General features: G+C 34.3%; 1 protein-coding gene and 1 long non-coding RNA gene across 2 annotated transcripts; one reads left to right on the forward strand and one right to left on the reverse strand.

The window, feature by feature from the left end:
* The first annotated feature begins 40,331 nt into the window (after positions 1-40,331).
* Positions 40,332-41,615, forward strand: LOC145799404 (uncharacterized). The gene is made up of 2 exons (XM_082888979.1): positions 40,332-40,503; positions 40,973-41,615. The coding sequence occupies exon 2, from the start codon at positions 40,977-40,979 to the stop codon at positions 41,613-41,615; it is 639 nt and encodes a 212-aa protein (XP_082745105.1). The 5' UTR covers positions 40,332-40,503; positions 40,973-40,976.
* Positions 41,616-43,112: 1,497 nt separating this feature from the next.
* Positions 43,113-44,231, reverse strand: LOC145799080 (uncharacterized). The gene is made up of 3 exons (XR_014341079.1): positions 44,140-44,231; positions 43,881-43,976; positions 43,113-43,181 (listed from the first exon to the last, which is right to left on the reverse strand). It is a non-coding gene; the product is annotated as an uncharacterized LOC145799080 (long non-coding RNA).
* Positions 44,232-72,089: the final 27,858 nt, after the last annotated feature.

The following is a 72,089-nucleotide window of genomic DNA, read 5'->3' on the forward strand; positions in this document are numbered from 1 at the left end:
CGGGTCATCTGAATTGGAACAAAACATCTCATGCTTGTTTTTGAAAATGGTTTGCTACCCGCAGGTAGGCTTGAAACAATTGATGATTTATTCCAATTCAGATAACCCAACCTTCACCCACAGGCATTCAGGCAGTTATATCATATAAGCACATAGCCTCATGGTAAGCATGCTATTTCATGGCAACATTCACACGCATGCAAGGATGCTAAAGCATAAAGCTTACCGGGTACTCCAAGCCAAAACAAAAACTGTATTAGAAATCATGCATGATCCTAAGTATACAGAAATGCCGAATGCAACACATGCAAAATGCAACTATAGCAGGCTCGGCTATTCTAAGATGGTATATGAAATATTACAACTATCATGTATTCAACTTTGAATTTGAAAGTACAATGCAGTTAGTATGATGCGCCGAGCCCGGTGCATGCAATACAGATGAATGATGCAAACATGCTGTCATACTGTATGCTAATTTAAACATGCCCTAATCTAACCATCAAAAGCAGATAAATAAAAGGGAGAAAGACGTGGGGTTGGAAGACATACAACACACTCACGCACACTTATTACAGTTGTGCCCTCACTCGGAGGGTCCGAATAAATATACAGTCCAAATATTACAGTCCCCAAATAAAAGAATATTACAGTCCAAAAATATTACAAAACTCTGATTAATTAATGAATTAACTAGAAAGCAAATAAAACTGGCATGCAAGCCAGGGACTGCCTTGCTTCTGATGGATGATGCATGTCCGGGTCGTCTTGCGCGGAAATCCACCGGAATGCCCCAATTAGCCTTTGTTTACACCTGTTCTTGAAATGCGTGCCAAGCCCCAAAAGTTTGCTGATTCCTGATTTTGCTGCAACAGAGAGCAGGAAAGGGGCATAGCAATGTATTTGCGCAGATATATGCATGTCTCGACCCTCGTGCCACCAATCACGCATACCGAGGCATGATGGCAGAGGAGTCGAAATGCACAACTCAATATAGGATGAATGCACATGAAACTACAGCTAAAACCTAACTCCATCATAGATAATCCGGAGTGTCGGTGACTAGGGAATTGAGACACATTCCGTCACTCGGAGTACGAAATGTACCTCGTTTCCCGTGCCCGGGCTAACTCCTATTCCGGACACGATGCAATATGCATGATATGCATGAAATGCAACCAAGATGCAATCCTAACATACACAATGCTATGGAATGACCTGCCTCGAAATGCGTGCACACGGGCACGCAAACCGAGACGATGATATGTGTCTCGAAATACGTGCACGCGGGCACGCAAACCGAGGCAATGATATGTGTCTCGAAATGCGTGCACACGGGCACACAAACCGAAGCGATGATATGTGTCTCGAAATGCGTGCACACGGGCACGCAAATCGAGGCGATGATATGTGTCTCGAAATGCGTGCACACAGGCACGCAAACCGAGGCAATGGTAAATGCTATGAAAATGAGGTGCCTCGAAATGCGTGCATACGGGCACGCAAACCGAGGCAATGCATACGCAATGCAAATGACATAGAAAATGAAGTATGGACTTATACTAACATGAGAGAGCCTCAGCCGCACTCACATAAGATGCCGATGGCAGAAAATGAAGTGCCTCGAAATGCGTGCACACTGGCACGCAAACCGAGGCAATGCATACGCAATGCAAATGACATGGAAAATGAAGTATGGACTTATACTAACATGAGAGAGCCTCAGCCGCACTCACATAAGATGCCGACGGATAAAAAAAAAGGAGTGCCTCGAAATGCGTGCACACGGGCACGCAAACCGAGGCGATGCAAAAAAGTGATGAAATGGCATGGAAATGACAAATGGGCTTATACCAACATGAGTGAGCCTCAGCCACACTCACATGGGATGCCAGCGGATAAAAACGGAGTGCCTCGAAATGCGTGCACACGGGCACGCAAACCGAGGTGATGCAAAAAAGTGACGAAATGGCATGGAAATGACAAATGGGCTTATACCAACATGAGTGAGCCTCAGCCACACTCACATGGGATGCCAGCGGATAAAAACGGAGTGCCTCGAAATGCGTGCACACGGGCACGCAAACCGAGGCGATGCAAAAAGTGATGAAATATGGCAAAAATGATATGTAAGCATACTAATGGAATTTCAGCACTAAAATATGGGGGAAAACAGTCCCGAAATGAAGCGAAATGACATGAAATGCAAGGAAACGTCCCGAAATGCAACATTAGGCATCCGAAATGGCCTATAGCCATGCCAAACATGCACAATATGGACATGCAATACAAATACAGAAGCTAGACAGTCCCAAAAGATGCACTTTCACAGTTATAAACATGGCCAAACAGCAAGTATAGGCAGGGGAAAAATAGCATGCAAGAATAGGGGCCAAAAGAGGGGTAATGAAGCAAGTGGTATAAGAAAAACCCAAACTGAAAAAATTCCTTCTACAACACTGAAGATGGACCAAAAATATGAACATTTACAGTATATGGCAGCCTCAAAATCAGTATAAAAATATGCTAAAAATGTGATGCAAAACAAAGCTCAAAAGGTGCTATAACATCAAGTATGCAAAATAATCACCAAACAGCCAAAGACCCTTGATAAACTATGTAGAATGGACCAAAATAAGAACTTTTCCAGAACTGTAAAATGGCCAAAAACCTAAGCATGGTAGGCTAACAAAACATGCAAGAAAACGAACCGAAAGTGAGATATAACATGAAGTGGCTTATGGAGGTCCCAAAACATGAAAGACCCTAAACAAAACATGAATAATGGACCAAAACAAGGACCTTTTCAGAACTGTAAAATGGCCAAAAACCTAAGCATGGTAGGCTGCCATTGTATGTAAGAAAGGGGAAGAAAAGAGGGGTATAACTACAAGTGACACATGGAGACACCAAACAATGTTGAGCCCTTCTCCAATATTGAAGAGGGGCTCAAAATAAGCCTTATATCAGTTTATAACATGCTCAAAAACAGATTGCTCATGGGCCAAAGATAGCATGCAAAATCATGACATACAAGATGATCAATGAAGCAAGTATATTATGGAAGGCTCAAACAGGGTTGAGCCCTTAATGAGAAGTGAAGATGAGCTCAAAAAATGGCCCTTTTCAGTTAGGGCCGGAGCTTGAAACCAAAAAGAAGAGGGGATTAGAAATAGATCAAGAAAAAGGGTCAAAAGGGTAAAAGTACTACTTACCCTTGAAGACTCAAGCTTTTGTTGCTCCTTGGATGGATTTGAAGCTTCTTTTGCCTTCTAGAAACCTTCCTTGCTGCTGGAAGTGAGGTGGTGGTGGTAGAGCTTGGTGGTGTAGAAGGAATGAAGGTTAGGGACTTAGGGTTTTTTTGAAGAATTGAGAGGGAAGAAGATGGAGTTGGCTATGGAGTTTTGAAGAGTAATTTTTCTAACCCTTAATGAGAAGGCCACCAGCTGGTTATAAGGGTTCAAAATGGGGTGTAAAGGTGGGGGAGAAGGAGGGCAAAACTCCCCCACAAAATATCCCCCGGATACAGGAAATATCTGGGGGATATTGCCCCACAGCTGTAAAGGGCACAGTGCAAGGAAGCAGGCCGGCCTCACACTTTTGCTGGAGGTGGCCGGCCGGCCACACCCCCTAGCCGGCCGGCTAGGGGTCAAAAGGGTCAAGGTGATTTTCTGGCTGGCCAGCTATTGGAGAGGTACCCCTATATGTGTACAACACAACCATGTAGTTGAAATTCCAAGAAAGTGGGCCCAAGGGGTTCAACAATGGCTCGGAAAGAGGGGGTCAAAAGGGTCAAGTTGACTTACTGGCCGACCATGAACTTTTAGGGGCCTCTCAGGTGTGTACATCACAGATATGTGGTTCAAAGTTCAAGAAAAAAGATCCAAGGGGTTCAACATTAGCCCGGAAAAAAGGGGTCAAAAGGGTCAGGTGACCTTAATGGCCGGCCATGAACTTTTAGGGGCCTCCCAAGTGTGTAGATCACAGATATGTGGTTGAAAGTTGGCAACACTAGCTCCAAGGTATTCAACATTAGCCCAGAAGTGCGAAAAACGGGCGCCGGGAGGCTCCGGAAGAGAAATAACTGGTTGCTGCAACAATTGCTGGCCTCCCACCCTTCAGTGACCTTCCCTGTGATAAAACAGAGGTACCTGCCAAAAATGAACGAAAACCGTTGCAAAACGAATGTTCCGGGGCCAAAACACGCAGTTCGGGGTCCCGAAAATGGGCTATTAAGCACCGAAAATGGTATTCGACCTCGAAGTGGGTTTCTCAGCCCCCAGTGTCCCTCAAAAGGGATGAAATAAGATGTATGCCAAAAATCAGAGCAATAAGAGATGGTTAAGCGGTCCCGAACCGAGGCACACGACCTGACGGCTCCAAAAATCAGGAACCGGACTCCGAAATGGGCAAAATGGCCTACGGCCACCAAATGTAGCCTACGGACATTGAGAGATGGTCTACGGGACCTCTCCCTTCCCTCAGGAAAAGAAACAGAGAAAACCGAGTCTGGCTCGCAAACCGAGACAAGGCACAGAAAAGGGTTCGGAAGTCCGGAGGCAGGGCTCACGGCCGCGACTCTGAAACTTCTGAACGAGCATATTATGCAACATCACCTAACGCTCAACTGGTGACGTCTGAGTCTTAAGGTCGGTCAAAAATAGGGTGTCTACAGTTGCCCCTCTTTGACAGAACTCGGAAGTCACAAGTGACGGGAGTGAATGTCAAAGCCCAGAGACGACCCATTTTTGACAAGGCCGAAGACTTAGACAAACATACTGGATAAACAGAGATGCGCCCACAGGCATGCCCGCAGGCAGGGGGCAAAATGCAAATGATATGCAAGATAGAAAACAGGGGTCTCGCTCGAGCGAGTCTTTCTTCGGTCGAGCGAGCTTGTCAAAATAGAGAGGTCGCTCGAGTGTAGACTCCTTCGCTCGAGCGGTCTGTAAAAATGCAAAAGTACTAGTTGTTGAAATTTTACGCCCGTTGCTCACTCGATGCTCGCTCAAGCGTGAGACACAGCTCTTCGCTCGAGCGTAGGTCTCGTCGCTCGAGTGTGCATTTGCGTGCACCAAAAACCTGAGAGCTTGCAATTTACGCTCGAGCCACCATTCCTTCGCTCGAGCGAAGCTCTGAACAAACGATGGTCACTCGAGCGTGAAATCCTTCGCTTGAGCGAGGAAGCCAAATTCTGGAATTTCCAGATTTGCCTCCCAAGCTCAAACCAAGCATTCAACACCTCAAATCTCAACCCTTTGGGCCCATTTTCTGGAAAACACTTATAAACTCATAGTATAAGATGTTTCAAAGATCAATTTGTAAAATCAAAACCCCAGGGTGAGTCAGTTGAACACAATTACAAGTAGAACTTCAAGAACAAAACAAGAGCTTAACATGCAAGAGTTCATTTAAAATCCAATCCTCTAAAACATGATCAAATGTAAGATTGAGCTCAAAATCATGATGAATTCATGGACTAAGGCTAGAATATGGGCTTGCATGCAAGAACTTCCATGAAGACACCTCAAAATGCTAAGATATGAACATGTATGCATGATTTAAGCCTTCATTCAACATTTTCAACCAATTCATGACTTAGATCACTAATGTCTCATGAACCATGCAAGAATTAATCTTAAATTCATAATTGAAAGGGGAATCTCCTACCTTAAACCTTGAATTCCAAGCCTAGAAGCTCAAATATGCAAACTACTCTTTAATTCTTCCAATTCTCCAAGGAATTTTGTTGAAACCAAAATTTCTCCTATCTCTAGCTCTCTCCCACGGTTTGATCAAGAAATGGATGATAGAATGATGCACAATAAGTTCCAAACAAGGGTCTTAGAAGTGGCCCACTAAGTGGCAATTAGGTAATTAACTTGAACTAATGTAATTTAGCATTAAATAATCTAATTTAATCATACCAAATCAAATTTCACTTAAATTTACCATAAAATCACATAAATTCTAGTTGGCATAAAACATTAATCAATTTCTGAATCGGTCACCGATAAGGCTTTCAATTCGCAATTCAAAGTCAAAACATGAACAGATCATTTTATGGCAAACAGATAAAAACACAAAAAATAATGCAATACACATGCAAGTTAATCCCAAATCCTTCCTAAATTACCATCAGACTTAATTAATCATGGTTTAGCATTAATCGGAGGTCGGGGTTATTACACATACCAGATAGAAGCAAATGTTATTAAATATAAAAGAGTTTAGAGAACATATAATCATATAAAAAATATCGCATAATGCAAAAATAATTTTAACGTGTTGATCGGCGATGATGTTGATGATCAGAAAGAATTAAGAAGATCGGGGATGAATGTGTGTAGATTAGTGATGAATTTTTGTAGATCGGTGATGGATCTTGGTGGATTAGTAATGGATCTTGATGAATCGGTAATTGATCTTGATGAATCAGAAATGATGTCAAAGATTAGTGATAAAGATTTTGTGTAGAGCAGTGATGGATCTCGGTAGATCGACGAGGGATTTGGGTGGATGATGGTAGTGATGAAAGTGATGGATGATGTTATGGATGGTGGAGCTAATGGTGGATGATGGTGAGGATGAAAATGGTGTCTGAGGATGAGAGGAAGAAAGAGAAAGCGAGAGAACCAGAGAAAGAGAGAGAACCAGAGCAAGAGAGAGAATATATAATTTTTTTTAATTTTAATTTTAATTTTATTTATTTATTTATATTTTAAAAAATAAACATCATATAGGAGTATTCATCATACCAAGTTCAGTTCTAATATAACAAAATTGTTCTTTATTAAGTGGCTTGGTAAATATGTCAGCTAATTGACGATTTGTATGCATAAATTCGAGTTCAATGTCACCTTTGAGTACATGATCTTTTACAAAATGAAGCCTTATTTCAATGTGTTTAGTGCGTGAGTGCTGAATAGGATTTTTTGAAAGGTTAATGGCACTTGTATTGTCACATTTTATAGGAATATGATCATAGTGAAGTCCAAAATCTTGAAGTTATTGTTTCATCCAAAACAATTGTGCACAACACCCAGCGGCGGCAATGTATTCTGCTTCAGCAGTTGACAGAGCCACTAAGTTTTGCTTTTTGCAAAACCAAAAAGTGAGTGAGTGTCCAAGAAAGTGACAAGTACCACTTGTGCTTTTTCGATCAAGTCTACATCTCGCAAAGTCGGCATCTGAGTAACCAAAAAGTTCAAAAGTGATTCCCTTAGGATACCATAATCCCAAATTTGGAGTGCCAACAAGATATCTGAAAATGCGTTTGACTGCGGTGATGTGTGACTCTTTCGGTGCGGATTGAAAATGTGCACACATACAAACACTAAACATTATATCAGGTCTACTTGCAGTACGATAGAGTAAGGAACCAATTGTACCTCGATATTTCTTTTCATCTATAGGTTTACCTTACTCATCTTTGTCGATTTTTTTTGATGTGCTCATTGGAGTTGCTGCAGGATTTAATGATTCCATTTCAAACCTTTTGAGTAGATCCTTGATATATTTTGTTTGATTTAAATGGATTCCATCATTAGTTTGTTTAACTTGCAGACCGAGGAAGTAATTTAACTCCCCCATCATACTCATTTCAAATTCACCCTGCATATATTTAGCAAACTCTTTGCATAAATTTTCATTAGTAACACCAAAAATAATATCATTAACATAAATTTGAACAATTAGCATATCCTCCTTTTTGGTTTTTATATAAAGTGTTGTATTAATTTTTCTTCTAGAAAATCCTTTGTCAATTAGAAAATTATTTAATCTTTCATACCACGCTCTAAGAGCTTGTTTTAAAACATATAAAACTTTTGAAAGTTTGAAATCATGATCTGGGTATTTATAACTTTCAAAACCGGGAGGTTATTCAACATAAACTCCCTCTGGAATGTACCTATTTAAGAAAAGACTTTTAACATCCATCCATTTGATACAATTTGAAATCTTTAAAAAAATGCAAAAACAAGTAACATTCTAATAGCTTTAAGTCTAGCAACCGGTACAAAAGTTTCATCAAAATCAATGCATTCTTCTTGATTATAACCTTGGGCTACCAATCTAACTTTGTTTCTAGTAGCAACTCCGAATTCATCCATTTTGTTTCGAAAAACATAATAACTGGATGATCCTTAGGCCGAGGAGTCAAACCAAACTTCATTTCTTTCAAATTGATTTAATTCTTCTTGCATTGCTAAAATCTAATTTTCATCTTTTTTAGCATCTAAAGCAATTTTGATTCAATTTTTGAAACAAATGTGAAGTTACCACAAACATTTCTAATAGAGGAACGAGTTTTTATACATTCCACTGCATCACTTATGATAAGGCCTTTAGGGTGGCCATGAGCATACTTTCATTCCTTTGGTAAATTTGATTTGTTTTCTGAATGAGCATATTCTTCTTGAAGATTTTTCATTGTGATTTCTTCTTTTTGCTCGGGAGATGGATTTTCTTCATTTGTTATGTAAACGCTTTCTATTCTTGGATGTGTTTCTACAGTGTCATCACTTACAAGATTCTTGGAAACAACGTTATTAGATTCATCAAAGGCAACGTATACAATTTTTTCAACAAGTAAAGTTCTTTTATTGAATACTCTATACGCTTTACTAAAATTCGAATAACTAAGAAATACAGCTTCATCCGATTTAGCATCAAATTTTCCTAAGTTATCTTTATTGTTATTTAATACAAAGTATTTACAACCAAAAGCACGCAAGTGGCTAATATTAAGCTTTCTACCTTTCCAAAGTTCATAAGAGGTTTTCTTAAGAATATGTCTAATCATGGCACGGTTTACAACATACCATGCAGTGAAAACAGCTTCAGCCTAAAAATATCTAGGTAAATTATCCTCACAAAGCATAATACGAGCCATTTCTTCAAGAGTTCTATTTTTTCTTTCAACCACACCATTTTGTTGAGGAGTTTTAGAGGCTGAGAAATTATGATCTATTCCTAAGTCATTACAAAACATAATAAAATCATCATTTTCAAATTCTCTACCATGATCACTTCTAATACTACAAATATTAAGACTTTTTTCATTTTGAATTCTTTTACATAGTTTTGAGAAATTATAAAAAGTTTCATTTTTGTGTGCTAAAAATAATACACATGTATATCTAGTATAATCATCAACACAAACAAGAGCATACAATTTTCCTCTTAAACTTAATGTTCTAGATGGTCCGAATAAATCAATATACAAGAGTTGAAGATAGCAATGAATGTCCAGAACATTCTGATTTGTCGTGTTCAGGTTTGTTGCATTCGTAGCAGGTAACTTCAAATTTTTTGTGATTTTCTCTCCTTTGAAAATCCCTGTTGTTGAAGTCCTGTTTAAAAATATTTCGCACGCCTTGTTTCTTTTTCACAAACCTTTTGAACTTCCTAGTGATGAATGCCATTTCGTTATCATCATCCGAATCATCTTCCTCATCCTCTTGATGTTTCGAGGTGGATTTGAAGGCTATTCATTTCTTATTGTTGTTGTCCTCCTCTTCCTTTCCTTCTTGCATTATGAGCTCATGAGTTAAGAGATATCCCATTAACTCATCTAGACTTAGCTTTGATAAATCATTGGCTTCGATAATGGCAATAACTTTTGTCTCCCAACTTTTTTAGCAATGACCTAAGCACTTTTCTTATAATTCTAACATTAGTATATATTTTGCCAAGAGAAGTTAAACCATTAATAATATCAGTAAAACAAGTAAACATTTGAGGAATAGTTTCATCAGGCTTCGTTTTAAAGAGTTCATAATTATAGACTAGCAAACTGACTCTAGATTCTTTAACTTGTTCAGTTCCCTCATGAGTCATTACAAGCTTATCCCAAATTTCTTTTGCGGTTTTACATGTGGAAATTTTGTTGAACTCGTTGGCATTTAAGGCGCAGTATAATATGTTTGTGACATTAATTTGGGCTATTCTAGTATCTGATTGATTCAACTCATCTTCAGGTTTTGGCACCTTAAGGTCATCTACGGTTTTGGTAGGAATTTTTAAACTATTGCAAATAATTTTCCAACACTCATAATCATTAGATTGAACATGTATGGTCATTCTAGTTTTCCAATAGCTAAAATTTGTGCTGCTAAACAGTGGTGGCCTATTGTATGCTTGTCCATCAGGTAAAGAATAATTAGAGGTTGCCATGATCTACTTTAAGATGGTTAAGTCACACAAACTAGAGTCTAGGCTCTGATACCAACTGTTATCCCAGTTAGGCAACTCAATAGGGGTGAATTGGGTTATCAAAAAATAATCTACAATATTAAAAAAAATAATAAACACAATATTCAGAATCAAAAACAAAACAATAATTATCAATATAAAAGTAAAGATAGGGAGAGAAAATCAAACACTGAGATTTATAGTAGTTCGGCACACCGGGCCTACGTCCACTCCCCAAGGAACCTCCTTGAGAATTTTTTCACTATCAAAATGAATCAATACACCACTAAGGCTTCGCCAAGCTTGTGGATTTTACACAGGTCTTACTTTTATCTATTGAGCCTCACTCAACAAGAAATGTCTTACCCTTACAAAAATCTCTCACAAAATAATGAATAAAAATGAGAGGTACTTTAACCCCTTTTTACAATAATTTTCTCATAAATAGTAGATATGAAAGTGTAAGAGCAAAAATTACACTTAGATCTAAAAGTGAAAGAGCAAAATACAATACACTCAAAATTTTGGAGCACGCATATTTTCTCTTCAAGTTTTTGATTTTTCTCCACATACAACACTTCTATTTATACCCAAAAATCTTCCCGTTGGGAGGCGAGACACTTCTCTTTTGACGATGGATGACATGAGCTCAAGATGCTCCTTTTTGTCTCTGTTTTTTTTTTTTTTTTTTTTTTTCAATCACGTGGAGTAACCACAAAAGTTTGAAAATGTTGGTCAAGTCACTCTCAATGAATAGTGATCTGCTAACCTTTTTTCTAAAACAATAATGTGAAAACAGGTTTACATAGTGACTTGTATATAATAATTATTTTATTTAAAAAATTTGATTGCACAATAAAATAGCATTCATATCAGATAAAATATATATATATATATATATATATATCCCTTCTAAAAGTTTTGTAATTGTTGAAGAGATTATAAATACACTCAAATAAAAAATAACCAATCATCTCATGTGAATATATCAAAAGGAAACAATTCATCAATATCACATTTGTCAAAATAATACAACCAATCAATCAATTTTGTCAAAATAATACAATTAATCAATTTTAAATTTGTCAAAAAGTGAATAGTGACCACCCGAATTTTTCAAAATCGTGAATAGTAATATTTTGAAAATATTTTCATTTAAATAATATTTATAACAATTATATCTTACAACCTATATTTTAAAGAGATAATATTTTGTGTTAAATAATATAGAATATGTATATTAAAAAATTTAAAATTTTCAAATAATATTTTAGATATTATCAGAATTAAACAACATGATTAACAAGTTATATATACATTTTTGCAAGTTTATGTTGATTTTGGAACATCCTCTTGTAGTATTAAACTTTGATTTTGGCTCATGAGTTCTTGATGACTTCAAAAGTGAGTTTCTCAATATTTTCTAAAAATTCTTGAAGGTATAAACTATATTGTTATGGAGGGATGTTGTCTTGGAAAAATCCTTTCAAAAATGAGGAAAAACCTAGTTTTGTGAAAACCCTAGAAATTGGGGATTTATGTTGAGAAAATGATAAGATTTATGAAATCTATAATTGTCTAGTATTATGGTGAATATGTGATTGAGATATTCCTATGATTGTGTATAACTAGGAAATTCTATAGAAAGAAAATGAAAAATTGTTAAATTGAAGCTTGTTGTATAGCTTATTATTGGTTGGTCTTAAAATAACCAAGTGAAAAAATAGTGATTTACATGTGGAGAATACATGAATGTTGATGTTGTTACATCATCTTTTAGAATTATATTATAATGATTAATGTATGAAAAATGTTTGAAGGTTAATGTTGTATTATTTTAGCTCTTGTAATGTATTATGATATTGGATTGATAAAATATGTGGAAAGTAATCACAAATGGGAATTGTGTGGGGGAAATTGAAAGGTGATTATGTTAATGCATTAGACATTTTTGCATCGCCATGCATTTTAGCATTGATGTGATTGATTTTAATTATTGCATTGGAAAAAGGACATTGTTTTGTAAAACAATATCATATTGATTGTCTTGGGATAAATACGTTGGTAAGTCTAGATATGTGGTGTAGTTGGTCTTAGTTAAGTTGGCTTGAGTGTCCATAGTGAAAGATTAAAAACACGCGCGGAGGAGGTACCACGTGCCTTTCGGTAAGCTACTAGTAAAGTGGAGATTTGGTAGTGCTTGTTATACCTACTTTCAGACACCAATCTAGGGATTACTTGAGTCGTATTTACAACCCCGTTGAACTACATTGACATTATTGAATTGTTAAATTTTCAAGATTGTATTTTGCACAAAAGTTTCAAAAGATAAAGATATTTGTTTTTGAACATGGTTTGGCATATGCATTCATTCCATGAGATTGGATAAAATGTATATACTTTGTTAAGGTTTTTCTACTGGGCTTTGTGCTCACCCTATGAGATTTTGTGCAGGAAAGGATGTGGTGATCCTGCCAAGTTAGAGGCGTGGAGATATGTTTTGCGAGCACAAGGCTCTTTTCTTTTGTTGTAATTATTTTTGGCAAGCCAAGAGTTTTATGTATATGGGTTTAAAACCATTTTTGTGTAATCGAGCTTAAGCCTTAGAATTTGTAGCCCTAAGGGCATTAATCCATACTAAACTTCCTTACTACATGCTATACATTCATATTTTAGAAATGTTGAATATATAATCGCGTATGGAACATTTTTTTGTATATCTCTTGATGGTTAAAGAAATACAAATGTTGGAGATTGGAGGATAATGTTAATATTGAGATTTGGTTTCTGTTTACATTAAACAGTGGAAGTTAGTGAATCTATATTGGGTAAATTTTTGAGGCGTGACAAATTCTGTGTTTTTTTTTTTTTTTTTTCCTACAATCTATATTTTTATTTATTTATTTATTTTTTAACTAATAATGTGTCATTTAATTGAGATTTCATTCTTTTTTTGAAGCACTACTATTATTAATTTGTGACTCTCTCACTTATTGATTGTTTGTGTTTAATTTTTTGGGTGCAGATGTTAGATTAAAAGTGAAGAGAGTATCAAAATTTATTTGAATGGGTTTATGCTTTAAATTTAATCATTAAAATAACTCATGATTAAATTAATTTTTAGAAACCCATTTCTTTTGATACCTAAACCACAAATTTCTTCTTTGATTTAAATGTCTTTTTATGCGAATTTCAAATGCAAGCAATCTCATATTAAAAATGTTAAGTTTTTTTTTAAAAAAAAAAATTTAAACAATTCTATTTTTTATGGTTGTCAGTTAAACTTTAATACATTTCCAAGGGAGATTTGGTGATAGCCCCCTCACTATCTAATTTGTCTTTCAAAAGGACAAGAATTATATAAGTACTTTCAAAACCCCCTAATGTTTTAAAACTTGTTTATTTTACTATATTACCCTCATATCTATCAGTTCTTCTATTAAGCCATCTTCGCTGTGTATTTCAGAGTAAAATCTTACTCTGTATAATAGTAAAATTTTACTCTGAATAGGAGTAAAATGTTATACTCTGAAACTAAAAGTAAAATTTTACTCTGTATAAAAGTAAAATTTTACTCTGAAAAACTAGTAAAATGTTAGACTCTACACAAAAGTAAAATTTTACTCTATATAAAAGTAAAATTTTACTCTGAAAAACGAGCAAACTGTGAGACTCTGAAGCTAAAAGTAAAATTTTACTCTATATAAAAGTAAAATTTTACTCTGAAAAACTAGTAAAATGTTAGACTCTTCACAAATTTTACTTTTACTCTGTATAAAAGTAAAATTTTATTCTGAAAAACGAGCAAACTGTGAGACTCTAAAGCTAAAAGTAAAATTTTACTCTAAAAAACTAGTAAAATGTTAGACTCTACACAAAAGTAAAATTTTACTCTGTATAAAAGTAAAATTTTATTCTGAAAAATGAGTAAACTGTAAGACTCTGAAGCTAAAAGTAAAATGTTACTCTGCACAAAAGTAAAAAAGCGAAGGCAGTGTTTGTAACGGCTGAAGTGTTTGGCAATGACCACCTCTTGACAGTAAAATTATACTGTCATTCTAACACCAGAGTAAAATTTTACTCTAATTCTCTCAAACAAAAAACAGAGCAATAGAACAAGAGTAAAATTTTACTCTCATTATCTGAAACAAAAAACAGAGCAATAGAACCAGAGTAAAATTTTACTCTGATTTTGTCAAATGAAATTAGATCAAAAACAACAAAAATAAATCAAAAAAAAAAAAAAACAAACAAAAACAAAACAAATTAATCAACATATCTAATTGAGAAGAAAAACTTCTAAAACTCGACCAAAAATCACAAATCTCAATGAAAAGAATACATGTGTTCAACAGCACTCATACACACAAATATATATATATATATATATACACATATATTCAAAACTCAAATCTATGTTTAAAAAAATATGTATAACCAAACAACTCCACCAAACATGCCTCAATTTAGAGACGATCTGTTTCTCCTCGTAGACGATCTCTTTCGATTCCGGCACCGGAGGACAATTTTCCGACCTGTAGTTGATTTCGTTCCCGATGTTCTTGATGAGTTCATCGTAGAGATCGGTTTCGGCATTGTTGATCGCGCAGAGTTTCGCTTGATAACTGACCGGACTTGGCTAGGAGAGTGATGACGATGACGTTGCTATCATCGCCGGAGAAGAAGAAGTTACCAAAATTGTCAATAAACAGAGCTTCAGATCTGGAAGGGAATCATCATAGCTGTCGTTGTTATCATCGCTGGAGAAGAATCTGGAAGTTTCCGATGGTAATCTAATCATGTCACGGCCATCGACGGCGATCGAGGCAACGAGAAGGAGGAGGAGCACGTCGGCGGAGAACAAAGTCAGAAGGGAAAGAGGGAGGAGAGAGACAGAGAAGGTGGAGAGAGAGTGGGTGGAAAAGGTAAAAAATTTTAGTTAAGGGTATAATTGTCTAATAAAATATTTAAATAATAAATTTTGTCCTTTATACAAGACTTTATAATTATGAGGGGATTTAGAAAGTATAATTTTTTTTCTTAGTCCTTTTAACAATGAAAGGAGGGTAAAGGGGGTTTATAGCCAAATTTCCCCATTTCCAAACCTATTTATGTTTAGTGAATCAATGTAAAATTAAAGAAAGAAGAACAAAAAAACAAATAGCATGCAAATTTTTTAACCACCAACTGAATGTAATGAGAATTAAAATTAATTTTATTTTAGGCCATGTTTGTTTGGGCGGACTGGATTAGTATTCCCATGACTAATAGTCCTAGGATTACGAATCCGTTGGATTATGTATCCTATCTTAACTAATAGTCAAGTTTAAAATAACTAGTCCGTACTTCAATTGTTTAACCAAACATAGGATTAATAATTTTATTGGACTATTAGTCCAATCCCAAGCTCATGTCCACCCAAACAAACATACCCTTAATGTATTATACTGTGTGGAATGACTAATGTAATATCTCCTATTGATAATTCTATCCATATTAGAGAATACAACCAAATAGCAAATTTTTTTTTTTTTTATAATGATTATTGACTTTGTAAAATTCCATGCATAAAAACTAAAGAGTTTGGTAATGGAATTAGGAGGTATAAATTTCAATAATGTTAAAAATCAAGAATTTAGATACTAAGAAAAATAATGTGTAATTTAAATTTATTCTAAGAGTGGGCTTTATCATGTAAGTGTTGAATCTGAACTATTCACTATTTTTTTTATTATTATATATGACTTGTTGATTTGTAGCATTATTGCATATATATATATATATATATATTGTAGAACGCAACTAAAAACCAGAGGAAATAAAGGTAAAATTAGCATTGAAAGTTCACAATGAAAGGCAAGAATAATTTAACTTATTTGTCTTTTTAGTGAACTTTTCAACTTAATGTCCATTTTTTTCCCCTTTTAACTCTTTTAAAATTAGATGATCTCAAAAATTTAAAAGTTGTAAATTGTTTTTTATTTATTTTATTTCTACTAAATAAGTAAATAAACAAAATTTTGTTTTAAAAAAAGGGGCTTTATTATAGCTTTTAATGAAAAATTTTCAAATTTTTTGTAATTTTTTTTAATTTTCTTATATATTTGTAGGATTGTGTAGTTCAGATGGACCTAAAAATGAAAAATTTAACTTGTGCAAAAAAAATTATGTGGCTTTTTAAATTTTTCTTATTTTATAGTGATTGTTCTTGTGGGCCTCTTATGCGTATGGGGTTGGGCTGGCTTTCCATTTCAATTGTTCAGCGAAGACAAGTCCAAAGATACTGCAGGTTAAGCCAACCCGATTAGCTTTTCATTATTTTTCAGACCAATAAAAAAAGCCTGATGGGCTCAATTCGGACCACAGCACGGTCCACATAGGCCTGTCAATCCCATGACTAGTAGTTTGTAAATAAATTAGTTTTTTCTACTTTTTATTTTTCTTTGATAAAGATGAAAACTAAAAATTAAAGATTAAAAATTGAATACTGAAAACTGTTTGATAAAAATTTATATGTTTAACTAAAAATAATTTGTTTTACATGAATAAAATCAATTAATTTCAAATTGTATATTTTACTTTTATATTATGGTGATGGCGGTGGTGGTGGTGATGTTATGATGGTAATGGTGGCGGGGGTAGTGGTAGCGGTGGCGGTGGTGGTAGTGATGGTAGCCATATGATGGTAGTGGTTGTGGTAGTAATAACGGTGGAGGTGGAGGTAGGCATTAGCTCATTGGCCCGCCTGGCCCAATTCTATTTTTCTAGGGTTTGGAAATGTTGTTTTAGATCATAAGGTCAGACTAGGCCAATATTTTCAACCTAATACATTAATAGCCTGAGTTTAGAATTTATACTTTTAACTCAACCTGGCTCGTTATTAAATTAATTTATTAATTAATAAATTATAATATATTAAAAATTATATATTTTTGTTAGGATCTAAACTTTATTTTTGTTGATTTTGTTGAAACTCACATTTGTGGTGATATTTGATTGAATTTATTTAAGAAATCCTTCAATTTATAATAATATCAGTATATTTATTTTAAAAATATAATGTGTGATTGAATTTAATTATAGAATGTTTTATTTATTTATTTTTTTGAACATATAGCCCAATGGATGAGCTTGAGATTTATAATTATTTTTTGAACCGGATTTGGATGGATGTAGAGACTCAATGTTGGGGCCGGGTCAGACTTGGATAGATACGAAGTCTCTTATTATGTAGTTTTGGGCCAACTTAAACCCGGCCCAGCTTAATGAATGCCCACCCTTAGATGGAGGTGGTGGTGGTAATAGTAACAATGGTGGTAGTAGTAGCGGTAGTAGTGGTAATGGTGATAGTGAGTTTATAATAGTGTATATTAATGCTTATGTTAAATTATAATTAAGTTTTATATGATTTAAAATTTTCTTAAATTTTAGTTTACATTTTAAAAAATATCAGTTTTTTAAGTGATACAATTTTTTATTATCAAACGAGCTTAATTGATTATTACTTAATACATAAGTTTTAAGTGCTAAATTAGTTTATCAAGCAATCCCTTAGTAATTAAATTAGTGTATGTCAATGTCTCTTTATGGAAAATTATTGGATATTGTCGGAGCATCACGTATTTATATTCCTTCACTAATCATCATTCACTATGCCCCTCATAGGGATGTAATTAGTTCAGTCGGTATTTAAGTAAAATTTTACACCGAACTAATAATGTCAATTTTATTATTTCAAATACCGATATAGACCGTTTTTTCATCAAACCGCACCAATTGAAATGGTTTGATTTATTGTGATTTAATCTATTTAAAACATTTCAAATTTGTAACATTTTTAGTATAGTCACTAATCACCCAACTACAAATTTGGTCACTAATCACCCAGGGCTATACTACATAATTTTTCCCATTTGTGAGGCAGAAACTATTCATTTGGTACAATAAATTATATATTTGGTACAAAAATCCAGTGGAAAGCAATTTTATAATATGCAGAAGAATGATAAGGTCCTTAAAACAGCCAAGCATGTTTAATAAATTCTGAGCATAATTGAACTAAAATCTCATTCACTGAACCTTAATGGAGGAATTGGAAAAAAATTCTTCATTCATTGTACTTCATGACACAATCAATTTTGTTTCTAGAGCATAAAGGCAGATTACATATTCATTCATTTATGATAAGACTAAGGCTATTTTTGGACCATTTCGGACCCGCAATTTGAGGGGAAATTTATGTAGGAAAAAAGAACCAGAAAAGAAAATAAAGAAAAAATATAATCTTGTTTTATTCACTTTTTCTTTAATCTTTTTCATAACAAATTTTTGTCAAATTCTTTATTAAACAAAGTCTAAGAATTGACCTAGTAGATAAGATAATCTCTTATTAGGTATAATGTCTAAGTTCGAATCTTATCTACTGCATAATGCAACTTCCCTTTCACTTATTTTCTTTCCAACAGTTGTAATAAAAAAAAAAATATTCATTAATTTGTATACATATATATATTAGCGGTAGGTGCACACACAATTTGCATGTAAAGTTCTATAATTTATTATGTTTGTGGGTCTAAATTAGTTTTATTTTTTCACAGGGACAGTTTTTCATAATCATCAATTGTTGTGGGAAAAAAAGTGCTCAAACCAACTAAATTGTACACTGTATATACACTAGCAACAAGTATACATACAATGTAAATGTAAAAATTTGTAATTTATGAATAAAGAAAACGAATAGAACTGTCCATGTTTGTGCAATTTAAGATTTTTGAGTCGGTTAATTTTTTCACATGATAGTTTCAAACTTATCTACCGTTGTGGTGGGTATTTTTTGTAAAATAAAATAATTTTTTATATGTATTACAAAATAAAAAAAATATGAAATATCAAGACAGACCCACAATGGATGTAGGGGTGCAACTCGGGCGGGTTCGGTAGGGTTGGGGGTCTGTCCAAGCCCGACCTGAATTGTATTTGGCAGTGCCTAAGCCCGCCCAAGCCCGACCATGAACTCAAGCATTGCTGCCCAAGCCCGGCCCAAGCTTTGTATTTTGAACTCGGGTTAGCCCGAATTGTCCGAGTCCAGAAACTTGTAGGTAGATCTAAGGGTAGATATAAAATATGTTAATCTAATGGTAGAAGACTAACCAAAAAAAAAATAAAAAATAAAAATTAAGACTAACTCTTTTACTTAATAGAAGACTAACCAAAAAAATAAAAATAAAAATAAAAATTAAGACTAACTCTTTTACTTAATTTATATATATTATGTAATTTATTAAATTATATATATATATATATATTATATAATTTATATAATATATTAAATTCAATTCGGGTTCAGGTTGCTCGGGTTGGCCATTGGTTCTGCCCAAGCCTGGCCCGAATTGCAATTCGGGCATCAAAAATCTGCCCAAGCCCGTCCAGATTACAAGATATAGTTGCCCAAGCCCTAAAAAAACTCGGACTGGGCTCGGGTTGCTCGGGTTGAGCCCGCCCGAGTTGCACCCCTAAATGGATGTGCAATGAACCAGACTGTAGCGTCTAATTGGATATATCCCAGCAGGAGAAGATTTAAGGAGAATTATGTTACAGTGTGATTTAAAAAAACAACAATGCTAGAGGGCCACAATTTTTGTGGCCACAATGGCTTAAAACTGCCAAAACGACGTCGTTTTGACATGTTTTGCACCAAAAATGACGTCGTTTTGGCAGTTTTAAGCCATTGTGGCCGCAAAAATTGTGGCCCTCAAACATTTTCCTTAAAAAAAATATATATTTACAAACAGTGACGGAGTCAAGAAATTAAATCAGAGAAACACTTATTAATTATAATATTGAAAGTTCTTGCAAAAAATATTTCACATAAATTTTTCAACTCCGCTACGTAGCTTGAAATATCAACGGCTCAAATGGCTCGAAATCCTAAAACGACGTCATTTTAGGATTTTTTTTTATTCTCTTACCGGTAAGATAATATTTTCTGTACCATTCGGGCCATTCGAGCTCTACGCATTCGAGCTCTCACGCATTTTCCTAAATTTTTATGATTAACAATGCTAAATAGCTCAAAATTTTGTGGCTCAAATGGTTCAAATCATTCAAAACGACGTCGTTTTGAGTGTAAATGAGTGTAAAACGACGTCGTTTTGACAGATTTGAGCTATTTGAACCACAAAATTTTGAGTTACCAAACATATAATATATATATATATATATATATATATATTATTTGTAACTAATATATCATGGACAATATAAAAAAAAAAGTCATGGATATAAGTTTTAAAATAAATTATATAATGATAAAATAATTTTTTATAAAAAATTTCAGTAAAAATTCAATATAATAGTAATACCACATTGACATATAATATCACCAACCAATAGTAAAGAAACACATAGAGTATGAACCTCACATGTCAAATGTAAGTAACAATTCAATAAATTTCATATCTTCATTGAAATTAATTATAATTGTATATCAACAATGATAAACATCACCATTATATTGAAATTTTCATAGATAATAATATGACTTATCGTAATATCTTTATTTTCAATAAAAAAAAAACCCATTATTATTCTCATAACTTTGAAAATGTCATTGATATTTCACTATAAATAATATTTTATAATTTTTTTATTTAAAATATTTCTTTATATTTGCAAAAAAAAAAAAATATTCCAACACCAGAGGGACACGTGACCCCCCGGACCCGATGTGGCTCCGCCACTGTAGATACATAAAAAAAAATATAGAATTTTAATTATTAATTTTTATAAATTTTTCCATTAATGGGTAATATATTTTTTTTTTTATATTTACACTGAATAATCATTTTTCTCGGATTTTCCTATCCTTGTTTAATAATAGGGGAACTATGTGCAAGTGGGGGAAGAGGGAAAAAAATTATCAATACATAAGGGTTCAAATGTGTCTGTGATGAGATGCAAATGAAAGGTTGTATGGATGCAAGTGTAATTTGTACCTCTCATGTGTTGGTAATATATTTTTCTTTCTCTTACTTGTGTATAGTTCCCTAATATAATAGGGTAATGTTAGGGATACCAAATTTTCTACCAAACAAATAACCAAATGTTTCACATGGGCGTGGGGTTCGCAATTTTGTAGATCTCACACCCATGTGAGACATTTAGTCATTTATTTGGTAGAAAATTTAGAACCTATAGCATTTTTCAATATAATATGGTGTACACTTTGGGCATGTTTGTTTGGACGGATTGGATAAAGGAAATTGTAATCCACCGGACTGTTAGTCTTGGGATACATTGTCTCAAGACTATTTGGTTGGACTAGATTTGTATTCTATGTTTGTTTAGTCATGAAATTAGATGTCTAGATTAGACTATTCTATTAAATCTTATATTTGTTTAGGATATTATGGAGAATGATAAATGCTCAAAAGATTATTTTGCTCTTTTGAATTATTTACTAAATAATAGGAATATTAAATTTGAATTACGAATTTTATTTAATTGTTATACTAGAACTTTTAAAAAATTAAATATATTAATAAAATTTACATAAATTTATTTTAATTTATAGTTGACATTTTTAAATTTTATTTTACTTTATTAAGTATAATTAATACCATATGATTATTAAAATAAATAATTTAATAAAGAATAAATAATTTAATAAATAAATTTCATTTAAAAAAAAATATTAAATAGTAGAGGGTCCAAAAATATAATTTCACTACTTAATCTTATGAAATGAGTTATCCTATAAATTACATCCCACCCCCCACATAAGATAAAACAATCCCATAAATTTAAAATTTATAATTCAATACAAAAATTTTAAATTAAACAACCAACTATTAATCTCATTTCATATTTGAATCCTTCTAAACAAATATCACCTTTTGGTTTAGTGGGACGGGTATGAGTTGGGCTCGTAAGGACCAGACATAGCCCACAAGGTCCCTGTCAATGTCATTGGATGTTTTTGTATCTATCTCTAATTATATGCATCTTTTTCTAAATCAAACAGAAGTACCACGTGATTCATATGTGGACATCTTACATTACCCATCTCCACTCGTCTGAAATTTATGTTCAGTGTTTTGTGTTATAAAATTGCCATTTGGCTCTATCATTATCTTGTCTCATGTTGGTTTGTTTTTTAAAATTACAATAATGCCTTTGAAAGGATTAAAATATTGGTAAAATATAACACATTACATTGCATTATATGCTTTGGAATATACCCACTTCCTAGGCAGGCTTTAGATGGACTATTTTTCTTTTTCTTTTCTTTTGATAAGGAGGCAACTATTAAAGTTAGACTATTTAGTATACTTTAAATGACTAAAAAATTAACATATTGGCTTCTATGATTCTTTTAATAATTATTTTTTTCACTTCTAAATCATATTTGAGGGGAGATTGCAAATAAAATTATGATATCGTTATCATGTAAATTTAATATTTCTAAATATTCTTTAGAGTAGTTGTAATGAAATTTTTGATGAAAGGTCAATTTGTGAAATGGGTTAAAGTTTTTTTTTTTTTTTTTATATAAAAAAATGTGAGTTTTTAGCCAATAAGTTCACTATCAACACCAAAAGACATGAAAGAAAAAACAAAAAACAAAAAAAATTGACATGAGTGAAACTTGTTCGCAATTGACCCCACATTTGAAAGCACCATCCTGCAAGTGTGAATGCAACAATATATTTTTAATCAAAGAAAGACAGGTGTGAATGCAAGAAGGAGGTCAAAATGGTCAAGAAAATGTCAAAATATAAATTTGGCAAAAAGCAAGGGGCAAATATTAAGCTTCAACATTATATATACACCATATACAATATGACCACACCCATCTCAAATCACTCATTACAAACAATTTCTTCCCATCATCAGAAAACCCAATTTCTTCCCATCTTTCATAAATTCATATAGAGATGGCAGGTGCAAGGAGAGAGATGATGATCAATGGCCAGAATTCCTCAGGGAGATGTACTTCTAGCCGTCCAAGCCCACGACGAGGACAGGTGAAGGTGGCTATTGTGTTGGGTGTGGCCAACTCTTTGACTTCATTGTTCTCATCCAAGAATGGTTCTCCTCGATTGAGCCACTGAATCCATTTCCTCTCAAAGGATGCAACTACTGCCTGAGATTCTCTGTCTTCAAATTTTTCTGTTGTCTCACAACACGAAAGTTATTGGATCATGTCTCGTGTCTAGAAAGTTTTGTTTCTCATATTTTGATCCAATAATTGTGAGAATTTCTAGAGAAAGAGATGGAGAGAGATTTTGAGCAATGTTGTATTATGTTCCTCGAGTATTTATTTACACATGTACAGAGTGCAATTTGCATATGAGAACTTGTCACAAGTCCTTTGCAAACTACGTATGTTTTGATCTATTAGTCGATTAATTAGATTCATGCTATCAGATAGTTCTAGTCTGTAAATCTTGGATTTTTTTTTTATATATATTTTTATTATGTTGAGAAAATGATCGATGTTATAATTAATTTGATGCACAGAGCTCATGAACCCAACTTATTGAGATCATATGAGAGCCAAACACAATTAGAAGCAATCCCCAACCACCACTTTAGCTCTGAATAATTGCAACTCTTGTGGATTTAGTTAGTTGCAATAGTCGATCTTCATTGCAATATTCAGCATGTTTTGGGGAGAGGGTTAAGAGTTAATTTTTTGATTTTTTTTTAGTTTTTTTATTGTTTTATGTGAGAGGTGATGTGACTTAAAATGAGTTAAAAACTGACTTTTAACTTTTAACTCATGTTCCCAAAGGCCCCTCAATATTCAATAATTTTTATATTTTATTCGAGTTTGTTGCTAGCAACCGTGTGAAAAAATCTGGGAGTATTTTTTATTTATTTATTATTTATCTTATTGAAATGCAAAATAACTAGAGATAGAAATAGAAAAATTATCTCCACAATATAATTTTGATAATGTTTTTTGAATATTTTTTATCGCTATTCTTGATGTTAGAGTAATGTATAGAGAGGTAGAATAGATTGTAAAAATAACTGATGTATTATTATTGATTATATTGTTGTATATTTACAATGTTTACAATTCCTATATATAGAAGAGTGGGTGGTAGTAGGTGTAGGTGGTAGTGGAGGTGGTAGGTGGAGTGGGTGGTAGTGGAGGTGGTAGGTGGAGTGGGTGGTAGTGGTAATTTACATTTACACAATTTACATTAACAGCCCCCCTCAAACTCAAGGAGGATAGGCACTAGCCAACTTGAGTTTGGAGAGAGTAACAAAACAGAAAAATAAGCTGACAGTTAAAAATGGGATAGGAGACACTGTATGGTTGTGTCGGACCGTTGTAGCAGACAGTTTACGGGGTCATGTCGGACCGTTGTAGCAGACACTATGTGGTCGTGTCAGACCGATGTAGAAAACAGTTTATGGGGTCATGTCGGACCGTTGTAGCAGGACAGTTTACGGGGTCATATCGGACCGTTGTAGAAGACAGTTTACGGGGTCATGTCGGACCGATGTAGCAGGACAGTTTACGAGGTCATGTCGGACCGATGTAGAATGACAGTTTACGAGGTCATGCCGGACCGATGTAGCAGACACTGTGTGGTCGTGTCAGACCGTTGTAGAAGACAGTTTATGGGGTCATGTCGGACCGTTGTAGAAGCTGACCGGAATCAAATGTCGGGACAATTTATGGGGTCATGTCGGACCGTTGTAGCAGGACAGTTTACGGGGTCATGTCAGACCGTTGTAGAAGGTTGTGGTGGTGCACCAAGGGGGCGACTTAGGGAGTGCGCCATGAGCGACTTATACATGATACTGTGTATAACCCCCCCTCAAACTCAAATAGGTGTGAAGATAGAAACCTATTTGAGGTTGAAAAGGGATTGATAAAGCGGACCGGTGTAGAAGACACTGTATGAGTGTGTATATAGGCTGCCCAAAAGATATACATGGATGTAGATATCGAGCCCTCAAAAGTCGTGCCCTCAAAAGGTGTGCCCAATCTTTCAAAAGGCGTGCCATCAAAAGGCGTGCCCAGTTTGTCTGGCGTCAAGAGGCGCGCGATGCGCGTGGCTGCCTCGGCTATTTAACCAAGACGGAGCCTGAGGCCAAGGCAGAGGCAAAAAACCTGCGAAATCCTCTGAAAGACTCTTCATTGTGCTGAGAGAGATAGTTTGTAACATTCTGTTACGAGAGATATTCTGTAACACTCGGTTGCCCAGAAAATGGCTTCGTCGTCCCGTGGTCTGCTGACTCTCTTTCCCGACCTCAACGAGTCAACAAGAGAGATAACGGGTGCGGTGGCCCCTGAACCTCAACCAAGCGCTTCCGGTTTTGCTCCGCTGAACTTTCCGATACGGTCTGTGGAGCAAAAAATGGCGGTGCAGTCGGATGTGGAGGCCAATCAGTATACGTTGAAGTCATGTGTGGAAACCATGACGGCGGTCACAAACTTGTCGCACCGGCTGCAGAGTAGGACAAATGAGGTGCAGCAATTAAACGCCCAACTAGCGCTGCTCCAACGCATGTATAAGGATGCGCGAGCAGAGATAAGTGTGCTTAAGGCGGAAAACAAGGAGCTGAAGTGGAAGGCCACCGTGATGTTCCGATTTGGAGGTCCGCCATATGCTGCAGTGGAGGAGCAGGGGGGAGTGATCGTGCCCAGTGGAGTGGGAAACACGGAGGCAACACCGGCAAGGGCCGCCCAGGACGGAGGCAAGAAGAAGAGACCGGCGGCAGAGTAGAGAAGGGATGCCGGGGTGTGGTCGTCTGCAGAAAAGAAAACAAAGCCGTTGTGGTTTTTTTTTTTTTGTTTTTTTGTTTTTTTTTTTGTGTTTTTTTTGTGTTTTTTTTTTTTTTTTTGTTTGGTGTAAAATGGTGATCGGGGTGAGCCCCGACATGAATAAAATGAGTTTGTGTAACGATGAATGTTGTTGTTTTGTGTGTAAAATTGTGATCGGGGTTGATCCGGTCATGAATAAAACGAATTTGTTTATTTTGTTTTTGTTTTGTGTTTTGTGTTTTGTGTGTTTTTTTTTTTTTTTTTTTTTTTTTTTTTTTGATAACAAAACCGTGGGGAAAAAAAGACAACAAAAACCCACGTGAATCACTTCTGCAGAAACAACATCAACATCGAGCTAATCGGTCCCACGTGAGAACTTAGAAACCAATGCTTACTTTGGCGCTTACAAAACCAGCTGGATAGGTTAGGGCCAATATAAGATAGAATACTATAATACTCTTCTTCTTCTGCTCTTTTTTTTTTTTTTTTTTTTTTTGGGAAAAGTGAAAGAGAAGTGTGTGGGGGAATATAGTATAATAAAAAGAGAGATAATAGATAGTTATAAAAGAAAGAAAGTGGGGGAGGGTGGGAAGCAGAAAGTGAAAGGGAGTAAATAAATAAATAAAGTGTGTGAGAGAGAATCAAGAAAGCAGAATGGGGTCTGGACTAGGTGCGCAGAGAGAGAGAGAAAAAGTGGGGTGGGTGTGTGTGGGGTTAAATAAATAAAAGAAAAATGGGTGTGAAGTGTAAGGCTCTCTCTTTCTCTAAACCGTGTGTGTGAATCTGGAGGGTTCCGCCGACGGACATGGCGATGGCGGGGACAGTGCCGGTGCCGGTGGCAGAGATGATGGAAGGCTCTGCTGATGATGATGAAACGGCGATGGAGGTGTTCCAGCTGGATAATACCTTCGGCTTAAGAAGAATATGAAAGCTGTAATGGTGGCTCGGTTGTGGAGTAGAGAGAGATCAGGGAACATGTGTATCAAATATCGACCTTGTCCGATTTTCAATATATTGATTCTGGTGGTAGGGACTAGGGAAGCAACGTCAGAAAGAAATCTCAGAGCCTTGTGGTTCTAGTGAATGATAAAGAAAGAATACAAGAAGTGAGACAGAAGGCTGCTGCTAACAGGGACAAGTTTCGCAGCACATCAATGGGTGGTATGTACAAGCCAAGTTCATATTCAGGTTCAGGAGGATATGGTGACCGATATGATGATGATCGTAATGAAGGCCGTTATGGAAGTAGAGATGATGATCGGAATGGTTATGGGAGAGAAAGAGAAGGGAGCTATAGGGATGATGACCGCTATGGTAGGTATGGGGACTCGTATGGTCGTGATGGAGATCGCTATGGTAGAGATTCCGATGAACGTTATAGCAGAGATGGTTACAGGGATGATGATCACCAGGGAAGAAGTCGAAGCATTGATGACTACCAGTATAGCTCGAGAGGTAGGAGCTCCGACAGAGAAAGGGACCGTGCTTATGATGATGATGGTCAATATTCATCTAAAGGAAGTGGTGCTAGAGCTGATGACCATTCCCAAGATGAAAATTATGTGCTTTGGAGGTTTGTATCAGAGTGGCGCAATATAAGCATGGTTGGGTTCCGGCGGGCGGTGAAGGCAAGGTTGCCGCCCGTCGGAAGGTGAAGATCACCAAGAGCTAACCTATAGCTCTGATACCATGTTAGAGTAATGTATAGAGAGGTAGAATAGATTGTAAAAATAACTGATGTATTATTATTGATTGTATTGTTGTATATTTACAATGTTTACAATTCCTATATATAGAAGAGTGGGTGGTAGTAGGTGTAGGTGGTAGTGGAGGTGGTAGGTGGAGTGGGTGGTAGTGGAGGTGGTAGGTGGAGTGGGTGGTAGTGGAGGTGGTAGGTGGAGTGGGTGGTAGTGGTAATTTACATTTACACAATTTACATTAACACTTGAATCGATAACGTAATTTGAAAGTTGTTATTTTTTATTAAATCAATGTATTTTTATTTTTTATTTTTAAGTTAACTAGTGTAATTGATTTTGGACTCTCTCTTTAAATGAATGTCTTTGGATCTTTCAATTTTTAAATCTTTACCAAAGTAAAAGGCTAAATAGTGGTGTACTTCTAGGTAATTTTTAGTGAAAAATTCTTTGGTATGTAATTTTATCATAAAATTATGTAAGTTTTTACGCAAGTGATATCATAAAAATGTGTAAGTTGAATATAAATCCGCGTAAGTTTATTCATAAAAGGAAACTTATAAAAATCTATTTATAAAAATGAACACAAATTCGTATAATTCTATTTATAAAAGTAAATGAATAATGCTATATGCACCAATTAATGTACTAACTAGTGTACCAATTGATGATATGGTATAATTTAAAAAGTTTTTAGGATTTGTAATGTGATTAATGAGTGGGGTCAATAATAATATCATAACTAGTGTTGATACACTAATTGATACATATAGCACCATCGAAAGTAAAATTATACAAATTCACGTAAGTCAATTTATAAAAATGAATTTATTAAAATATTTACTTTTCCTTTAAATACACAACCGATGTTAATGCTTCAACAACTGGCACATGGTACTCCGTTCATTTTGATGTCTCTTTATTAAAACTTTCCCCATCCGACAATGTGTCAATTTTCATAAATAAATAAATTAAATTGTTATTGAATGGTTAACATAATTATATATTTTTAAAGGTATTAATTAATGAAATTTAATATAATTATATTTTTTTGACACTTGTCTATAAGAAAAAATATAATTTTTCAAAGTTATTAATAAATGCCTAATAAAATTCTTTAAAAATTTTAATTATTTTGACACATCATAGGATGAGAAACGGATTTAGAGCACATGATGAAAAAAATGGAGAACCATGATCTTATTCCTCCCCAACCCTTCTTCTCTTCCAAGCTATGACCTTTGATATATATTATTAAAAAAAATAAAAAATAAAAAAATCTTCAAATCTTTGAAGATCAACAAATCTTATGTAAGATTTTAAGCATAATTTAATAGATTGAAGTTAGTAAAGTAATACACTTGACTGACCACTTTTATGTCACCCAGAATGTTCACAAATATTTAAATTTCGTTTTCAAAATAAAAATAGGACCACTCACATGACAGGGGACATAAAAGATATTAATAATAATAATAATAATAATAATAATAAATTCAAGTTTGAGTGGAGGTCTGTTTAGTTGAGCATTTCAATTATATGTTGAAGGCTTTAATTTGAAAGGATTTGATGGCTTGTAAGGTTGTCAATATATAATATTTATCTTAAAAAAAAAATTGATTGATTTGATAATTATATTATTATTATATTTAAGACCACTAAATTCATCAAATTTGTTCATCTCAAATTTGTTTGAATGGGACTCTTTTCGATAAGAATTTTTCATTTTGGAAACTCGAGGGAGTCTCTTTCGGGAAGAGTCTCATCAGATAAATTTGGGCTAAATAAATTCAATTGATGAATCATTAGTCTTTTATCTTACCAAAAAAAATTGATGATATATTTTTAAAAATATATTGTTCACAAAGTCGATAAACTGAAAAAGTTATGATTATTGGATTAATTTAATTTTTTTTTTCTAAAAAAATGATTTTTTTTTTTTGGGGAATCTTTTTCCTTTGGATTGGGTTTCTCGACCATCGCCTGGGCTTGCAGTTTGTCGCTAAAATTTATAATTAGTGACCTTTTTATATAATGAATTTTTCAAACTGTTGCTAAAAGTTAAAAATTTGTGACCTCTTTTGTGACAATTTTTTTAAACTGTCACTAAAATTTATAATTTGTTACATTTTTTATGACAAAATTTTCAAACTGTCACTGAAAATTAACAATTAGTGATTTTTTTGTAATAGTGTTTGATGAAAAATGCCATTAATTATTATAGGATATATTGGACAATAAGTCCATTTATATAAGAATGTAACGTAGAATATGAGATGTTTTCAAACTCTTAATACTAAATTCTCAGGTACTCTCTTTCCTTGATGGCATCCTCTATAGTCTCCTTTACTCATTTCAATAATTTGTAATTTTGTTTAAAATGAAAAATCAAATATACAAACAGATAAAATTAACAAATTTGATCTCTATCTATTAAGTTAAAATCTTTATTTTGCCTCATAATAACTAATTTTAAATTTTCGGGCAAATTACACATACCTCCCTCGAGGTTTAGCTAAATTATAGATACCTCCTAAGATTTCAAAAATTACAGATACTCCACTGAGGTTTATATTTTCATAACAAATTGTCCTCTGATATTTATATTTTCATAACAAATTACCCCCTAATTTGTTATGCAAATATAACCTTCAGGGGAGTATCTGTAATTTCTCAAACCTCAGAGGATATCTGTAATTTTGCTAAACCTCGAGGGGTATATGTAATTTGCCCAAATAAGAAAAATATAAAAAGCCATATAATTTTTTTTTGCCTAAGTAATTTTTTTTTTTTTCTTTTTAGGTCCATCTAAACCACACAATCCTACAAATATATTAAAAAAAATTACAAAAAATTTGAAAAGTTCTCATTAAAAGCTATAATAAAGCCTTATTTTTTTTAAAACAAAATTTTGCTTATTTACGTATTTAGGAGAAATAAAAAACAATTAACAACTTTTAAATTTTTGAGATCATCTAATTTTGAAAGAGTTAGAGAGAGAGAGAGAGAGAGAGAGAGAGAGGGGGGGGGGGGGGACAAATAGATTATTCTTGCCTTTCATTGTGAACTTTCTATGCTAATTTTACCTTTTATTTCCTCTTGTTTTTAGTTGCGTTGTACAAAAATAATGGTAGAAATTCACAATTCATATGTAATAAAAAAAAAATTAGTGCATAGTTCAAATTCAACACTTACATGATAAAGCCCACTCTTAGAATAAATTTAAATTAAATATTATTTTTCTTAGTACTTTTTTTAATATCTAAATTCTTAATTTCTAACATTATTGAAATTTATACCTCCTAATTCCATTACCAAACTCTTTTTAAGTTTTACGCACAGAATTTTACAAAGTCAACAATCATTAAAAAAAAATTTGCTATTTGGGTTGTATTCTGTAATATGGATAATTTTTTCTTTTTTTTAAAAAAATTTTTCAATCAAGGGGAGATATTACATTAGTCATTCCACATAGTATAATACATTAAAATAAAATTAATTTTAATTCTCATTAAAAAATTTACATGCTATTTGTTTTTATTCTTTTTCCTTTAATTTTATATTAATTCACTAAATATAAACAGGTTTGGAAATGTATTAAGTTAAACCAACAATCATAAAAAATAGAATTGTTTAAATTTTTTTAAAAAATACTTAACATCTTTAATATGAGATCGCTTGCATTGCTCAAGCACTGAATGAATCTGCATAAAAAGACATTTAAAAATAGAAGAAATTTGTGGTTTATGTACCAAAAGAAATGGGTTTCTAAAAATTAATTTAATCATGAGTTATTTTAATGATTAAATTTAGGACAAATTACATATACCCCTCAAGGTTTAGCAAAATTACAGATACCCCCCTGAGGTTTGAGAAATTACAGATACCCCCCTAAAGGTTATATTTGCATACAAATTAGGGGACAATTTGTTATGAAAATATAAACCTCAGGGGGATATCTATAATTTTTGAAATCTCAGGGAAGTATCTGTAATTTAGCTAAACCTCAAGGGAGGTATGTGTAATTTGCCCTTCTTATTTTATAGTGATTGTTCTTGTGGGCCACTTATGTGTATGGGGTTGGGCTGACTTTCATTTCAATTGCTCAGCGAAGACAAGTCCAAAGATACTACAGGTTAAGCCAACCAGATTAGCTTGTCGTTATTTTTTCAGACCAATTAAAAAGCCCGATGGGCTTCAATTCGGACCACAGCACGGTCCACTATTAACACATAGGCCTGTCAATCCCTTGACTAGTAGGTTGTAAATAAATTTTTTTTTTCTACTTTTTATTTTTCTTTGCATAAGTAGTATGTTAATGAGTTAGGTGATATTTGATAAAGTTGAAAAATGAAAATTGAAGACTAGAAATTAAATTTTAAAAATTGAATGTTGAAAAATTGTATGGTAAAAATTTGTAACTAAAAATAATTTGTTCTACACGAATAAAATCAAAATCAAAATCAAAATTTATTATTTTTAAATTGTATATTTTACTTTTATATTGTAATGATAGTGGTAGTGGTGGTGGTAGTGGTCGTGGTGGCGATGGTGGTAGTGATGACGGCCACATGATGGTGGTGGTTGTGGTAATAGTAACGGTGGAAGTAGAAGTAGAGGTGGAGGTAGAGGTGGGCAGGCCCGCCCCTAAGGACAGGCAAGAGAGGCTTGTGCCTTGCACTCCAAATTTGGGTTAAAAATAGGAGCCTCGAAATATAATTTTGTGTTTTAGATATAAAAACAAGGCCTAAATACTATAGGCCCAATTGAACATGGGGCCCAAAAAAACAAAAGAAACACAGTCTATAGATCTTAAGAGCTACAGCCTGCTGCGCCAAGCTAAACTAAAATAAAATAAAATAAAATAAAAACACACCGTCAAATTAATTTAGTTAAATAATCACAGGCAAACCAACATATGAAATTGAGAACTTTGAATTTTTACTTGGCATGATTATTTGGCACAATTTATTGTTTGTAGTTAACTTAGTTAGCAAAATATTTCAAAGGAAAGACATACATATTGATGTTGCTATAATTTAGTTAAAAGGACTCATTACCTTTTTTGAAAAGTTGAGGCTACAGAAGTTGCCACTCTAATGGAAATTGATTCAGTATTTCGTGAAAAGCGTGTCATTCGTAGAAAGAAGCAGTTTGATGAGAATGTTAGTGAAGAGGTGACACATACTGCTGAAGAATCTTTTAGAGTTAATTACTTTATATATATAATTGGTCAAACTCTTTCATCACTTAAGAGTAGGTTTGAACAATTTTAAGTATATGAGGAAAATTTTAGATTTTTGTTTGATTTGAAAAAGTTGAGTTATACCAACAAGGAATGTTTAAAGACTTATTATGTTAATCTTGAAGATTTTCTGAAACATGATGAACTTTCTGATATTGATGGGAGAGATCTAATTTCAGAGTTGAATGTCTTGAAAGAAGTTTTATCGGAAGGAACCAAAAGGCCAATTGAAGTATTAAATTATTTAAAAACAATGAATGATTGTTTCCCAAATGCATGGATTATGTATAGACTTTTGTTAACTATACATGTTACAGTGGCCTCTGGAGAAAGAATATTTTCAAAATTGAAGTTAATCAAATCTTACCTTCGGTCAACTATGTCACAAGAAAGATTGAATGGGTGAGGTTTGTTATCCATTGAAAAGAATATGGTAGATAAATTCGATTATGCAATCTTCATTAGTGATTTTGCAGCTAAAATGTGAGAAGACTAATGTTTATATGATAGTTGGTTCAATTATAAACTGGATATTGCTAAACCATAAAGCAACAAGACCAGATTTTTATTTTTTTTGAGTATTTGTAATGATTGTTTCCTATTTTAATATATGAAAGTAAATTTTTGTTTATAATTTTAATGATTATATATGTAAACAATTTTTTTTTGTGGCTACAAACAAATAAAAAAATTGTTGTAACTTATCGTTTTATTCATGAACTTTTTTTTTTTCAATGTAAGAGGGGCTCATTTCCAAAGTCCGCCTTGGGCCCCTCTAAATCTCAAGGTCGGCCCTGGAGGTAAGCATTGACTCGTCAGCCTAGTCCTATTTTTCGAGGGTTTGGAAAGGTTATTTTAGATCATAAGGTCAGACTAAACCAACATTTTCGGCCCAATATATTAATGGGCTAAGCTTAAAATTTATACTTTCAATTCAACCTGGCCCGCTATTAAATTAATTAATTATAATATATTAAAAAATATATTTTTTTGTTAGAATCTAAACTTTATCTTTATTAATTTTATTGAAACTCACATTTGTGGTGATATTTGATTGAATTTATTTAAGAAATCCTTCAATTTATAATAATATCAATATATTTATTTAAGAAATATAATGTGTGATTGTATTTAATTATGGAATGTTTTAATTTTTTTTAACATATAATATGATGGATGGGCTTGAAATTTATAATTATTTTTTAGGCCAGACTTGGATAGATGTAGAGACTTGATATAAGAGCCGGGCCGAGCTTGGGTAGATACGAAGTCTTTTATTATGTAGCGTCGGCCCGAATCAAACTTGGCCCGGTTCAGCTCGATGAATGCCCACTCCTAGATGGAAGTGGTGGTGGTAATGGTAACGATGGTGGTTGTAGTAGCGGTAATAGTGGTGATAATGGTGGTGGTGAGTTTATAATAGTGTATATTAATGCTTATGTTCAATTATAATTAAGTAAGTTTCATATGACTTAGAAATTTCTTAAATTTTAGCTTACATTTTAAAATACACTTAATTTTTTAAGTGATATCATTTTTTATTATCAAACGAGTTTAATTGGTTATTACTTAATACATAAATTTTAAGCGCTAAATCAGTTTATCAAGCAATCCCTTAGTAATTAAATTAGTGTGTATGTCAAGGTCTCTTTATGGAAAATTATTGGGGATTGTTGGAGTATCATGTATTCATACTCTTTCACTAATCATCATTCATCATATCCCCTTATAGAGGTGTAATTACGGTCGGTATTTAAGTAAAATTTTACATCAAACAGATAATGTCAATTTTATTATTTTGAATATCGATACAGACAGTTTCTTCTATTAAACCGCACCAATTGAAATCGCTCGATTTGTTGCGATTTAATCGATTTAAAACATTTCAAATTTGAAACACTTTTTAGTATAGTCACTAATCACTCAACTACAAATTTGGTCACTAATCCCCCAGGGCTATACTAAATTTTTCCCATTTGTGAGGCAGAAACTATTCATTTGGTACAATAAATTATATATTTGGTACAGAAATCCAGTGGAAAGCAATTTTATAATGGCCCTGTTTGGTACAGCTTAATTTCAGCTTATTTCAGCTTTCAGCTTAATTTAAGCTATTTTGATGTGTTTGGTTTAGCTTATAGCTTATAGCTTATAGCTTTGTGGAAGTCAGAAAACAGCTTATTCTTTGAGTGGGGCAGGAGATGCTTTAAGAATAAGCTGGAAATCAGCTTAAGCTGAAAGTTATAAGCTATAAGCTGTTTAGGCATAAGCTATAAGCACTTTCCCACAGTTCTACCAAACAGGGCTAATATGCAGAAGAATGATAAGGTCCTTAAAACTGCCAAGCATGTTTAATAAATTCCGAGCATAATTGAACTAATATCTCATTCACTGAACCTTAACGGAGGAATTAGAAAAAAGTCTTCATTCATTGTACTTCATGATACAATCAATTTTGTGTCTAGTCTAGAACATAAAGGCAGATTACATATTCATTCATTTATGACAAGATTAAGGCTATTTTTGGCCCATTTTGGACCCGCAATTTGAGGGGCAATTTCTGCAGGGGCCATTTTGGACCATTTTGTTTCTTAAATTGTTTATTCAAACAAAATCTAAGAGTTAGCTTAGTAGATAAAGATAATCTCTTACTATATGTGATGTCTAAGTTCAAATCTTATTTATTGCGTGATGTAACTTTGTTTTCCCTTATTCTTTCCAATAGTGGTAATAAAAAAAAAACATTCTTTAATTTGTGTATATATATATTAGCGTAGGTGCACATACGATGTGCGTGTAAAGTTTTGTAATTTATTATGTATGTGGGCTTTTAAATTTCTAAATTAGTTTTATTTTTGTCATAGGGACAGTTTTTCATACTCATCAATTGTTGTGGGAAAAATGTGTTCAAACCAACAAAATTGTATATACACTACCAACAAGTATACACACAATATACATGTAAAAAGTTGTAATTTATGAATAAGGAAAATAAATAGAACTATCCATGTTTGTGCTATTTAAGATTTTTGAATCAGTTAATTTTTTCACATGATAGTTTCAAACTTATCTACTGTTGTGGTGGTTATTTTTTGTAAAATAAAATAATTTTTTTATATGTATTACAAAATAAAAAATATGAAATATCAAGACAGACCCACAATGGATGTGCAATGAACCATAGCGTCTAATTGGATATATCCCAACCGGGGAAGATTTAAGGAGAAATTATGTTACAGTGTGATTTAAAAAAAAAAAAAAATGTTTACAGATACATATAAAAATATATATAGAATTTTAATTATTAATTTTTATAAATTTTTCCATTAATGTGTAATATTTTTTTATATTTACGCTGAATTATCATTTTCCCCATATTTAATCCCTATCCTTATATAATAATAGGGGAACTATGTGTAAGTGGGAGAAGGGAAAAAAAAATTATCAATACATGTGGGGTCAAATGTGTCTGTGATGGAATGCAAATGCAAGGTTGTATGGAAGCAAGTGTAACTTGTACCTCTCATGTGTTGGTAGTATATTTTTATTTCTCTTACTCGTATATAGTTCCATAATATAATAGGGTAACGCTAGATATACCAAATTTTTTACTAAATAAATTACTAAATGTCTCATGTGGATGTGGGGTTCGCAATTTTGTGAGTCACACACCCATGTAAGACATTTGGTTATTTGTTTGGTAAAAAATTTGAAACCTATAACATTTTCTAATATAATATGGTGTACATTTTGGGTATGTTTTTTTGAACGGACTAAATAAAGAGATTGTAATCTACCGGACTGTTAATCATGTGATAATTGACACCAGACTATTTGGTTGGACTGGATTTTGTATTCTATGTTTGTTTAGTCATGGAATTAGATGTCTGTATTGAACTGTTTTATTGAATCCTATATTTGTTTGAGATATTATGAAAAATGATAAATGCTCAAAATACTATTTTGCCCTTTTGAATTATTTACTAAATAATAGAAATATTAAATCGGAATTATAAATTTTATTTAATTTTTTTAATAGAACTTTTAAAAAATTAAATAAATAGAATATTAATAAAAATTACATAAATTTATTTTAATTTGTAGTTGAGATTTTAAATTTTATTTTCCTTTACTAAGTATAATTAATACCATATGATTATTAAAATAAATAATTTAATAAATAAAATTTATTAAGTATAAATAAATTTATTAAGTGTAAATAATTTAATAAATAAATTTTATTTTTAAAAATATATTAAATAATAGAAGGTCAAAAATATAATTTCGTTACCTAATTCGTATGAGATGAGTTATCCTATAGATTGTGTCCCACCCTCATAAGGTAGAACAATCTCATAAATTTGTGATTCATAATTCGAATAAACTATTAATCAAATATAAAATTTTTAAAGAGATTTTTATTGATAAATCCATTCTAGAGTTGTTATAACCCATTAGGTCCACTAAAGTATATTATAACCTAATTAGTCCCATAAACTTTTCTAGATATTCCATAAAGTCCATTTTTCTAATTTAATATAATTTTTTGGACTATTTTGCCCCTGTATATATATATATATATATATATATGTACAGTGTTAATACGTAATAGGTGCCTGTTTCTTCGTTCATGCAGTTTGGCAGTTTCTATTTTACGCTTTTCATCATCAATCCAATTCCGGGAGTTACGTTTATGTTTTGCATGCTCGTTGCAAGGATTGGTTGTGCCAGGGTTTCATCCTTGTTGTTGGTGTCTGGTTCTGTGGTTTGCGAGTGAAGACGACGAAGAGGAGGGTGTTCGGTTGTTACATTTGCCGGATTATAACTACTTCAAATCAGTTTTTTTCAACTTTCTGTACGATTGTAGGATTGCATGATCAAGGTTAGTATCAATTTGGTTATGAATACATGTTCAGTTTATGGTTTCATTCGTGTAATGGATCAGATGCTCTGTTTTTGGATTTATATGGATTGAATGCTCTGTTTTTTCAATTATATGCATTTTACGTGGTTATGTGGAGGGGAGTTCATTTGTATTATGTGAAGATTGTGTAGTTCTCATTTGACTTCGATGCATGCATAATGAGGCTCTGTGTGGATGATTTGATTATCAGTATATATATCAATGTTAATCTGCACATTTTGTGAATGTGGAATATGTGAAAAATGTGGATGTTCTCATTTTAAATTGATGTTTGCTTAATGAGGCTCTGTGAAGATTGTTAATAATTATGTGAAGATTGTTAATGTTCTCATTTTACTTTGATGCTTGCTTAATGTTAACATCTTGTTAATATCAATGTGAATGTTTACATCATCATAAACTGATGTGAATGTTCACATCATTATACACTGATGTGAATGTTTACATCATCATACATTGATGTGAATGTTCACATCAGTGTATTATGTGAAGATTGTTGATGTTGTCATTGGAGTTTGATGTTTGCTTAATGTTGACATCTTGTTAATAGTAATGTGAATGTTCACATCTTCATATTGTGAATTATGGATTTAGCAGTTGAAATGTACACGTAGTCATCTATTTTTTGCACAATGTGAATTTTCATATCGATTTTCATTACTGTTCATTGTTGTGTTTTTGTGTTTTTACAGGAGATGGATAGCTTTATGCTATTGGTGTGTACATATGGTTGTAGTACAACTGTAATAAATGTTGCCCGCGCAATGTGTTATTCTCGTTTGGTGGAGTGTTTGTGTGAGAAATGGGATGAGTTGTCTGCTGGTTCTATTTCATTGTTCTGTAAACTACCTGGGATTAATAAGTGTCATTTGGACAATGAGGAAGAATTTCAGAACATGGTACTGCTTGCTAAATCAATGGGGGTACAACATGTAGAAGTTGTGGTTGAGTTGAAGGGTGATATTGGTCAGTCAAGTAGTTTGGGATTGCTGCGTGTGGGGGTTGAGGATGAAATTGATGCACTACAGAGATTTTGCCACCATAAGGAGAAGGTGTTGTTGTCAGCCCCTTGGGCAAATGGTATTACGCATGTAGGACAACGGTTTGTTGGAGGTGCACAAGAATTTCGTGACGTTTTATGTAAGTATGCCATCCAATGTGGGTTTAAGTTCACATACGTGAAGAACGAGACAACAAGAGTTACTGCTGTGTGTGCGATGCGGGAGGAGAGGGGGTGTTTGTGGGCTATACATTGTAGAGCACAACGAGCAAATGATTTTTTCTACATCAAGAGGTTTAGTGATGTGCATACTTGTGGTACGGATGTTCGAACATCGAAGAATCCGCGAGTTAGTTCGGATTTGGTGTCGAGTACCATATCTGAAATTGTGAGGGACAAGCCGTTGACTCGGCCGTGTGAAGTGGTGACTATTTTGAAAAGGGATTATGGGCTAGATGTGAGTTACCATGTCGTATGGTTGGGTGTGGAGAAAGCAAAGGCTGGTATCCATGGAGATCACTCGTTATCGTTTGACCAGTTGCGGTGGTATTCGGATGCTGTGATGCGGTACAATCCGGGGAGTTATGTCAATATTGACTATGATGCGAGTAGTCAACAGTTTTGTCGCTTCTTTGTGTCATTCGCTGCGTGTATTTCTGGGTTCAATGCTTGTCGGCCTTTATTATTCCTGGATGGAACATTCCTCAAAGGAAAGTACAAAGGTCAGCTACTTGCGGCAACGGCGAAAGACGGGAACAATGGTTAGAAGTTTTTTTTACCTGTCTATTCATGTCAATATTCGCTCTGAGCAGCATAGTCTGGACGAAAGAGTGATTGCTAAATTATAAGTAATGTGAACATTCACATCAGTGACATTAGTATGCACTGATGTGAATGTTCACACCTTTGTATGCTAATGACAGAAATGTTAACATCAGACTGATGTGAATGTTCACATCAGACTTATTACAGACTTATGTGAATGTTGACATCAGTGTATACTAATGTTAGTTGATCTATTAATGAACAGTACTGTGAATGTTAACATTTTCAGTGACTCAACAAGCAACAATGAATTATTAATGGTCGTTAATGTGAATGTTCACATCGTTGATGTTTACGAACCTGAATCCAAAAACAGCAATAGTAAAGAGGGCAATGTACATATGAACATTCACATGACCTGTTTTGTTTATACTATTTTTCTATTCACTTTGGAATATTGTGAACAGTTGTGTATTGGTGTTGTGTTGTAGGCCTGTTTCCTGTTGCATTTGCAATTGTTGATTCGGAGACCACGGCTAATTGGTCGTGGTTCTTGCATGAACTTGGGAAGGTTGTTGATGGGAAGCGCCATATTACTTTTATTTCGGATCGTAATCTTGGTCTGTTAGAAGCTATGCCAAAGGTGTTCCCATCGGCTCATCACGGTTATTGCTTACAACACTTGAAGAGCAATTTAAGAGACCGGATGAAATGAATTGATAATGGATTCAGGGATCACCTAGTAAGGAGTTTGGGTGACTGTGCCTACGAGCCAACTGTGGTAGGGTTCCATGAAAAGCTTGCAAAATTAAAAGAGGAGGGTAAACAACGAGCTCATAATTTTTTCAAGGACTTAGCACCTGAGCACTGGGCAAATTCATACTTCAGGTAATAATAGATTCCTAAGGTGTTCCATTTTTGAAGTTTAGAATGGTAGTGATGTGAATTTTCAGTTTATAATGGTGACAATCTTCGAATTGTGTTTCATCTTCAATGTAAATGATGTGAATGTTCACATCTGCTAATGATGACTGATGTCATGTTCACATCTGTTAATTTGTCAAATAGTCATGCAATGTATTACAGATTTGAATGTTGACACGTGTCATATTTTGTTGTTGTTGTTAACATTCACATTTGTCTATCATTTAAGTTGACAACGTAATAAGCATATAATGTGAACATTCACATTATTATAACCTGGTAGCAGATGTGAACATTCACATTATTATACCCTGATGTGAATGTTCACATCAGTGTATACTAATGGCAGTACTGTGAACGTTCAAATCTGTCAACATTAATGGTCAGGCCTGTTAAATTCCGTATTGTACAATGTTTGTGATATACTGTGCAGGGGCATGCGTTATGGGGAAATGACATCCAATGCGGCGGAGTCATTTAATAACTGGATTAAAGAAGCACGTAATCTTCCTATCACTCAAATGGTGGACAAAATTCGTACTCAGTTGATGCGGCAAATGTCTGCACGGCGTGACCAAGCAAACAAATGGAATGAGATTATTTGTTCGACATTCGAAACAAGGCTTATGGATTCGTTCAATGACAGCAAGTCTTGGCAAGTTAGCAAAGCCAACGAGGATGTGTTTGAAGTTCATTCGATACCATCGGTTACAGTTGATGTTGCGAGGCGTACATGTTCATGCTTCAAATGGCAAATCAACGGATTCCCGTGTGACCATGCTGTTATTGCCATTCAGAAGAGCCGTTACAATCTCAATGATTGTGTAGAACATTACTTTCATGTAGAGACATGTCGTGCAGCCTATTCGGGAGCCATATTCCCTATACCATCGGTGGAGAAGCCGCCTTTTGATCCCACGGACTTTACTATATACCCGCCTACCGTGAAAAGACCACCCGGAAGGCCGAAGAAGAATATGATCCCATCAAGGGGTGAGAAATTGAAGCAAATAAGGTGCGGGAGATGTGATAAGTTGGGGAACCATAATCGAAAATCATGCACGGAGTCGATATAAGATGTACCTTTTTTCATTTCAACATTGTATTTTACATTGGATTCTTATATTCATTTTCCAAATAAGATTGTGTTGTGTTGGGAAACATTGGGTGGCAATAAGATTACGTTGCGTTGGCAAACATAATAATGCATTAGTGTTTGATTTGTGTTTTATTTTTACTTGTTTAAGGTACCAATCTGACATTTATGTTGGTTGTGTTTTGGATGAATGCATGCTGTTAACATTCACATTATGTGAATGTTCACATTGTTCAACTTTCAAACATTTCTGTGGTGGGAATGTTCACATTGTTGTTACTGTTTACATCAATGTAACCATTCACATCAGTGTGCACTACTCTAAATTCACATGATGTGAACATTCACATGATGTGAATCACAGTAATTTTTACATCAATGTAACCATTCGCATCATCAACTCATAAGATGTGAATATTCATGACATCATTGTTGCCATTCGCATAATCAGAAGTTATGATGTGAATATTCACATCATCAAATTGTTAGATGTGAATATTGACTTGTGTTAAGAAATATCATAATCACACCTGTCATATTGTGTTACATGAACACTTTAAGCAATATTCACATCCATGTAGTATGGTTTAAAATAGAAGAAAGTGTACGATCATTCTGTGATGTGAACATTGACATCATGTCATGTGTATCCAAAAAAAAAAAAAGAAAATACAATCTCAATGTGCATGACCATTGCAAAATAGGCCTGAAAATGCATAATCATATATTGGCTGAAAAGTATCTGTACAAGCAGTGATATAGACTTCATTTACAATTAAGCTACTGAAACTAAATTGTCTTAAATGTGGATAACAGATTTGGGTAACAGTGATAGGTGGACACCCCCCACCTATAGGTTTTGACATTGCACTGTCTTTCTATGGTTCAGGAAAAGGTGTACTAATGTGTCTCTTATTTGACACCATTCAAAGCGATCTAGGCTGGCAACAATGTCTTCACGATATACATGCGCCCTCATGATGTAACAAACTGCAGGCCCACAATCCACCCTGAAAATGCAAACTTCTTGTTAGATTTTGAAATTTAGGTGGGTAAAGGTTGTGGAACATGTGTAGAAATCGATTTTAGGCTTACGAATTTGATGCTTGCTGAGGACAGATGTCCACTGATATGATTGTTTTCGAAGTATTTTGGCTTGATAAATTGGTCTATAATGGTGATGACGGTCCAATGTTGTGCACCAAAGCTGTGATGTAGTCCCTCTGCCAACAATGAAATTTCATATTAGGCACCAACCAACATAGGGCATACGTCCAAGTTCAAATATTGCACATCACGACAAGTATTGTTTTTGACAGCCACTTACCAGTATTTGTGCCTTGTCAATATGTGGGTCATGTATGCCTTCTCTTGGGCGCAGTGAGTTATAATGCCTCCATACATTCTTTTTCACGTCGTACACAACAATTGTCCAGTGAAAGTTGTCGTGTATTGGGAAGATTAAGAATCTTTGGCCTTAATACTCCTTGATGTGTACATCAATTAGTTTATTCCTCTTGTGGGGGGGGTACTGTTCAATGATTTTCTGCACACAAAGGGCATACAATGATGTACCAAGTATTTATATCGATGTTTGGTGTTAATGATTTGAATGTTCATCTGCTAATGGGGAGTTATGTTACTGATGTGAATGTTCACATTTCCTAATGGTGAGTGAAACTACTGATGTGAATGTTCACATCTGTTAATGTCAGGGATATTACTGGTGTGAATGTTCCCATTTGCTAATGGTGGGTGATGCTACTGATGTGAATGTTCACATCTGTTAGTGTGAGTGATGTTACTGATGTGAATGTTCACATCTGTTAATGTCAGTGCTATTACTGATGTGAATGTTCCCATTTGCTAATGGTGGGTGATGTTACTGATGTGAATGTTCACATCTGTTAATGTGAGTAAATACTGCTGATGTGAATGTTCACATCTGTTAATGTGAGTAATACTGCTGATGTGAATGTTCACATCTGTTACTATGAGTTATATTACTGATGTGAATGTTCACATGTGTGTATCATTTAAGTTTATCAACATAATAAGCATATAATATTCAATGCGAATGATGTGAATGTTCACATCTGTCAATGTGAATCTTCTCAAAGTTCATTTTATGTTTTTGTTAACATTCACATCTGCCTATTATTTAAATTAACAATGTAAGCATGTAATGCTGAGAATAACATCCACATGTATTGAAACATAATCAAAATTAAAGTCTAGTGGTTACCAAACATGTGCTTGTAAAGATGAATGATGAATCTTCCAAACTTGGGTTGACTAGCCCTTGTAGTTCAAGTAGAATTTCACCATAAGCATCTATCACCTGCAGAACCGGAGGGGTGACAGTACATTATTTACAGTGTCTTTACCCTATGTGTATGTGTGTGTGTGTGTGTGTGTGTGTGTGTGTGTGTGTGTGTGTGTGTGTGTGTGTGTGTGTGCGCGTGTGTGTGTGTGTGTTTTGTACACATTTATAGTTGCCATACGTTGTTGGTTATTGATTCTTCCTTGATGAGGTGTATGATGTCATCAAAATACACATGTTTAGTCTTTGAGTCCCCTCGCCACACTAGCAACCTGTGCATTGTGATTACAGAAAATGTTAATGTCAACATTGCACATTTATGAAATGGTCTAATTCATTAAGTATGTATGTAAACTGAACATGATGGAAAAAAAAACAGTTGGGGATATGTAAGATCACTTACTCATCACCGTCGTTCTTGTGCAAATTTTGGACTTTTTGCTTGTTGAGTTTGTTCATGTTAGCCCAGACCTTTAGTTTGTTGTTCAAGGATAACTTCTTGGACTTTGTTGGCTGCTTTTTTGGTGGTTGCTTGTCTAAATCTTGTGCAATTTGGACTGCATGTGATTTCTGTTGGGCTCCCTCTTTCCCTTTCTTCTAACCAGGCAGGTTGGGGTATTCAAACTCGTCCAACCTGTGTTCTTTCCTTACCTTCTGCTTTATGCGCTTTACCCTTGATGGGGGGCTGATAATGTGTTCCAATGCTGCAGTGGGATTGTTGTTAAGGCTGTCATGAGCCTTTTGTGCTTCAACTTGAGTGATGATGTGTACGGACTGATCATCAAAAAGGTCTTGAAGTATTGTTTTTTCACATTCCAAGTTGATGACCAACTTTGTCAGCCGCTGAATTTCTGTATCTTTCCACTCCATACAAGTCTTCATGTCCATGTCCACATTGGATGAGCCCGATTGGTCAAATAGTTTGGCTTCAAGGGCAGCAATCACCCTTGCCCTCAACTCCCATGATTCTTCCAACTGTTTGTATTTCGCTTCCAATTGCCGTACAAGAGCCCAAGCTTTTTGGTTTTCTTTCATGAGTACTTCCACAATGTCGGGCTCAGTTGGTTGTGCTATGATGATTCCTTTCTCAGCATTGGGGGTGCTACAGCTGGGGTTGATATAATGTCCAACATCATTCAGGTCCACTGCATCGACAGAAAATGCATCGCTGTCATCACTGCGTTGACTGTCTTTGCTTTGATCCTCATTGCTTTCATCTTTCTTTGCTAATGCACTTGAAAAAATCTCAGGTTTTGGCTCCATATTCAATTTTGTATGACGATACATCTTAGCTTCAGTTGGTGATGCCATTAGCTCGCCGCCATATACCTGCATTTCGAGACAGTATGTTAGTTAGATAGTTCCTCGTTTACTATGTGAATAAGCACAATATATTTGGTTGTACTTCTACCTCATTTAAACCTAGCTTAGCCAGAGTTATGGACTTCATGTTGCTATGTAAGGCTGTGAGGTCCCATTTTACGCATCGTGGAATGGCATTGGGGTTGCGGGGTTGTAAGATTGTTGTATGCTCACACAGCCAATACTGAAACAAATAACAAATATCAGTAATTTGAATATGGATATGAATTAACATTGATGTGAATGTTTACACCACTGGTGCAGTAATGTGAATGTTCACAGTGCACCACTAGGCCAGTAATGTGAATGTTTACATCACTTAAAACTGATGTGAATGTTCACATCCGTTGATGTGAATGTTTACATCTGCTAATGTGGAGTAATGTTACGGATGTGAATGTTCACATTTCCTAATGTTGAGTGATACTACTGATGTGAGTGTTTACAACTGTTAATGTGAGTGATATTACTGACCTGAATGTTCCCAACTGTTAGTGTCAGTGTTATTACTGATGTGAATGTTCACATTTGCTAATGGTGGGGGATGATACTGATGTGAATGTTCACATCTGTTCATGTTAGTGTTATTACTATGTGAATGCTCACATTTTGCTAATGGTGAGTGATGTTACTGATGTGAATATTCACATCTGGTAATGTGGGTGGTACATCTGATGTGAATGTTCACATCTGTTAATGTGAAAGTTTATACCAGCATCTACTAATGTGTGTTTGTACATTACTGAAACAATAATGCGAATGTTTTCATCAATGTTGTCAACTTCCACACCAAAGCTGAGAAATGTGAACATTCACATCAGAGTGTTCAGAGCCCGTATATGTTCATATTAAACATAGAATAAGTTGTATGAGATTTGATTTACCATTAACAACATCACACATCCGGTGACTCGTCCTGGTTTTCCACAGTTCTGGCCCAATGAACCCATCAAGGTTGCCCGGATGCTCTCAGCCCAATCATACTCGATCATCTTGTGTAATGGGTCCATGTATGAGTAGAAAACCCATCCAATTGTTTCTCCGGATGTAGAAAAGAATAGCTTGACGCATGCATACATGCAAACTAATCGTGCAACCTCCTCATTGTCATGTTTTTTTGTGCCCTTCAATGCTTCCCTCAGAATTTCTCGTATTTTGACAGCACTTAACCGACTAACATCCTTGCACATTCGGTGTATGATGCCGGTTGTTGGTTTTGCGCCATAAGAGAGGTCCATCGACTTGGTGCCGCAGTCCACCCCAAAAATCAGTGATACGTCGCTTCTAAAAATCTGGATGTTCTTATCCCCAATGTAAAACCTTCCACTAGATTGCTTGAATGTTTGTACTATACGCACAATGACATCATCATATTTCATGCAGTGGTTGAGGTCAATTTCGTTACTGATCAAGCTATCAAATAATGGCCAGAACAGTGTTTTTCTAAGGCACTTCAATTGGCCACTTGTAAATTTCGTATCCTTTAACAGTTTGACCAATCCAGTTATATTTGACCGGTAGTTCACTTTTTTCATGTTCACTTCTTCAGGAACAGCTGTTTGATCAGGCTTGGTTTCGAAACGGGATTCCCCTCGCTTTCGCTTGCCATCAACTTTATGGGGAAGACCTGTGTGTTCAAATGAGCACATGTAATTGGTTGAAACACAGAGGATGGAACCCGAAGCACCAAACAACATTCAACATCCAGCATTGACAGTAATTGGAACATTCACATCATTATACAGTGATGTGAATGTTCACATCAGTGTTTATTACTGTAAGTTTACGCAGTAATCAATAGTAATGTGAATGTTCACATCATCCATGTTGGAAAAATAATTTGGGAAAACGACAACAGTTATTGGGCAATGTGAATGTTTACATGGGTGATCACATTATGTTATAATTTGCTAAAAATCAAAGGGGGGAACCAACAACGCCAAACTACACCCAATAACACAAACAACTTGGGCATTGATGTCACAATGTGAATGTTTACATCATACGCCATCACAGTATTGAGTGAAGTTTGGGGGTTCTGACATTAATGTGAACATTCACATGATGTGAATGTTCACATCTGTGTGCACTACCCTAAACTTACCCAGTAATCAATAGTAATGTGAATGTTCACATCATCCATGTTTGAGAAATAAATTTCGAACACGACAACAGTTATTGGGCAATGTGAATGTTTACATGGGTGATCACATTATGTTATAATTTGCTAAAAATCAAAGGAGGGAACCAACAACGCCAAACTACACCCAATAACACAAACAACTTGGGTGTTGATGTCACAATGTGAATGTTTACATTATACGCCATCACAGTATTGAGTGAAGTTTGGGGGTTCTGACATTAATGTGAACATTCACATGATGTGAATGTTCACATCAGTGTGCACTACCCTAAACTTACCCAGTAATCAATAGTAATGTGAATGTGCACATCATCCATGTTTGAGAAATAAATTTCGAACACGACAACAGTTACTGGGCAATGTGAATGCGCACATGGGTGATCACGTTATGTTATAATGTTCTAAAAATCAAAGGGGGGAACCAACAGTGCCAAACTACACCCAATAACACAAACAACTTGGGCATTGATGTCACAATGTGAATGTTTACATCATACGCCATCACAGTATTGAGTGAAGTTTGGGGTTTCTGACATTAATGTGAACATTCACATGATGTGAATGTTCACATCAGTGTGTACTACCTTAAACTTACCCAGTAATCAATAGTAATGTGAATGTGCACATCATCCATGTTTGAGAAATAAATTTCGAACACGACAACAGTTACTGGGCAATGTGAATGCGCACATGGGTGATCACGTTATGTTATAATGTTCTAAAAATCAAAGGGGGGAACCAACAGTGCCAAACTACACCCAATAACACAAACAACTTGGGCATTGATGTCACAATGTGAATGTTTACATCATACGCCATCACAGTATTGAGTGAAGTTTGGGGTTTCTGACATTAATGTGAACATTCACATGATGTGAATGTTCACATCAGTGTGCACTACTCTAAATTTACCCAGTAATCAATAGTAATGTGAATGTTCACATCATCCATGTTTGAGAAATAAATTTCGAACACGACAACAGTTATTGGGCAATGTGAATGTTTACATGGGTGATCACATTATGTTATAATTTGCTAAAAATCAAAGGGGGGAACCAACAACGCCAAACTACACCCAATAACACAAACAACTTGGGCATTGATGTCACAATGTGAATGTTTACATCATACGCCATCACAGTATTGAGTGAAGTTTGGGGGTTCTGACATTAATGTGAACATTCACATGATGTGAATGTTCACATCAGTGTGCACTACCCTAAACTTACCCAGTAATCAATAGTAATGTGAATGTTCACATCATCCATGTTTGAGAAATAAATTTCGAACACGACAACAGTTACTGGGCAATGTGAATGCGCACATGGGTGATCACATTATGTTATAATTTTCTAAAAATCAAAGGAGGGAACCAACAGCGCCAAACTACACCCAATAACACATTTACATTAGTGTGTACTACTCTAAATTTACCAACTAATCAATAGTAATGTGAATGTTCACATCATTCATGTGTGCAAAAACAAATCCCGAAAACTACAACAGTTAGAGGCCAATGTGAATGTTTACATATATTTTTACAAAATTAATCCCGAAAACATCTATGTTTGATGACATTATGATTGAGAAGCAGAAGGAGGAATGGTATTCCTTACTTTTGTTCGTCATGGTTGGTGGGTATGGATCACACTCAGTGGATAAAATAAACTCAATGGGGCGACAAGAATCTTCGAACGACGAAGCACCCTCCTTCCGATGTGAAGCTTCGCAGTGGTGAGACGAAGAGGAATCTAGGGTTACTGGATGCAATATCAGTATCGTTTCGTCGATTGAGTTTTTGTTTTGGAAATTTTGTGGATTGAATATTTCGAATAGGAATGGGTTTTGGCAGAATCGGTTTCACGCGGGAGAGGCGGAGAGGGTTATTTCATCCTTTAACAATTAATGGATCTAATGGAATATTCAGAAACAGTTTGGGTTTTATGGAACAAAACAGTTATAAATAGGACTTATCAAAAAATGGCCCATTTTTAAATTAAATAACATACTATTAATCCAAATAAACTATTGACCTTATCTCATAAATCCTTCAACAATGATTCATCCCACTAAAAACATCACCACTAATAGCACTAATGCATTAAAAAAGTAAAAAAAAAAAAACACAATTCTAAGATCAAAATATCACATCATTAATGACGAGACCCACTGCCACCTAATTAGTGGGAGCACTAATTAGTGCTCCCAAACATTTTTCTAAATCCTTTTAAACAAACACCACCCTTGTTTAGCGGGACAGGGGTTTGAATTGGGTTGATAAGGACCAGACATAGCCCACATGGTCCCTGTCAATGTCATTGGATGTTTTTGTATCTATCTCTAATTATATGCATCTTTTTCTAAAGGAAAATGAATTGTGGCCCTAAAAACAGTGGTGTTAATGGCTTTAATTTCTTTTTTTGGATAAGTTCATTTATTTTTTCTTTTTTTTTTTGCCTTGTTTTTTTTTTTTGCCTTATATAGAAATTTAGGGACATTCGGGCCCTAAATTTCGAGCTACCAACCAAATCCGTTTTCTAAATTAAACAGAAAGTACCACGTGATTCATATGTGGACATTTTACATTCATCTCCATTCATCGGAAATTTATGCTCAGTGTTTTGTGTCATAAAATTGCCGTTTGGCTCTATCTTGTCCCTTGGTTTGCTTTTTAAAATTACAATAATGCCTTTGAAAGAATTAAAATATTGCTAAAATATAACACATTACATTGCATTATATGCTTTGGAATATACCCACTTCCTAGACAGGCTTAGATCAAAGTTGGACTATTTTTCTTTTTCTTTTCTTTTGATAAGGGGGCAACTATTAAAGTTAGACTGTTTAGTATACTTTAAATGACTAAAAAATTAACATATTGGATTCTATGATTCTTTTAATAATTATTTTTTTTTACTTTTAAATCATATTTGAGAGGAGATTGTAAATAAAACTATAATATCGTTATCATGTAAATTTAATACTTCTAAATATTCTTTAGAGTAGTTGAAATGAAATTTTTGATGAAAGGCCAATTTGTGAAATGGGTTTTTTTTTTTTTTTTTTTTTTTTTTTTTTATAAAAAAAATGTGAGTTTTTAGTCAATAAGTTCACTATCAACACCAAACGACATGAAAAAAAAAAAAAAAAAAAAAATTGACATGGGTGAAACTTGGTCGCAATTGACCCCACATTTAAAAGCACCATCCTGCAAGTGTGAACGCAACAAAGTATTTTTCTATCAAAGAAAGACAGACAGGTGTGAATGCAAGAAGAAGGAGGTCAAAATGGTCCAGAAAATGTCAAAATATAAATTTGGGAAAAAGCAAGGGGCAAATATTAAGCTTCAACATTATATATACACCATATACAACACACCCATCTCAAATCACTCATCACAAACGATACAACCAACCACACTCATCATCAGAAAACCCAATTTCTTCCCATCTTTCATAAATTCATATAGAGATGGCAGGTGCAAGGCGAGAGATGATGATCAACGGTCAGAATTCCTCAGGGAGGTGTACTTCTAGCCGTCCAAGCCCACGACGAGGACAGGTGAAGGTGGCTATTGTGTTGGGTGTGGCCAACTCTTTGACTTCATTGTTCTCATCCAAGAATGGTTCTCCTCGATTGAGCCACTGAATCCATTTCCTCTCAAAGGATGCAACTACGGCATGAGATTCTGTGTCTTCAAATTTTTCTGTTGTCCCACGTTATAGTTATTGGATCATGTCTCGTGCCTTGAAATTTTTGTTTCTCATATTTTGATCTAATGATTGTTATGGAGAGAGAGATTTTGAGCAGTGTTGTATTATGTACCTCGAGTATTTGTTTACATATGTACAGAGTGCAATTTGCATACAATGAGAACTTGCCACAAGTCCTTTGCAAACTAGCTATGTTTTGATCAATTAGTCAATTAATTACATTCATTCTATCAGATAGTTCTAGTCTGTAAATCTTGGATTTTTTTTTTTTAATTTTTATTTTTTATTATTATGTTGAGAAAATTATCGATGTTATAATTAATCAGATGCACAGAGCTTATGAACCCAACTTACTGAGATCAGATGAGAGCCAAACAAAATAAGAAGCAATCCCCAACCACCACTTTAGCTCTGAATAATTGCAACTCTTGTGGATTTAGTAAGTTGCAATAGACCATCTTCATTGCAATATTCAATAATTGTAAAGTAATAAATTGAATTTATCATTATTTCAAATTATGTCTTTTTTTTTTTTATCTTTTTTTTTTCCATCTGTTGAGATAGTTTGGATGATATAATAGAGATGGAGTGGTTGTCAATCCAGTTTTTGTAATGGTATGACTTGATCTGGTGTGAAAGAAACATGTTCCTTCAATATATAGCAACCATAAAATAGAGGATAAGATAATACATATTAATAGAGGCGGAATTAGGATTTGATTAATTTGAAAATTAAAGTGAACACAAATTTTCCGAGCTGATTTGAAACTAGTCTTGTAACTGGCCTTAAATCCGGACTCCTGAGCCTGAGGAATGCTAATGTTCCGAGCTGCTTCCATTAATGCCGAGAAGGTGGGTAGCTTGTGATTAACTAGAAACATTTTGTACCTGCTCAATGCCCCTTCTAGACAGATTTGAACCAGATAACTCTCCTCGACTGCTTCATGACAATCTACGGCCTTGTCCTGAAACCTTTTGACGTAGTCAAGGATGTCTTCACTTTCTTGTTGCTTTTCTTTACACAATGTAAGTGTGGTCACCTTCTCCGCCACTTGAAAGAACTTGGAGTGGAATTTGTTAACCATTTCCTCCCAACTTCGGACAGAGTTTGGGGCCAAATTAACATACCAACTATATGCTCGGTCGGTGAGGGACTTAGAGAATTCTCTCAGTCGGAGGACGTGGTTTGAACCATGAATACCCAGAGTCTCGATGAATCGCACAACATGTTCTCGGGCATTTCCTTGTTTGCCGTCGAACTTGATGAACTTCGGCACTGTATACCCCTCAGGGTATGGATAGCTCAGCATCTCAATGGGGTAAGGCGGCTTGATGTCTGGATCAGGCAAAGAGGGTAAGGTCCTCTTGCTCCGTTCGAGATCGAACATGGCCTGCACATCGGCGAGAGTGAGAAACTGCTGAGGGAGAGAGTTTGATGGTGGTATTCCCGGGACTTGGCTTGTGGACCCGAAGACTGAACTAGGGGCGACTTGGCCATTCTGGTGCTGCAAATTCATCATTGGTGAGGACATTTGACGATATTGGCCATCAGCGCCTATAGACAAGCCAGTTGGTGATGGGACATTGAATTGAGGCCCGTAAAGTCCACTGTACGGCGCCGCTATACCGGGTTGTGCTTGCAGATTTGTTGTTGGCACCAAAGGAGGCTCGCTTGGTGCTTGGGTAACATTTACTGATGGCGTAACAAGATTAGGTACGGGCAGAGCTCCCTTTTGCGCCATCATGCTCCTTATGTTTTCCTGGACACCAACAGTCGTCGGAGCGCCATTCATTACACCAGAAACTCCCCTAGTCACCATTGGATCTTGGCTCAGCACGCCATGGAGCCCGGGCATGGGCAAACTGCTGCCGCCTACTGTGGTTTGAGCATGTGTTACTGTGGCCGTGTTGCCATGAGCCATAGGCTGATTGGGGCCTACTTCTCCTTGGATTTGATTTTGCGCTCCGGCGGGAATAACTCCACCACCAGTTTGATTTCCGTTTGGCGCCGGTGCAAAGTTAGAACTCATCACCAACATGGTGTGAGTGAGATTCTGAAGAGTGGTAAGAATCTCTTGCTGAGTATTTTGAAGTCCTTGAATGGCTTCAAGTAAAAGTGGTTGATCTGGAGCCATGGTTCTGTCATCACCACCATTAGAGGATCCTTGTTGGTGAACTTCATCTTCTCCCGCCATCCTTGTTGGAGTTGTGTGGATTCCAGATCTCGTTGAGACCATTAACCAATCCGCCTCCCCAGCAGAGTCGCCAAAATGTAGGAGAGGGTTCAAGAAAAGAGTTGGAAAATTCGAAGATCTTCAAAGATCCTTGAAGAACAACTTCGAATTCTCTAGAATATGATGAGAGGCTTAGATTCTTCAATAATCTCAACTTAGGAACACAACAACAAAGGAGATGATGGAGATAAGAGATTGGGTGAAGAAGAAGGCAAAATGGCTAGAGAATAGAATAATGGCAAGGCTCTCCCATTGATCTCCCACTTTCACTCTCAAGGTTGATAATGGAGAAGGGAAATTAGTTCTTTCCCAAGAGTTAAAAATCTCCAAAATCCATCCCTTGTAAAGCTATGGGTGGGTGCTATTTATAGGCACCTCATGATGTAGGATGGAGCCCATGTGCAAGGCACATGGGAGATATTCTCTCTAACCACCTTGTCCGAGGAGGTGACCTCTCCGAGGAGGTGACTTCTCCGAGGATGAGAAAACCCCGAAGAGGAGATCAATCCCTCGGCGAACCCTTCTTCTTAGCCACACCTAACCAATGATCCCCAATCATCCCAAACGGTCAGGGGTAGTCCTAGAGGACGTCCTGCCGCAAAATATTGCCGAGTCTCATGGACCCCCCCGGGGTCGTGCCACCTCGACCCGGGTATAGGCTAGTTTAACCGAAGAGTGAATTTGTCTCCACTCACCGTCCTCGGGATCGGGTCCTTTGTTCGAACTCCATTACGCCCATGGTTCTGGTGCGTAGATCCCGGAAAGCTCCGAGCCCGCAAGTGTTCTGGGACTCATTAACGGAGTGACTTCTAGATTGCGTCTGAATCCGTTCGAAGCCAAGTATTTCGGACCTCTAGGTTCGTGGATCTGAACCCTTTCGAGTCCGAGTGCCTCGGATCTCTAGGCTTGCCTAATACCGTCTTCTTGGTCCGGGCCTGAGTAAGTCTCTAGGTTCGTGGATCCGAACCCTTTCGAGGCTTAGAGCCATTTAGCCCGTTTGATGGTGATAAATCTGGTCCCGCCAGTCTTGGACTTGCGATAAATTTGAGCCCACTAATCTTGGGCTATTGGGCCTAAATAATTTAGTGGGCTCAAATTAGCCCCTCTTACACATATAAATTCATGACGTAAATATCTCCAAACCAAATAATTATAATAATAGTAGGAGGAGGAGGGGGGAAGGGGACTGTATTTTTGAGCTGACAAGACAGAGCCCACATGGTCCGTCTTACAATGACATTAGATTTATTATCATTAAAAATGATAGAATCAGATCCTCTCCGATCCACTCTGTATTGTTTGAACCCACATGACCAATGAATTTTATTTCGATAATTCAAACTGTTTAATGCGTAAAATTTATCAATTATTTTATTTTTATAAAAAATCATATTGATTGGATATCAATAACCATTTGATCAGATCGAATTTTTGTCAATAATTTTTTTAAAACCATATTTATTGTTGATAGAAATATAATTTAATCAAGCAGCTATCGATATTTGATTAATGTGATTTTTTGCAGGACTGAAATACTAGACAAGTTTTACACATTAACCAATTTGATTATCGAAACAAGACGCGTAATAGATCCCAAAAATCCAATAACATACACTAATTCAATCTTAAATTAGAGAGAAGTCTCTCCTTAAATTATATACACATTTTGGTAAATTAAAAAAAAATAAAAAAAAAAAGTAACCCACGTTATTCAAATGCAGACATTACATTACCCAACTCCCCTCATCTGAAATTTATGCTCTACTGTTTTGTATTATAAAATTGCCATTTGGCCACTATCCTTATCTTTGTCCTTGTTGACATGAGTGAATCTTGTGAGCAAATTTTTTATTTTTGAGCAATTGGACCCCACATTTTAAAGTAGTATCCTGCAAGTGTGAGTGCATGCAACTATTATTAATAAAAGAAGGAGAGGTGTGAATGCAAGTAGCGAGTCAAGATGGTCAAGAAAATATCAAAATATAATTTTGGCAAAAACACAAGGGGCAAAGGATAAGCTTCACCATTGTATATAGACCATGGACAATACCATCACACCCCATACCAAATCACTCATCACAAACTCTCTGACAACAATATAATTACCACCACAATTCATCAGAAAAGCGAACCTCTTCTTTTTCTTTCATATAGAGATGGCAGGTGCAAGGAGAGAAATGATCATCAACGGTGGAAATTCCTTAGGGAGGTGTACTTATAGCCATTCGATCCCAAGGCGAGGACAAGTGAAGGTGGATATTGTGTTGGGCGTGACTAAAAAATTAACATATTAGATTCTATGATTCCTTTATACTGTGTTTGGTTGGGAGATTTGGAGAGGGATTTGAAAAAAGAAATAGAAAAGGTAAGTGAAATGTGAATAAAATATGTCTATATTTCACATAGTTTCACACACTTTTTCCCTTTCCCTTTCCCTTTCCGTTTCCAAATTCCTTCTCAATCTCTCAACCAAACACAGCATTAATAATTATTTTTTTCACTTCTAAATCATATTTGAGAGGAGATTGTAAATAAAACTATAATATCGTTATCGTGTAAATTTAATACTTCTAAATATTTTTTGGAGTAGTTGAAATGGAATTTTTGATGAAAGGCCAATTTGTGAAATGGGTTAAAGTTTTTTTTAACATGAGTGAAACTTGGTCGCAATTGACCCCACATTTAAAAGCACCATCCTGCAAGTGTGGATGCAACAATATATTTTTAATCAAAGAAAGGCAGGTGTGAATGCAAGAAGGAGGTCAAAATGGTCAAGAAAATGTCAAAATATAAATTTGGCAAAAAGCAAGGGGCAAATATTAAGCTTCAACATTATATATACACCATATACAATATGACCACACCCATCTCAAATCACTAATCACAAACAATACAACCAACCACACTCATCATCAGAAAACCCAATTTCTTCCCATCTTTCATAAATTCATATAGAGATGGCAGGTGCAAGGAGAGAGATGATGATCAACGGTCAGAATTCCTCAGGGAGGTGTACTTCTAGCCGTCCAAGCCCACGACGAGGACAGGTGAAGGTGGCTATTGTGTTGGGTGTGGCCAACTCTTTGACTTCATTGTTCTCATCCAAGAATGGTTCTCGATTGAGCCACTGAATCCATTTCTTCTCAAAGGATGCAACTACGGCATGAGATTCTCTGTCTTCAAATTTTTCTGTTGTCCCACAACACAAAAGTTATTGGATCATGTTTCGTGTCTAGAAATTTTTGTTTCTCATATTTTGATGTAATGATTGTGAGACTTTCTAGACAAAGAGATGGAGAGAGATTTTGAGTAGTGTTGTATTATGTACCTCGAGTATTTATTTACGCTTGTACAGAGTGCAATTTGCATACAATGAGAACTTGTCACAAGTCCTTTGCAAACTACCTATGTTTTGACGTATTAGTGAATTAATTATATTCATCTATAAGATAGTTCTAGTCTGTAACTCTTGGTTTTTTTTTTATGTTTTTTATTATGTTGAGAAAATGATCGATGTTCTAATTAATCAGATGCACGGAGCTCATGAACCCAATTTACTGAGATTAGATGAGAGCCAAACAAAATTAGAAGCAATCCCCAACCACCACTTTAGCTCTGAATAATTGCAACTCTTGTGGATTTAGTTAGTTGCAATAGACCATCTTCATTGCAATATTCAATAATTGTAAAGTAATAAATTGAATTTATCATTATTTCAAATTATGTCTTTTTTTTTTTTGCTTTTTTTTCCATCTGTTGAGATAGTTTGGATGATATGATAGAGATGGAGTGGTTGTCAATCCAGTTTTTGTAATGATATGACTTGATCTGGTGTGAAAGAAACATGTTCCTTCAATATATAGCAACCATAAAATAGAGGATAAGATAATACATATTAATAGAGGCGGAATTAGGATTTGATTAATTTGAAAATTAAAGTGAACACAAATTTACATAATTCTATTCATAAAAGTGAAATATACAAATTCACGTAAGTCTATTTATAAAAATAAATTTATTAAAATATTAACTTTTTCTTTAATAATCTTATTATTAAATACACAACTAATATTGATGCTTCCACAACTGGCACAGGGTACTCTGTTCATTTTGATGTCCCTTTATTAAAACTTTCCTCATCCGACAATGTGTCAATTTTTTTTAAAAAAAATATATATGTTAAATTGTTATTGAATGTTTAACATAATTATATATTTTTAAAGGTATTAATTAATGAAATTTAATATAATTATATTTTTTTGGCACTTGTCTTTAAGAAAATGTATAATTTTTCGAAGTTATTAATAAATGCCTAACAAAATTCTTTAAAATTTTTAATTATTTTGACACATGATGAAGGAAATGGAGACCCATGATCTTATTCTTCCCCAACCCTTCTTCTCTTCCAAGCTATGACCTTTGATATATATTATTAAAAAGAAAAAAAAAATCTTCAAAATATTGTGTTTAGCAGCCAAACCTTCAAATCTTTGAAGATCAACAAATCTTATGTAAGATTTTAAGCATAATTTAATAGATTGAAGTTATTAAAGTAATACACTTGACTGACCACTTTTATTTCACACAGAATGTTAACAAATATTTAAGTTACGTTTTTTTAAATAAAATAGGACCACTCACCTGACAGGGGACCTAAAAGATATTATCATTAATAAAAATAATAATAAACTCAAGTTTGAGTGGAGGTCTGTTTAGTTGTGCATTTCAATTATATGTTTAAGGCTTTAATTTGAGAGGATTTGATGCCCGGTAAGGTTCTCAATGTATAGTATTTATGAAATAAATTAGATTGATATGATAATTATATTATTATTATTTTTGGGACCACTAGATTCATCAAATTTGTTCATCCTGAATTCATTTGAATGAGACTCTCATTACAACATTTTTTTAGTTTAGTGACATTTGAAAATGCTACAAAACTATTGGTTTAAGGACCTTTTTTAGTCTTGAGGCATTTTGAACAAGTGTCATTTGTATCTGTGCCGCTGTAGATACTAGTGCCACGGTAGATACTTGCAGGTGCCACTACACCATCATGGCTAAAAACTTTCAATGACATTTTGATGTCATGGTAGATATTATTTGTGGTACTATCAAGCGCCATTAAAAAAAGAGTTAGTGGCACTTATAAGTGTCATTACACCATCAAGACTAAAACCTTTTAGTGACACTTTAATGTCATGGTAGGCACTATTCGTGACGCTATCAAGTGTCATTCGTGACGATAATTCGTTGTAGAACAATTTGATCCACTCTTGCGGAGACTCGAACCGCCAACCTCCTGCACCATAAACCTTACACACCACACTCTTCCCACTACACATCTATAGCACCACATGATTATATATGCAACATATATTATTTATATAGTACATACATCCATATTAATATAAAAGTATATGTATAAACATAATTATTTTATTGAGCATAATTTATGTAACATAAACTATTTACTAGCAAAAAAAAAAAGACCACTTTTGGCGACTAAAAAATATTTTTAGTCGCCAATTCTAAACTTTTGGCTACTAATTGTTTTTTAGTTGCTAAAAAACTTAATTTTTGCCGACCAAAATCGGATTTGGTCGCTGAGGATGCACTTTCAATTACCAAAATTTTGGTCGCCAAAAAATTTAATTCTCGCCTTAGGATTTTAGTTCTCCCGCGCTAAAAATGACCACTTTTGGCTACTAAACTTATTTTTTAGTCGCCAATTGTAGACTTTTGGCTACTAAAATTTTTTTAATCACTAAAAAGCTTTACTTTTGGCTAATAAAATTTTTTTAGTCGGTAAAACCCATATAATCAGCGACCAAACTTATTTTTCGTCGCCAATTGTAGACTTTTCGTTACTAAATTTTTTCAGTTACCAAAAAGCTTTACTTTGGGCTACTAAAAACTTTTTAGTCACTAAAGCCCATACAATTAGCGACCAAACTTAGTTTTAGTCGCCAATTGTAGACTTTTGACTCCTAAAATTGTTTAGTCGCCAAAAAGCTTTACTTTTGCTACTAATGCTGTTTTGCTTTCAGCGACCAAATTTTTTTTGGTCAGGAAATTTAGTCACCGAATGTGCTTTTTCCTGTAGTGTATATTGAGTTTAATTTATTTATTTTTAATCATTTACTGCATTTTAAAAATTTAGAAAATATATTGGCATTTTTTGTTTTTCAAAAATGTCATTATAAGCTTGGAAAGTTTTTGACTTAGTAGCATTTCTCAAAATGCTATAAAATATTTGTTTATGACACTTTTTACCTAAGTACCATAAAAAGTAATTTGCACCTACCTAGTGTCTTGGCATTTTTTAAAAATGCCATTGCTACTAAAGTTTAGTGGCATCTATTGGTAAATGTCACGAATATAATTTTTTATGTCATTATTTTATAAAATGCCATAAAATTGATGTGACATTTCTTTATTGAAATGCCACTAGAGCCTTATATGTTTGTGATTTTGTGGCATTTTTCTAAAACATTTAATGCCAATTTTTATTTTTGTGACATTTTCTAAAAACATGCCACTAGTGTAGTGTCACTAAAGTGTAAATTTGTCGCAGTGACATTTTTGTTGTAGTAAAGTGACACTTTTTTTAATTGAAATGCCACTAGAGCCTTGTATGCTTGTGGCTCTATGACATTTTTTTAAAAAATGCCACCAAATATTCTTTTTGTGACATTTTCTAAGAACATGCCACTAATATGGTGTCACTAAAATGTGTTTTTGTTGTAGTGTCATTTCGATAAGAATTTTTCGTTTTGAAAATTCGAGGGAGACTCTTTCCGAGAAAAGTCTCATCAGGCGAATTTAGACTAAATAAATTCAGTGAGTGAATCATTAGTCTTTAATTTTACCAAAAAAATTGAAGATATATTTTTAAAAATATACTGTTCACAAAGTTGATAGACTGAAAAAATTATAATTATTGATGGACTTAATTTTTTTTATGAATAAAATATATTGAGAATTCTAAAAAAATGAATAGCTTTTTTTTTTTTTTTTTTTTTTTTCCGTTTTGGGGGGAATCTTTTTTCCTTTGGATTGGGTTTCTCGACCACCGTCTAGGCTTGCAATTTGTGTAGCAACTGCGTAGTTTAGTTTTGCTTAGATTTCTTGTTTCGTCTTTATCTGCTTATTGTAATTTTTTTGATAAAAAAAATAATAATTTATATCATCAAAATAAAATTTGTGATGAACGCTCCTCATATTAAACTTGAGGAACCCAACCCATATGGTTAATAGTAACTCTCAAATACACAACCATCTTCCATAATTGACCACTAAAGCAATTTGATATAAAGTAAAAGCATAATTCACAAGCAATGCCATCCATTGAACCTTTAATCAAAATGAAATTAAAAAGCAAAGTTTAGGTTCAATTCACTTCTTTCCATGAGACCAATTGTAGTTAAGATTCATTATTTTATTAGATCGTTAAAGTGGGTAATTCTTAAAATGCTTTTGAAAAAACAAATGATGTTCTATTTCATCAACCTAAAGATCAGATTTGATGTTCTAATTAAAATTCATTTTATGTTTTGAGTAATTTTGCTAGCCAAGTCTCCATCTTACATTTTTTTTCCATTCTATTTTTTTATTTCTGCATCAATCTCTAAATGTGATCGGGCACACGTGTGTGGAAGATGTTTGACCAAAAAATTTGTTGATGGGGCAACAAAGATGGAGTATGAATCTTGAAGGGATGAGAGAAGGCTGTGTATTGTTTTTTTCACTCAATAAAGTGACAGCAATTTTCACTCTGAAGTCACATTCGATAAAAGATTTGTCTCCTCTGAAATTGCAGTATTATTGTTGAGAATATTAGATTCATGGTTAGGTAAGGAGGAGTGTCCTTTAATTAGTGTCCTAAAAGTGCCAATGAGGCTGCTCATTGGGCCATTCGTGCTTCTTTATCTAATTCGTTGCAATTAGATTGGGTAGCTTGGCCTCCTATGGTCATAACTAGTTGTGTTTCCTTTTATTATTTGAGCCATTTGGCTTCTTTTATGGATTTCAAGTTTTTCCAATAAAAAAAAGGGATTGTTTTGACAATTAGTTATTACAACAAAGTAATTTTTCTCTCTATTTTTTTTAAACCTTTTTTTAAAAAAAAAAAATAAAAAAATCAATTAAAATAGCTTATTCTCAAAACAACTCTAAAAATCATTTTTGGTCAATGTTAGGTTAAAAGGTTTTCTTTAAAAAATATTATCAAACACCAAAACTTTAGAAAAATATTTTGTAAGAAAATATTTTGTACACAAACAACTTATTCCAAACACTCTTATAATCTCAATAGTGTGTAATTAAAATTAAATTATTTTAATGTATATTTGTGAAAAAAAATTGAAAAACTACTACGCAGTTGTTTTTAAAAAAATTAATTACCAATTAATGTAAAAGTTTATCTCTTCACACTTTAATATTTGTGAAGTTTATCATTAATTTGTAAATATTTTTTGAAACATACACTAACATAGAATTTTCCTAAAAAATTAAGACAGAGCATCCTACTCCTCCAAGCCCTCCATTTTTTTTAAATATTTTATTTATGGAAAAATTACAATTCGGTGGTAATTTTCAGAAGTTATTACACTAATGAAAAAAATTTATAATTTTAATTAATGTTTATCACTTTTTGATAATTTTTTCTCAGACTATCAGACAAGTTCTCTCTTTCTCTCTCTCTCTCTCTCTCTCTCTCTCTCTCTCTCTCTCTCTCTTTTTTTTTTTTTTTTCGAATTATAAATTTTCATGAAAATTTGAAAAAAATAATAAAAAGGGTTTAAATTTTTTTTAAAAAAAAATTATATATCATTTATATTTTTTTATTGTTTTTCAAATTTTCATATAAATTCATGATGTAACCCCAAACCAAATAATAATAATCAGTATGTTTGGTTTAAATTTTCTGGATTAAGTTTTTTGAAAATTGAGTTTTTTAGTTTTCGTGTTTTTTTGTTTTTAGTGAATTTTTTTAAATTTTGAACATTTTTTTTACTTTTTTAAATGCACTTTATTTAGATGTATCTAAAAAGTAAAAAAATTGTGAAAAAATATTTTAAAAAATTAAGAAAGACATAAAAATATAAAAAATGTGCTAAATTCTTGTATTTTTTTTTTGTATTTTTGGTATTTAGTGAATTTTTAAAAGATTTCTTTTACAATTTTTTTACTTTTTAAGTATATTTATGTTAATTGTGCCTAAAAAGTAAAAAATTTACATAAAATATTAAAAAAATTCAATAAAAACAAAAAAAATAAGAAAATAAGAAAATAAAATTTTTAAAAAATTATTTTTAAAAAACTGGAACAGAGCCCCTCCTTGAGCCCTCTCCTTCATTCTCTCCTTGCAGGGGCCTTCGGGTCTACTTTGAGGCCCAGTTTTGATAATCCGAACCGTTCATATTTTTAGATTTATTCATTATATTATACCTATAAAAAATTAAGTTGATTGGATATCAGAAAGTATGCGTTCAGAAAATTAGGACTACAAACTATTTTTTAATAAACAGTTTTCCGAACACATACTTTATAATATTCGATCAACTTGATTTTTTAGAGGTATGATATACTGAATAAATCTAAAAATATGAACGGTTCGGATTATCAAAATTGGACTTCAAAGTGGACTCAAAGGCCCTACAAGGAGGGAATAAAGGATCAAAATGAAGGAGAGGATCCCAATTCGGGAAGGGGACTTGTATTTTTGAGCTGACAAGACAGAGCCCACATGGTCCTTGTTACGATGTCATTGGATTTATTATCATTAAATTATAGAATCAGATTCTCTCCGGTCCACTCCTTATTGTTTGAACTCATATGATTTATTATGAATTTTGTTTTGATAATTTAAATTATTCAATGTATAAAATTTATCGATTATTTTATTCTTACAAAAAAATCACATTAAATAGATATCAATAGCTATTTGATCAGATCAGATTTTTGTCAATAATTTTTTTTAAATTCATATTTAGGCCTAGTTTGGGAAGACTAAATAAGTGCACTTTTTGACTTTTTTTGTATTATGTGTAGAAAAAGTAAAGAGGAGATATTGATTGATGTGACCCAAAAAAGATAAAAAGATGAAATAAGTGCACTTTTTTCTTTGTAGCCAAACTTGGTCTTACTGTTAATAAAATATAATTTGATCAAGCAGCTATCGATATCTGATTAATGTGATTTTTTACAAGACTGAAATACTGAGTAAGTTTTAACCATCAACCAATTTGATTATCGAAACATGACCAGTAATAGATCTCACAAATCCAATAACATACACTATTTCAATCTTAAATTAGAGAGAAGTCTCTCCTTAAATTATATACACATTTTGGTAAATTAAAAAAAAAAAAAAAAGAAAGTAACCCACGTTATTCATATGCAGACATTACATTACCCAACTCCACTCATCTGAAATTTATGCTCTACTATTTTGTATTATAAAATTGCCATTTGGAAACTATCTTTAGCTTTGTCCTTGTTGACGTGAGTGAATCTTGTGAGCAATTTTTTTTTTTTTTTTTTTTTTTTGGTTTTTTGGAGCGATTGGACCCCACATTTTAAAGTAGTATCCTGCAAGTGTGAGTGCATGCAACTATAATCAAAGAAAGAGAGGTGTGAATGCAAGTAGCGAGTCAAGATGGTCAAGAAAATATCAAAATATAATTTTGGCAAAAAACAAGGGACAAATATTAAGGTTTCGTTTGAGAACAGGTTAATTTAATAATTTTTTAATTATTTGGCTAAAATATGAGCTAAAAAAAATTAATATGTTTCGGATGACTTTTTAACTTTTTTCGAAAAGATGTGCAAAAAATAGAGAGAAAAGAGAATCTTTAACTTTTTGGTATGAATTATTAATTTTTTAACTAATTTAATAATTTTTTAACTTTTAACTAAAAATAAAAGTTCCCAAACGAGACCTACGCTTCACCATTGTATATAGACCATGGACAATACCATCACACCCCATACCAAATCACTCATCACAAACTCTCTGACAACAATACAAGAACCACGAGTCCGGATCTTCTGCCATACTTTCCTGCCGTGGTTCCTGTCGTGGTCAAAAACGACGTCGTTTTTTACCAACCCTCTCTCTCTCACCCTCACTCTCACTCACAGCTATGGAGTCTAGGAAGGTCGTGGGTTTGGTCTGGTTTTGATGAAGACAAACCAGACAGCCTATTCGCAGACCAAACCCACAAATCCTGTGCATAAAACCATCTTCAGAGACAAATCATTCAAATTAAAAAAATCAATCCTTGAAAGATCATTCAAAAAATCAATTTTCAGAGACCAAAATAAGAAATTTTCCCTTTCATGTGACTTAGTTTTCTCCAAATCCAAACACACTGAACAGAAAATAAACAGCAAAATCTCATTTTGTAGAGCAAAAAGAATTAGACTTTCCCAAACACATAGAATTTTCAGTGATTAAACAAAAAATTTTTTGGAAAATTCAACTTTCCCATTAAAAAAAAAACAGAGAGAGAGAGAGAGAGAGAGAGAGAGAGAGAATGGGACGCCATTGTTGAAGCTGTTCAACAACTCTTATGCCCAAATGTCAATATTCTACCTGCAAACCATCCCTATATTCTACTTGCAAACCATCCCTATATATATATATAAAAAATTATACTATATATATGAAACCATCCCTATATATATATATATATATATATGTATATATATCTTTATATCCATACAAATCTACAATACATACATACATACATATATATATATATATTACAAATCATAGGCTAAAAAATATAATAAAAAATGTGAATGTATTATCAGATTTGGGTTTGTTCTCTGCATCAAAATCAGATTAGGGATGTGAATGTATTATCAGATTTGGGTTTGTTCTCTGCATCAAAATCAAATTAGGGATGATGAGATCTGCTTCTCAAACTCTACCAATGGGGAGGACGAGCCTTCATCTCCGGCGTCTTCTCTTCTTCTTCTTCTTCTTCTTCTTCCTCCTCCTCTATTCCTCCTCCTCTCTTTCTGTCGCCTCCCTTGTTTGTTAGGGTTTGGTTCTCAAATGTTTGAGAGAGAAAAGAAAGGGGGAAGGAAAATGAAAATGAAAAAAAAAAAAAAAAAAAAGAGGGTGCCAAAACGACGCTGGAACAATTGCAGGAAAGCACGGCAGATGATCCGGACGCCAAGAACCACCACCATTCATCAGAAAAGCCAACCTCTTCTTTTTCTTTCATATGGATATGAGATAGCAGGTGCAAGGACAGAAATGATCATCAACGGTGGAAATTCCTTAGGGAGGTGTACTTATAGCCATTCGATCCCAAGGCGAGGACAAGTGAAGGTGACTATTGTGTTGGGTGTGACCAATTCTTTGGCTTTTTTCTTCTCATCTAAGAATGGCTCCAATTCCTCTCAAAAAGTGCAATTATCACCACTTCGGCGATATCAGAATCTCTCTGTCCTCTTGGAACACAAGTTATTAAGGTCAAGTTTGGATATTTTTAAAAAAATTAAAAAGTCAAAAAATTACTCAAAAAGTTAAAAAGTTAATATTATTCATCAAAAGTCAACAATTACGGTTGCACAACTCTCAATTCAAATTTTTCCCTACAAATCAATTTTTACAATTTTTTATTACACATTTTTCAATAAAAAGTCAAAAAGTTAACCCAAACATCCATATTTTCAACTTCAACTTTCTAGTCCAAAAGGACAAAAAGTGTACTTTTTTAGTCTTTCCAAACTTGACCTAAATTATAGTTGTTGGATCGTATCTTTGAAATTCTCATTACTTGAGTTTATGATATGATTAGATGATTGTAAGAATTTTGAGAGAGAGGGATAGAAAATTCTTAACAACCTTATTTGTTGATCTCAAAATATTTTGACAAGTTAGGGAAATAAAAATTCTAATTAATCATATGCACAGAACTAAACTGAGTTGAGAGCCAAACAAAATTAGAAGCAATCCTCATATTACTATACAAATAAAAAAATTTATAGGAAAAATTAATGTGAATCCCTTAACTTTTGTAAGCCTTATTAAGCTTTTAAATTTTGAGTTATTATAATAAAACCATTAGTTCTTCGTACATTTGCAAATTTAACCTTAAAATCAAAAACGCATCACGAATGAACCCATACAAGCCCTAATCGGCTCCAATAGCTTAGTAATCATTTTTACACGCTAATATTAATTATTTAACTATGAAGCCATTGACCTTTGTAATTTTATTTTGACCTTTACTTTTGAACTATTTCATTAAAGACCCCCGATTCCTTATTTGTTTTCAATCTTAGCTATAGAGTCGAAAACGCTCGCCAACTGAAAACTCACAAATCTTGATTGAATCTAAGAACTCAAGACCCATTTCTAAAATCCTAATAATAATTAAATTAATTTTCTAAATATATTTTCACACAAAAACCTAGATTTTCGGTTCTCAGTACAATTCTCCGTTTAATTCAAAACAAAGAAATTTTAACCAAATTAAATTCCCAAATTCTAAATAAATACTACACTTAGTTAAATATTCAAATTCATAATCAAAGACATTGGCCCTCATGTTTTTCTTGAATCACATTTTGATACCAAACTGGTACCTTTATATACATATATGTACCCTTAATCATATTCAATTCTTTTTGTACACAAAATGTATAATAAATATATTCATTTGTACACAAAATATAAATGAAAATCCCCTCAAATCCTCCCCATGTGGCCGGCCTCCATAGAAGCTACATATATGTAATGTACTAAGTGTGACAAATTGCTAAAGTCATGGAACATGTCTTTGACTTTAGTACCAATTTATATATATAAGATTTGTACTTGTAACTAGCTTAAATTAAATTAGACCTAAGTCTAACTAGATCATATTTAAGTATATAATTAAGGTCCTTATCACCCCTCATTCCAGTACATTGAAACTAAATCAAAGAACCATTCAATTGAACTGGAACCAAGGGCAAAATAGGCTTTTATCATTTCCCCCCCTATAAATCTACAACTCATCTCTACTGTTTGAACACACATACACACTCACACACTCAACCTGGAAGTGGGGATGCTGCTGCGCGGGATGCGCATGAGCGTTTTTTACATGCATGTTCTACTTGATGTATTCTAAAATATGAATGGTTCGAATTATCGAAATGGGCTCCGAAATAAGCCAATTTTGCTGCACAGCAGCCGCCGCTGCGCATCCCACACAGCAGTATCCCTACATCCCACTCAACCCATGGTGGAGAGAAGAAAAAGAAAGAGGGAGAGAGCTTGGTAGAGGAGAAAAGAAAAGGAGAGGAAAAAAATTATGCAATCAACCCATCTAATAAGCACCATGTCACGACCCAAACCCGGCCCTATGGGTTTAGCACCGTAACCGGCCAGTAATCCGAGATTGCCGAAGGCCTGCAGAACAGTAACACAGTAAAACAGAGTACAGGGCTTGGCGGAAGCCAATACAGTAAATAAATAATGTCCATTGAGCTGTGACAGTCTGTATGCCAAAAAGATTTTTCATGCATTCACATATACAAGCAGTACAGTCTATACAAAATTTACAGTTACACAGTACAGGGACCTAATCCCTTGGTAACAGTACAGTTAGCAGCTGACAGTCTATACAGTAGTCCAACAGTGTGGGGACAGACGGGGGAAAAACAAAACACCCCAAAGCCATAGCATGGCAACTCAGAACCTCGCAGTGAGGCACAAAGGCTGGCTTGACAAAACTGGAGTCTAACCCGCGCTCCTAGCTCCGATCTGGTGGCTGAGCACCTACATATATATATATAAACAGTGAGTTAAAGCCCAGTGAATAACATAATGCGTAAAGAGGTTAAGAATGAAATGTCCTTACAGTAATGAAAACAGTTCATTAAATAATACTTCAGTCTTTCAGTCAGAACAATTATTCAGTCATATGTGGTACATCCATTAGCATAGCAGTAAACAGTAGGTCTTAAAGACCAAACAGTAATGATGGCCATCAGTCAGTAAACAGTAGTGGTTCCGCGAGGGAACCGATAGAGATCTCTGTAACAGTAGCAGTAACAGTATACAACAATTGCTAAGGATGCCACAATACATTTCGGAATATAGGACATACATTCAACAATTAACAATAAGTACTTCAGAAAACAGTTTCGTTAAACAGTCAGAAAACATTCTCAGTTGAACATATCTTTACACAATTGTTACTCACAGTGTTCGGGCTACAGTGTGCTAGAGCGTGTCTCCCCAGTCGCCAACCCTACACAGTTCACAGGTTGAACACACACTAAGCTACACAGTTGGGAAATATCATAATTTAATCCCTAATGCCTTGGTGTGTTCTACATCTATATCCTCAACAATATGCCTTAAACTAGGCCTAAGAATGCCTAGAATGGGATGAGGATGCAAAGATGTGATCAGAAAACAGTTTCGGAATTTTCAGAAAAACAGATTCCCGCTCGAGCTCAGGTTTACCCGCTCGAGCGGACATGCAACAAAGGTACACGCTCGAGCGTCAACTTTCCCGCTCGAGCGTACTGTAAAAGTACTGGATGGATGAAATCTCCGCTCGACGAACGCTCGACGTCCGCTCGAGCTTGAGACACATGATTCCGCTTGAGCGTCCAATCCTCCGCTCGAGCGGACTGTAAAACAGTGCAGAGATACTGGATGCTCGGATTCCACGCTCGAGCGGAACTTCCCCCGCTCGAGCGGAAGTGTAAAATCTGGGAATTCCAGATTGCACCTCCAAGCCAAAACCCAGGTTCAAAAGCATCAAAACCGATCTTTTTGGGCTGAATTTCCAGAAAACACTTGTAAACATATAGACTAACACGGTTCAAAGCTCAATTTTGAGAAATCAAAGCCCAAGGGTGTTTAATTCAAACTCAATTTCAAACCAATTTCATGAACAATATGAACATGCAAACATGCATGAATTCAAATCATTTTGAAGCTCCAATTTGATGTTCTAAGGAGCCACTTGATCCCAAAACAAGTTAAAAACATGGACCATTACAAAATTATGAACATGCATGCACCATTTTACCATGAATTCAACTCGAAAACTCATTAATTCAAACATGCATGCATGAAGGGAGCTTCAATTCACCATTAATGAACCAATTCATGACTTAGCTCTACAATTAGACATGAACCATGCAAGAACAACTCAAAGACACAATTAAGAAGATAAATGATCTACCTTAGGTGTAGAATTAGGAGTGAGGGAGCTCAAATATGCAAATACACTTCAATTTCCTTCAAGTCTCTCAAGCCAATTCACAAACATGAACTCAATTCTCTCTTAAAGCTCTCATCTCTCTCTCTACTCGGTGGAACTCAAGGAAAAGGCTGATCAAATGTTGCTCCTAAGTGAAATCAAGTCTCAAGAAGGTCCAAGTAGTGGGCCACTAGAGTGGCATTTGTGTAATTACGGCAACCATTACAATTTAACTCATTTTAATCTAATTTAATCATACCTAATCAGTTTTTTGATAATTACACCATAAAATCACATAAATCATGATGATCATGAAACATCAATCAATTCCCGGTTCGGCCGCCGATAAGGCCTTCAATTAGCAGTTTAAACATGGAACGTGAACAGATCAAATAAACAATCAAACAGATAGAATACAGATTAACACTCATACTCGGTCAATTCAGTTCCAGTTTCCAGTCAGTCAGTTCAGTACTTTAATCAGCTCAGTTTAACGGTAATCAGTGTTTATCGGTAATCTATCAGTCATTAATCGGTAAACAGTATGAGGGTTGTTACACACCAACTAAGCCACAACACAACTTTCTTTTATTTTCTTTTTTCAAATACATGTTATTAGAGGCTTAAATAATATTTTCAGATGTGTTGTAATAGTATTCATGTGTTCAAAATTGATGAATTGGGCTTTAACCTTCTTTTATTCGTATTTCCTAATGGATGTAAAACTATCTTTTTTTTTTCCATATCTCACATTTTTTTTAAAGTCATATACTATCACTCTAAAAATCTGAGTTATTGGTACATTATTTTGTATGTTTTCATCACAAAAGAAGTGTAAAATTTCCCTTAGTTGGCCTTTTTTCTCACAAATCTTCTTATTTTGCGTATTGTGCATGAGAAACCCTGTTTTATAGCCAACTCTTGAAAATTCTAGAAAAATGTAGAAAACTCTCTTGGACTTCAATTTTACGTCAAAATCTTCCTTAAAGAGTTAGCTTTCAAGAAAATTTTGTTTCATCGAAAAAGAATGAGTGATTTGTGAGAAAATCCGATTTTTGTAACAATCGACAAATCTGGACAGCGTTGGAGTGTTTCTTAAATAACTAAAAATCTAGATAAGCTATTCCATTTCCGAAACATGTTCTGAAAACTAGATTAAATTCTCTATAAACCATAAGTTCGGGAAAAATCTGAAATAGCCCTTTTGATTTTAATCTTTAAGTAGTACTGAATCTGGAAATTCTGTTTAGCATTGGTATTTTATGCTATTGTGTTCGTGAATATGCTTATTAATATATGATCATGTCTTGGTATGATATTACATATGTCATGGGTGTATACCTTTTATTTTAGTCCTTCGATGGTGCTCACACTTATGCAAATTTGGAAATTTATATTCTTGTGCGAAATTATTCCCTTAACTACTTGAATATGCCTAGAGCTGCTTGTGCCTATCTTGATATGTGAATCTCATGTGTTGTAACTTTATTTCCTTCCATTTGTGTTATGTAGTTGTTCATACTTATGCAATAGATGTTGTTTCAATATCATGTCCTAACTATCACTTAAATTATCTAACTCAAATGGGAAACTAAATGGGTAGTAATGGGTTGCGAATTTTTTTGGACAAGTTGCTAAGATATTGATTGGTTGATGGCATGCGTTTCCTATTTGAAAGTAAAGTCTTGCGCAAGTGGTTTTCAGAACCCTTGAACGGAGCGGTTGTATTTGGACCCTAGCTATTTTTGTGTAAGGAGGGATTTGGGCAAGACCCATTATTAACGTCTCTTTTGAGGCCCTGCGGTTGGTGCTACGCGGTAGATAACCGTTGATAGGCATCCAAGGTAAGTTCTGTAACAAAGCAGCAAAGGAGGGGACATACTGAATAATTCGCGTCCGATTCTTCTTGTTGGGAGAACGAAGTCTCTTCGGGAGATTCCTAGATTACTAACATATAACCATGTAATCCTTTATTATTGAATGATTATTATGCTTCATTGCTTGCTTGTTATAATTGTGATGGTGTATTGGATTGGGAAAAAGGGACGAGGTGTGTGTTAGGTATTGAAGACTATTAGACCGATCGAAGACAAAGCTGAAGCATTTGAGGATGTATGGCTACCTTAGGAGGATTATAAACTAGTTTGTAAACGTGTTTTGAGATTCTAAGTGATAGATCTCATGTTGTATTTAAGACATGATTTTGTAATTATTATATATCTATATATATTTTTTATACTACCTATTCCTTTTTTTATCGTCGACTCATGTAGACCTTATGTTAATATCTTGTTAAGATCTGTCAAAATGGTAGCTTTGCTATCTAAGGTGATTGAACTTTGAAGGAAGATTATATTGACTCCTCCGACCTTCCTAGGATCTTACTTGGTTACTAACCAAATGACTCATTAGTAACGTTTCCTATTTTGTAATCTTAGATAAAC

Source organism: Camellia sinensis, chromosome 9 (assembly GCF_055761805.1).
Source record: "Camellia sinensis isolate YWXY chromosome 9, ASM5576180v1, whole genome shotgun sequence".
NCBI classification, from domain to species: Eukaryota; Viridiplantae; Streptophyta; class Magnoliopsida; order Ericales; family Theaceae; genus Camellia; species Camellia sinensis.

Excerpts from the sequence above, each read along its gene's own strand:
- LOC145799404 (XM_082888979.1), top strand. The coding sequence starts at position 40,977 with ATGCGTTATGGGGAAATGACATCCAATGCGGCGGAGTCATTTAATAAC.